Here is a 72,089-nt window from a genome sequence, read left to right on the forward strand (position 1 = left end):
CATGCGTCCATTCGCTGGATTCAATCTCACTGTCCACTTGTTGGGGAGATATTCCAGAGAGCCGAGGCCCATATCTCTCGGCAAGCTGCCGTGAGGGGAGACCAGGTTTCGGAAATGTTTGTGTAGTGCTCCTCTTGAACTCCCGGTAGAGTGTAGGATGCTTTTGGGTACAGTAGGTTTGCCGGTAGTGCCGCTTTCTCTCTGAGCTCCTTTTCTCCTTATCCTCTCTCAATTTTTCTGCTTTCTCGTTCCATACCTTTTTGTATGATTAATGCATTTTAGATTATACAGCATAATTAAACAGCATATACACATCACAATTAAACAGCATACATTTGTACCACAGAATCATTTATTCAATCTTTCCTTGTGCCTTTATGGTGACCTTAGGGAATAGCCATGATCATGTTCAATTATTTAAATATTCTTCTACGAATCCCTGATTGGCCTCGAGTTCCTCAGATAGTAGTTGCAGAGATTCCATTACTGCTTGTAAGCTGAAGATTAAAATGAATTTCACCTTTCAGCACAACAATGACCCAAAGCATACATCCAAATCAAGGAATGGCTTAACCAAAAGATTAAGTGTTATTGAATAGCCTAGCCAGAGCCCAGACCTGAATACAACTGGAAATCTTTGAGGTGACCTGAAGAGGGTTGTGCACATGAGATGCCCTCATAATTTGACAAGAGTTAGAATGCTTTTGCAAAGAAGAATGGCTCAATTTAAAAGTCAAGACGTCCCAAACTGACTCTTACCCAAAAAGATTAAATGCCATGATAAAAATCTAAAGGTGCTTCAATTAAGTATTAGTTTACAGGTGTGCACGGCTACGCAACCAGGATATTGTACATTTTTAAAAAATATATATACTATACCTAAATGATTGCTTTTCACTTTAATTAATAGGTTAAAATTTCACAATAAAGGTAGAAAATGATCTGAATGATTCATCATGGTTTCTTTTTTTTTTTTTTTACATCACACAACCTGCCATTTTAACAGGGGTGTGTAGACTTTATATCCACTTTAGCTGGCTAGCTTGTTGCTAACAATGGATGAAGGCATAAAGGCATCTATGGTTTTCCCCACTTTGTAGCGCTATCACATGGAGGTAGAACACTATGTAATTCTGAGCTCTGACTTCCCACTTAGGAGGTAAGTCAAAAACATTAGCATTAGCTCTTGTCATTTATCAAGAAGGTACTCTGGACTTCAGTTCCCATCAGCCACTGCACTCTACTACATCAATGTCACATAACCACCTGCACCTAAATCACGTTTTTGTTAACGAGCATGCTTATATATAGCCACTGTTTGCACTGCTTCCTTGTCTTATGTTTGCCTTATGTTACCGTTGTCCGTGTTACTGTGTTTTGGTTCTGTTAGCCTATGTTTAGTCCTTGCCACAGTGTTTTGGATTAGTCATAGTATCTTTTGTGTTTTGTTGGTTTATTTAATAAAACGTTTAAAATCTGCGATTTCCTCCACAACCATCTTTGAGACATGACAGCTCTGAATTAACACTGAGACAGAGGCATGGGTTGACACTAAAGCAGCAGTCACATTTCTTCAGAAACCACTGCAAATATGGGTGGCAACCGTATCTATCATATGCCAATGTTAAAATATACCATCTGTTCCTGTATGCAGTGTCACCACATTCCAGGCAACTTCTCTTTTGATGTTGATTTTCTACAGTTGTGCTCATAAATTTATATACCCCTGTCAGAATCTGCAAAATATTAAATGTTTTTAAATAAGCGAGATCATTAAATTGCATTTATTTTTTTATTTATTGCTGCCCTGAATAAGTGTTTTCACATAACAGATCTTTACATATAGTCCACTAGACACAACTGAATTTGCACAAATGAACCAGTTCAAAAGTTTATATGATTTTGAGTTCCATCTTTTCACACTGAGGACAACTGAGGGACTCGTACACAACTATTACAAAAGGTGAAAACATTCACTGATGAAGGCAGCACGATGAATTAAGAGACAGAGGGGTGTAAACTTTTGAACAGGATGAACAGTGTAAATTATTATTGTTTTCTCTTCTGGGAAACATAAATATCTTAGGCCTATGTAGCTTCTGAAGGGCAGCACTAAATATAATATAATATAAAATAAGATCTTTAAACAAAATAATAATTTAAACCAATCATCCTGTTCAAAATTTTACACCCCAAAAGTTTACAGGTCTTCAACAAATAAATTAATGTTTGTTAATTTACTTTGATATTTTGAGTCCCTTAAATATATTAGTTGTATATAATATACATTAGTTGTTAAAACACACTTTTAACAATTAAATGTCGAACATATTATATTGAGTAATCTAGACAAAGCTTTTAAGCCATGTGCATTTTTGGAATTCTAATGAGCTTATTCTTACTTAAAAAGGTCAACATTAGATTTGGTTGATGCAATTTGGGGGAAACACATTTTGGAGGCGGAGTTTGTGAATCAAGTGATCATGGCTGTATTTTGATGCTGCAATTTTGAAGAGTTTGAGGCCTTTTGGAACTTTCGAAACACTGCACGAGGCAGTTCTCATACCATACATGTCTGAGGTCTATCATGTGGGTGATTGGAGGGCGCGAAGGATACAGTCAGTACATTTACATGGACAACAATAATCCGATATTAAGACGATACTCTGATTAAGAAACTAGGATGTAAACAGCGATTATTGATGACCTTAACCCGACTAAAGTCATACTCGAAGTAAACACAAATGGAATTAAGACGTGTGGAGTATTCCTATTTTAGTCGCATTATTGAAGTGCATTATAGATATGTATACACCTTAATCACAATATTAACATTGTGTGGGAATTTTCATGACAAGACACGTACACACACAGCAGTGCTCAACCATTTGTCAACAAAGAAGAGAGCACGGCTGCGTCTGTAACCGAGTATTTACCTGCTACTTTATATAATAGGTGCAATACATGTATTTTCACTACTATAGAGTAGGTAAGTACGTGATTTCGGACGCAACCCACGGCTTCAAGCAGTCGTCTATTTGCATGTACAGCACGACAAATAATTAACCGCACTCTAAGCTTTCATAAAATTAAAAACGAAACACCCAAAACTGTATACGGTACCGATCAGGAGAGGGGTACAAAAGAAAATCAAAAACATTATACATAACATAGAACACCATAAAGGCCAATGAACAACGAAGACGAACTGTATGTCAATATGTGAAATTCTGGAGGGAACATCAGACGGCGTGGTGTGCGGATGTAATGACGTGTGTCGTTAATCTATCTATTTTCTATAACATGTAAAATGGGAACATGAAAGGAATATTCTAAAAGCGACTCATGTGAACACCTTAATCACAATATTGTCTTATTCAGAATAAGGTCAATAATTAGATTGCTATTGTCCATGTAAACGTAGGCAGTGATGCATCCTTCAAAATTCGCCAAATGAAGGCCACGACACAAAGGATCCATGGATCCTTCAAATTGAGGCATCCTTCGATGGTGCTTGACGACGTGGCAGCTGAGATATACAGCCTTACTAGGACGCAGCCTTCAGTGTGAGAAAAAACTTTCTTCACATGAACTTGCATTTCCGGTCTCAAGCATTGGCATACATATGAATGGAAGTGAATGGAACGAAAAGTGAGACACAGGCTAACACTAAGGCGGAGACACGGGCTTCTTTGTGCGTTTTTTTTAAATTCTTTTTTCATAGCAGTTCTGCACTTGCATCCTGTCACCCTGGGTTCCGTTATGACAGACCTCTGACAAAGTCAGCGCCACCTATCGTGCAGGCATGAATTAGCTGAAGGCTAATGTGTGGGCTAATAACACGCTCAGTGTGAAAGGGCGTTAACGCTGAGGAGGAGACCGACGTAAAAGTGGGGAGAAACACTTCAAAAGGCGATTTCTTCTGAAAGGAGATCAGAAAGAATCTGTGTGTTAATACTTTGCCACACTGTGACAGTGTGTGTTTTAATGTGTCAGGTCCACTACACAGAGAATAGATGTGTTTCACAGCTTTAAAAAAATGTATTATATAGATATATTCCAATTACAGTAACTTACTCCTATTAGTTACTGTGATCAATTGATAAAAATAATTTACTGTAATTAATAAGTTCGTCACAGAAATCACCCACGATGCGATGCATATTGCAGTTAAATAGTGTATAATTATATATACAGTAATTTACTGGCCATTTTTACAGTTGTTTACCATACAAACTACAGTAAGGGTTAACAGTGTGTATTGAGTGTTAGAAATGAGAGTGCTGAAGTTCAGAATTAAGTCAATATTAGAGAGTGAAGTAGCTAGAAAAATGTGAAGATCAAGAGAATTGCAGAATGAAGAGGTGCTAATGGATGATAAGATGCACTGTTTCAGTAAGGGAACATCACTGAATTTGTGATCAATGTCCAGGCCACTAGTGCAGAGTGTATGCCCATGAATATGATCAGGGAAGTTCACATATTGATGCAAATCAAAACACTACTGTACAGGCACAGGCTGGTGTGGAGAATCCATATGAACATTTAGATCCTCAAACTGGAGAATTATTACAACAGACGGTTCAAGCTATAGTGTGATTAGTTCATTAAACTCAGAGAAAAAGATTTGTAAGGACTTGGGTGGTGGATATATCAGAATAATTAAAACTGGATCAGTGCAAACAGTGGCGGCTCGTCCACAGGGGCAGTGGTGCAGAGTCCCACCATTTATACCAGGTGTTCATCAAATGTTAATATTCATAAAGTCCTCATTCACAACTCCATACAGACAAAAAGAGAGCATTTCCACTGCAAATTATTCAGTTTATCTGCTATTCTAATATACCTGAATTCACCCAGTCCCCTTTGTGTGTGAATAACACCACTGGGGCGCAGCACTAAACCATGAACAATCCCGTTTTAATCTAAAAGTTTCATATCAGTGAAAAAATAAATCTAAATTACCTGATGGTACTGAAGGTGCCGAAGTTGATCAGTGAACAACAATGCGGTCAGATAACCATCTTTATCTAGCCTATAAATAAAAAAGCGATTGACACATTACAGCTGTGCATTTTAACAGCTGTGCAGCTTTCAGCTGGTGACAGGATGTGTTGCAAACATTCTTTACGCGGAAGCCGTCACTTTTATTCACTTTCAGTGAGCAGACACAGGCTCCAGACTTCATCTGTCTAAAAGGCTGAAGGCTCCGGGATTCAGCCCCCACGTGTACGGACACCATGAGGACGCTTTTACTCGGGATATTTATTCTCTTTAAAGGAGCAATTTGCATGTCTGAGTACAACTTTAACGAGGTGATCAGACACTTTGCTGTGGGAAACGGTAAGGTGTTTGTTGTTACCGACTCTCAGCTCCACCAAATGCGGCACGATCTCGAAGTAGAGAAGATTAAAGTCATATCAAGCACCACGGACCAGAACGCAGTGAACATCTTGTTGCCTTTCGAGGCGAACGGAACTCTGATCACATGCGGCACTTTGAACTGCGGACACTGCGAGGTCCTGGATATAAATGATATAACACGAACTATCTACAGGGAGAACACCTTGCCGGTTGGACCGCTTGTGAACGAATCATCCGTTGCGTTCCTTGTCGATTATCCAGGCGACAGTAATGGCACATACATGTTGGTGGGGAGAGAGAATAATGATGAAAAGAAAATGTGTACCGATGCCGGTGTGGTATTGTACAACACTCTCTACACTCAGTATGGTGATATTTTTTCTAAATCAGGCTCTGCTACAACTGAAGCCTACATTAAGATTCCTGGTGTTGAGTGGGTAGATGGTTTCCAGGTATCTTCACAGTTTCAGTCCTACCTCTTCGCCAACATTAATTTAACCAGCAAAATAAAAAAAGTGGTTTTCTTTAAGATGGATAACAACCAGAAAAAAACAGAAATGACGAGATCTCTGAAAGTTGCAACTTTACGCTGCTGTGATGACCAACTTCGCCAGAAACTTGTGTCCTCTGCCTTTATCTCGTCGGAGTCTTCTCTTTTATGGATGGGAATATTCACTGCAGAGCGTCCAGACCACCCTGAGAACACTGTGTTGGCTATTTACAACATTACTGCCAGCAGACCAGTGAATCCTCCTGAAGAAATCAGATGCAGTCCAGACTGTCCCAGATCAAGACAGGTTTGAAACACTTAGATAGTTGCTCTAAAACTTAAAACATTTTAACGTAGACCTATTTATAATCTCCATGCAAGCAACATATATATGTTATATAGGTTATATATGTTATTACCAGGGTTGGGAGGGTTACTTTAAAAATGTATTTCATAACACTTACAAATTACTTCATAAAAAATGTCATCAGTAACTTAATCCAAGTATCACAATATGAAAGTAATGTAATCTGATTATTTTTGGATTACTTCAAGGCCACATATGTAAATAAAGTCAAGTGAAAAACAATATGATCTAAAATACTTTTATTTGAGCTTAAAACATGTTCAATGTTTGAATTGTTTTAAATAAATAAATTAATAAAAGATTATTGTCCCTGATGCGGGCCACGTCTTCGTTTTCAGAAGTCTTTGTTTTGGTCTGTTTACACTGAAACCCGGAGTTTTCAAACTAAAACGTTTCCAAAAGTCTCCGTTTGAGCGCCGGAGTGTAGACACGCAACCATAACAATTATGCGTTTTAAAAATAAAAAGCACTGGTGTAAACAGGGACTAAGTCCCGCCTTCTTGCACACTGATTGGTCGATTATAAAAGACTTGCGCACTGATTGGTTGATTATAAAAGCCCTGCACACCGCTTGGTCAATTATAAAATACTTGCACACCGATTGGTTGATTATAAAAGACTTGCACACTGATCTGGCAGATTCCTGCGTCTCAACCATTATCCTACTCTCAGAGTGAAGGTGAAGCACTGTTGTGTACAGTGTTAAACAATTGCTTGACAATAACAACAAATGAAGCTGTCTTCAGTGTCTACACACCCATGACCATATAAGGTCATCTTAATTTCATGTAATCACATTACTCGTATCACATGGCCATTCAAATGTGTACATGGTGGTAGAATGTTCACTCATGGCATCTGATATTTTATTTTCTTCCATGGACATTCAAAAGAATTTAGGAAATTATATATATTTATGTGATGCTAATAGTGTGTCTTTTTTTCAGTGTATTAAAATCAGCATTCATAGTAACTCTGTTTTGAATGCTATTAAAACACGGGGTGGGGGGGGTTGTAGGGGAGAAAAAAAAAAAGTGTCCTCTTTTTGAAAAATCAGAATTTGGTCACCCTAACTTTTGTGATGTAATGTTACTGGCATCAGGGATAGTGATCTTTTATTTATTTATTTATTTATTTTCTTAAAACTAATCCAAACACTGAACATGTTTTTAAGCTCTAAATAAAAGTATTTTAGATCAAATTGTTTTCTCTTGACTTTATTTGCATATGTGGCCTTGAAGTAATCCAAAAATAATCAGATTACATTACTTTCATATTGTGATACTTGGATTACATTACTGATGACATTATTATGAAGTAATTTGTAAGTGTAATGGAATACATTTTTAAAGTAACCCTCCCAACTCCGTATATATTGTGTTATGTCAAAAGATTAATTTCTTTGGTTTTAAATGAAAAAAAAAATCCTGATAGCATTCCTTAAAAACATTTTTTTAATAAAATGTGCCTGTAATCTGATTAATTTGTTTTCTGACATAACTGTAACGGATTACAGTTACCATTTTTTTTTTGTATCCTGATTACGTAATGCCGTTACATGTACTCCGTTACTCCCCAAGCCTGGTTTCTACTGATAACCATTTGTCTTGTTCCTGTAGAATAACGAGCCTGTTGTAGATCCCCTTGCTGTGGTATTCAAACACAATTCAATGACATCTGTGGCAGCGAAAATTAAAGGGTCTTGGACTGTGCTGTACATCGGAACTGCAAATGGCCAACTGATAAAGGTCTGATTCTCTCTCTCTCGCTCTCGCGCTCTCTCTCTCTCTCGCTCTCTCTCTCTCTATTTCATGTTAAATGGTACACCCAAACCCTGTACACACAGTCAGCCAGACAACACTTGCAGACTATTATTGTGCGAGCACATGTATTAGATATGTTTTTGAAGATTGAAGACAATGCAAAAAGAATGTTTCTTATGTTATGTACAACAACAGTATATTTATAAACACAGTGAAGACAGCACACTTTTTCTTTTTCTTCATGTATTTTTATTATTATTAATTCTAATACAAGTTTGCCTATGTCTACATCTATCTACTATGATATGTACACACTTTTCCTCTCTATATGAGAAGCTGGTAAATAAATCTTTACAGTGGCTGTGAAGGCCATGCATTGTGTTGAAACTCCACATAATGATTCCAAGCCTTGTTTTGTGTCATATGACAGCTTGTACTGGACACAGATTACAGGTCTGGCTGTGCAAAAGTACTATACAGATCTGATGATGACAGGATGGTGTTTCCCAGAATGTACTTTGACCCAGTGGATCATAATTACATCTACATAGCTTTGAGAAATCAGGTGAGTTTTAGCTGGTCTGAAGTTAAAGCTGTGCCTGCACACATGGATTTTTAGGATGAAATTGAGACAAGTGACCAACTCTATTCATTATTTATGCCAAATGATTTAAGAGGCAGTGCTCAAAGTTAAGAATCAGCCAGTTCACTTCAGCAGTTTAAACAAATGGTTAACTCCTAATAGCAATAAGACAAATAATAGCAATTAATGCCATAGCTTAATAGTGTTTGTGTGTGTGTGTGTGTGTGTGTGTGTGTGTGTGTGTGTGTGTGTGTGTGTGTGTGTGTGTGTGTGTGTGTGTATGTTGTAGATTAAACGTGTTGCAGTGACTCAGTGTGGTATGTATGGCACTTTAAGAGACTGCATTGGCAGCATGGACCCTTTCTGTGGATGGTGTGGGGTCACAAAAAGGTAACCTTCTAACCAACTCTTTTACATCTCTCACTAATGAAATGTTTATGTTCATTTTTCAGTTTAATATTCAGTTCATTAACTCTTCCAACAACCAGTGCTTTTTTTTTTTTAGCTTTCTTTCATCAGTTAGCTCTTACTGCCTTATATGCTCGTGCATCACCAACCTGATGCAGTGTAATTGTCTGTAGTAACAGCACATATCTTACAGACTGAAATACACTCACTGTCCACTTTATTAGGAACATCTGTACATTCATGCAGTTATTACACAAACTGCGCAGTTCATTTTTAAAATTATTTACAGCATATATTATGTGCTGTACAAGATTTCAAACACTCCATAAGCAATAAACAGAACGAGTCACTTCATTTTGTTGCTGTCGTATTTCTTAGCTACTTCCTGGTGCTTTTTTAATTAGCACAACAGACACCAGAAAATTGTTCTCACCAGCATGGAACTACACATTGCAGCTATGGTAACCATGCAACCAAACAGTGGAAAAGAGGCTGTTTTTCTGTCTGTTTGAGGGGTTATTTCTCTCATTAATGATCAGTGGAGTGAGATGGACAACTGGGGAGATACACTACATACACTGCCTAGGCAGGATGGCCCCTTACTTGAATATTAATAGTAATCATTCTTACTCATCTAATGTTTGCTGTGTGTCATGTAATGGGGATAGAGATGGATGCAAGTGCACTTTAAGTTTTTATTAAAGAGACAGGCAGACAATTCCAAATACATACATCAATCCAACCATCTATCTTCTATACCGCTTATCCTACTGGGTCGCAGGGAACCTGGAGAATATCCCAGGGAGCATCAGACACAAGGCAGGGTACACCATGGATAGGTTGCCAATCCATCGCAGGGCACAATCACATACACATTCACACACCCATGCATACACTACAGACACTTTGGACATGCCAATCAGCCTACCATGCATGTTTTTGGACTGGGCAGGAAACCGGAGTACCCAGAGGAAATCCCTGCAGCACGGGGAGAACATGCACACACACACACAGGGCTGTGTTTTTGGAATTGAACCCCCAGCCCAGGAGGTGTGAGGGGAATGTGCTAACCAGGTCTCTACAGTAACAATTATTTTTACGGTTGAAGTTCAGGGTTTTTTTTTAGAGATGCTAATGTTAATGTGCTACAATATAACACACAAGTAGGCATGAGAGAACTTGAGCTGGTCAATTATGACAGAATTTAAGAACATAGCGTGAGCCATGACAAATTCATTTACCTTCTATAAACTAAATTGAATATTTTCAGTTAATTTTACAGTTAATTTGCTGTATGCAAAAAAACAACAACCATTAACCTGTTTCATCTTGTAAACAAATACAAAAAACCTCAGTGTTCACTCTTTGAAGTCTGCTCCTCTTAAATATATTTAAAGCTACACTATTAGACATTTTCCACTGTCATGGTTCTGGGCTGGAGTCAGTTCTCGAACCGCTCTGTGTATATTGTGTATATATCTGAATAATCTCATATAGGATGTGATTGGATGAGTTAATTTACCCGTCAGATGCAAAGCGCTTTAGGTTAATGGTGTTCATTAGGGATGCATCAATCAGGATTTTTTACAGCCGATACCGATCAAGATGCCAATCTTTTTTCGTTTAATCAGGAGGTCATAAACAGTTAAATGTAAGCTCTCTGCTCATGGTCACTGTTATTTGAATTAAAATAATAGCAATGAGAAATACTGTTGGGTAATTGATAAATAAACAAGCATAAAATATTTATTTTTAAATATCTTAAACAATAAAGAGACCTAATTAAAAGTAACTAACACAAATATGAAGGCTAATAGCCTTCTAAGGAAATAGCTTACTAAGCTTAATGTCAAACTGATATTAAATGCAACCCATAGTAATTAAACATTTCATTTGTCATTTTATTTATATTTTATGAATTAATTATAATATCTATTTTTTATATTAACTGATTTATTTATAACTAAGCACATTTTCTGTCTTCAGATTTTATTATTTTTTGTTCATCAGTTGTTCCTTTTAGATTGGTCCCCCAGTAAATTGTTGCCATGTGTGCTGATAATATTGTGTCAATAAAAGATGGCGGTTTATGAGATCAGCAAGTTGAGAGAAGCAAATGATGTTCAGTGTTACTCTTGTCATCATAATGGCTTATTTGCAGTATTTGCACACTTGTTCGTTTGACTGAGGTGATGAAAAGCAGTCTGAAAATTGTTGCATGGTGTAGATGCATTTTGGAGTTGTAGTTTTTATTCTGATTTTATTATTCAACTTCAAACAGGTCACTTGCAATGTCTATATATTTTTCCACAGACGCACAAAATTGCAAATGCTACTGAAATGGTCGCACTGTAGAGCCCTGCTAACCACTAATCTACTGTGCACGCCAATTCCAAATCGAAAGGCAAAAACATAATCAAAAAGCAAGTGAGGAGTCAAACTGGCAAAAGGGCATAAACAGGGCTTAGACAAAAATCGAGAAATACGAGGACAAAACAGGACAAAATCCCTTTAACGAGGAACAAGGATCAAAGGCTCGGTATGGGTCTGGTGAAAAACACACAGAAACACACAATACTTTGCACTGAACAAAGAAACATGAGGGGTTTAAATGATAAATGTAACCAAAGGTGGAAACAATAACAGCTGAGACATTAGGGAGGAACCAATGCATAACAAGGGCGGAGACAGGACAGAAACAAACAAAAAAACCCACAATTGTCAAAAGTAAACAAAATCACTGTTGACCCGGAACTGCATGCTGTTGCGCTTCGGGCAGTTCATACTCGACACATGCTCTGGCACACAGCGTGAGGGGAAATCCGTCACACTGTGAGAGAAAACATACTGTGGGTTCTGATATATATATTCCTTCAGAACATGACCAGACTTCTCAAACCACTTGCTTATTCGTGTTATCCACAGGTTTTAGTGGTTATGTGTTCAACAAAGCAGCCCTCTGACATTAGGCATTTCTTTTTGTCCCCTCATTTTTGATCACTCTAGATGCTGTTTGCAGAAGGAGTGTACAGCACCATCTTGGATCTCCATTGCTAAAGATTCTTTTCAGAAAGAGCTGATTTCCTTTCAGGTTATTTCTTTGATCCCTGGAGAGGTAAATGTTATTGAATGAAATAGGAAAAAACTCTTATTTTTTTATGGAAATGTACAGTATTTGTTTCTTTTTTAATGTTATTAATTGTTGTCCACTCTCAGATCAATCTGACTGTATACCTGCACCTGGAGGCCACAGGAAGTCTTCCTTTAACATGTACATTCAAGGCAGGAAGTGTGGATCTGTGTACTAGCCCAGTTGCACACTTTCCCAGCTGCTCCTGCAATTTCCTTGAAAAGCACCTGTCTTCAGATAGTCAGTATTTTCACAGTATTCTTTAGAATTGTGTGGGTCATATCACATTTTATAGGCTAAGTAAAAAAAAAAACTTTTTTTTTTTTAAATGAATTGATTTTGCCCAACAATATGTAACTCTGCTCTACTTCTCCAGGACTCAAAGTCACAGTGACAGTCAATATTAGTGATCAGATCTTCACAGACAGCCTGACACTGAGGAGCTGCCCAAATATCACAGAGAATACACAATCAGATGCTCAGTAAGAAGATCCATTACTAAAACCAAATATCTGTAACCAACCATCTGTCACTTTAACATGTTATTGGCCTATATAATAGATATTTGATGACACCGTATATATCATATTCTGGATGACACCAAGAGTCATGGTATGGAGTCTGGTATAGTTTAATGTCTATTTAATATTTAGGTGCACAGCCTGTGTCTCAGCTAGGTGTTATTGGAACAACAGTGGCATGAAGTGTACCTGGACTCCTAAATCTGCACCTTATGTACACATACAGGTGAGTCTGAGTAATGTACTCAGCTACATACAGCATACAAGTGAGACATGACACACGTCTCACTAATTTCTATATTACTTTTGGTTACTTCAGTTGAGCTTTTGCTAACTTTATTTTTAACACATGCAATTTTTTTTATTAGAGAATTGTTTGCTCCCATTTGTGAATTTCTTACACCACTATTTCCGCAATCATTGGTTTCATCAGTCTAGTTTGTTCTGTATAGTTCCTTTCCTGTTTCATTGGGAAGTTTTCATATGTATTCAGTGATTCTGTTTCTGGGTTGGTTGTTCTGTCTTTTTTATACTGATCTTGGGTTTCAGAAGTACCTCAATAATCAGATTTATTAGCTCCATGGATTTTATGTTTTAATTTCGTATGTAGAATACAGTGCTGTGAAAAAGTATTTACCCCATCCTGATTTCTTCTGTTTTTGTGTATTTCTCACACTAAATACTTTTAGATCTTCAAACGAAATCATACATAAAACAAAGGCAACCTGAGAAAGCACACAATACAGTTCCCTCTCAAAGGGAACTTCGACATTGCGTTTAGCATAACACTATGGGGAGCGCCTGTCGCGCGACCGGCATCTGAAGCTTGTGTAAAATCATGCCTATTTATAGGCCTGCCATGATCAGGTGACGTGGTAATTAAGTGATATAAATATGGCACCTGTGAACCTCGCCATCAGCCTTTATTATCTTCAGCAAAGACTGCATGTCAGTTGTCTGTGTAAAGAAACAAAAAGACGCTTCATTTAATTGCTATCTTTTCTCAAAATCTCAGAACTTTTCTATCCCTTTAAAAAAAAAGAGAAGAAAAAAGGAATGAACGAGAGAGAAAAATATGAGTAAGAGAATTCAGGAATTGTGTTACGGCTTGCTCCCGTTTCATCACGGGGAATGGTGCACACTTTCTGGGTGAAGTGTCTAGCGATGTAGCATGCGATGGCAGCCTCGAGAGGCTGCGCATGGTAATGTCTACATTAAGCAGCTCGGCTCACGACTCGCGCTCTTATAGGTGGAACCCGAAGCGAGTTGGGTTTCAGAGCCTCGTGATCTGGGCCAGCCGCTGCCGAGGCAGCTAGCCATCTCAGGTTCGCGGGATCTCTTATGGATCTAGAAGAGGAGCCGGAGACGAGCGCTGCTCTATCTCTTGCTCTGTCTTCCGGGTTCGGTTCTCCGCTGGATTTTGGAGCTCACGTCGCGACTCCTCCTTCCGCTATGGAAAGCCAAAAGGGGGAGAAAAAATACACACCCAATAATAATAGTAATAATTCCTCTCTGACTCCGAGGAACCAGAAGGATGTGCTAAAAACTGAGAGCAGAGTATAAAGAGCTGTTTGAAGTGATTACTAAGGCTGGATGAGCCTTTTTCTCCCCAATGAAAGTAAATCCCTCACACTGCAGAAACTCCCCTTTCTTCCAGAAGTGCATGACAAAATATCAGGCTTCTGGGGGAAAACCACGTATAAGCCGTATTTATAATCCCACGATGTTGGATTATTCAGCCATTGTGGGGAATGAACAGCATGTCTATTTAGCTATGCTGAAGGTGGAGGAGGTGCTTGCGAGCTACCTTTCTCCATCAATGGCAGGTAATTATGGGGGCTGGCTTTGCCATCCAAGCCACCGTGTAAGGCCACAGTGGCATTGGTGGGCAAGGCCTATGCAGTAGTAGTCTTGCTTGAGGGTCACTGCAGACAATGACAGTGTTGCAGGCCTACCAAGCAGACCTGCTGAGTGAGCTCGACATATGGCGGCATTCAGCCAGTTCCTTCCCTGTTGTCTCGAGTTCACCTGGGCATCCAAGAGTGGAGCCCGGGCCAGCACTAGTGCGAGGGAGACCCAGAAGGCGAGTATGGCAGCCCGCCAACTCCCGCAGACAACAAGGGGAACCGGGCAGCCACAGTCGTGGCCTGCCACTAGGCCTGATCTGAGAATGGTCATAAAGGCCAAGCAGGCAAAGAAGAGCGGTCCTGAGGGGCCGTGGAGGGACGTATCAGGGGACATGAGGTTGTTAGGGCAGTTAGCCCTCAGTGCTACTGTAGGGCCTCCTCTAGCCAAGACGGTCCCAAGTTTTCAGTGTTCTGTGGTCAGCAAGCTGTCACAGCGCAACTAAAATCTGATGCTTTCTCTCCAATAGAATGTGGACTAGTTAACGTCACTAAAAGACCATCTGGCAGCATGGAAACTACTGCAAAATGTGTCTCCATGGGTTCTGTCTACTGTAGAAAAGGTTTCCTGGGTCCATTTTATAGCTCGCCCCCCCCCCCCCCCCCCCCCCCCCGGTTCAGAGGTGTGCTCACCACAGTAGTCAGCACAGACCAGAGCCCGACGCAAGCACAGGAAGTAAGATCCCTCTTGGACAATGGGGCCATAGAACATGTACCCCATTCCCTGAGGGAGGGAGGTTTTTACAGCCGTTATTTCCTGGTCCTCAAAAAATAGGAGTATGCGGCCAGTTTTAGATCTGCGTCATCTGAACTGTACTCTTCAGACATACAGGTTCAAGATGCTGACGCCCAAACTTAACATTCCACAGATTCAGTTTGAGGACTGGTTTGTGACGATAGAGCTAAAAGGTGCATATTTCCACATAGAAATATTGCTATCTTTATCCCCTCGCACCTTCACAAAGTGCATGGATGTCACTCTGGCTCCACTGTGACTCCAGGGCATCTGTGTACTAAACTACCTGGACGACTGGTTAATTCTAGCACAATCCAGGGAACTGGCGGTTAAACATCGAGATGTTGTTCTCGCCCACATGAAGAGCTTGGGGCTTGGGTGGAACCTCAGAAAAATATGCTTTCCCCAGTGCAGTGGACAACTTTTCTGGGGTTTATAAGGATTCTACTATGATGAGGGCATTTCTATCCCCAACATGCGTAGGGTCAATCCTATCAACATTGAGCAAGATAAAGCTGGATCTTGGGAGACTATTGGTGCTTATGGGCCTATTGCACAGGAGACCGTTCAGTGGTGGCTGAGAAGTTGGGGGTTTTGTCCAAGGTTGAGTGTCCCCGGATTCTAGCCTTCGGTCACACTCTAGGGATGTCTCCTTAGTGCAAGAAGGTAATGACAGACACCTCCCTCACGGGCTGGAGCGCAGTCTTAGAGCTGTCCAGCTCACGGTCTCTGGTGCTGCCCTCATCTGGAGCGGCATATAAATTGCCTAGAAATGTGGGCCATATTTCTATAACTGAAATTCCTTCTTCCTCAATTGAGAGGTCACCATGTGTTTACAGACAACACACCGGTCTCATATATTGACCACCGGGGAGGATTATGTCCGTGCCCCCTGTTCAGGCAGGCGCAACTAATTGTTCTCTGGGCAGAAGGAAAGTTTGTCAGTGAGTGCAATGTACATTCTAGGAATATGGGGGCACACATCCTGTTGAGGCAGGGGAATTGGTGGCGAAGTTTGGCCAAGCGGGACTGCATGTGTTCGCCTCTGAGGAGACAACACACGGCCCGCTGTGGTTCACCCTCACTCCTCCTGCACAGTTAGGGCTGGACGCCATGGTGCACATTTGGCCAAGGTCACATCTGTACGCCCCCCCCCCCCCCCCCCATCGCTCTGATCCCACAAGTTCTAGCCCTGCTAGATGGCACTCCTTGGGAGATTCCCATCCACAGGGATCCACTGTAGACCCAGTGAACTGTGCAATAGCTACAGTCCTGGAGTTCTAACAAGAACATTTCTCAGTTGGGTGGGCTCCTTCTACAATCAGGGTTTACATGGCCGCATTTCGGCCAGCCATGCCCCTGTTGATGGAACCTCTGTGGGGCAACATCCTCTAACTTCGAGGTTCATGCATGGTGTCAGGCGGCTGAGGCCCATCTGCAGGCCAGGCATACCTTCCTGGGACCTTTCTGTGGTCCTGGAAGGTCCGTCAGGGGCCCCATTTGAGCCCTTAGAGTCAGCGTCTTAGAAGCTTCTGACTCTAAAGGTAGCTCTTTTGCTGGCCCTGACATCTCTCAAGCGAGTAGGTGATCTACAAGCTCTCTCTGTTGCCCCTTCCTGCCTTGACTTTGCCCCTGGATTAGCCAAGGCCTTACTGTATCCTATGCCGGATTATATTCCTAAAGTGCCTAGATTGGCTGCCCACCCTGTGGTGTTGCAGGCTTTCTGCCCTCCTCCATTCCCCACACTGGAACAAGAGAGAATGCACCTGCTGTGTCCAGTAAGGGTTTTCTGTACTTACGTCCACCGCTCGGCCAGTGGTGTAAGTTGGAGCAGCTGTTGGTCTGCTTTGGTGTAATAACTTGAAATCTGCAAAAATAAATCAGACATGCGAACTCATGGCAAATAACTCAGAAACTCACAAGTTAATAATATGTTTATGGCCCAATCAGGACCACTGGGCTATAGAAATATGGCCATTTAAAAAACAAAGCGAAACAAAAAAACCTTGCCAATCACTCCTGGACCCTTAGGCAAAGGCAAATAATTCACCTTCTCTTCATGCAGCATAACATCAATCAGCCATAACATTAAAACCACTGACAGATGAAGTGAGTAACATTGATTTTCTCATTGCAATGGCATCTGTCAAAGGGTGATGTATATTAGGCAGCAAGTTAACAGTCGGTTCTCGAAGTTAATATGTTGGAAGCAGGAAAAATGGCCAATCGTAAGGATCTGAGTGACTTTGATCAAGGCCAAATTGTGATGGCCAAATGACTGGGTCAGTGCATCTCCAAAGCGACAGGTCTTTGAGGTGTTCCTGGTGTGCAGTGGTTAGTACCTACCAAAAATGGTCCAAGGAAGGACAACTGGAGAAACAGTGACAGGATCATGGGCGGCCAAGGCTCATTGATCTGCATGGGGAGCGAAGGCTAACTCGTTTGTTTCAGTCCCACAGAAGAGCTCCTGTAGCCCAACTTGCTGAAAAAGGTCATGCTGGCTGTGATAGAAAGTTGTGAGAACACACAGTGCACCACAGCTTGCTGTGTATGGGGCTGCATAGCTGCAGACCGGTCAGAGTGTCCATACTGACCCCTGTCCACTGCCAAAAGCACCTACAATGGGCACGTGAGCATCAGAACTGGACCATGGAGCAATGGAATAAGGTGGTCTGGTCTGATGAATCACATTTTATTTTATATCATATGGATGACCAGGTTCATGTGCGTTCTGCTGGGAAACCTTGGGTCCTGGCATTCATGTAGATGTTACTTTGACACAGACCAAGCAACGGTATTCCATAATTGCAGTGGCTTCTTTCAGCAGGATAATGTGTGCTGAAAAACTGCAAAATTTGTTCAGGAATGGTTTGAGGACCATGAAAGAGTCCAAGGTGTAGACTTGGCCTCCAAAGTCCACGGTTCTCAGTCTGATCAAGCATCTGTGGGATTTACTGTACAAACAAGTCTAATCCATGTAAGCCCCATCTTGCAACTTACAGGACTTAAAGTATCTGTTGCTAACGTCTTGTGACAGATACCACAGCACACCTTTAGAGGTCTTGTAGAGTCCATGCCTTGATGGGTCAGAGCTATTTTGGTGGCACAAGGGGGACCTACACAATATTAGGCAACTGGTTTTAATGTTATGGCTGATCTCTGTATATTGGCAGCACACTAGGCTCCTATTTCAATGATGTATATAAATTTCACTTTCTCATTTAAATGAAGTCAACCTATTAGTCTGTTTTTATTTTTCCAGTCTTAATATATTTATTTAACATTTGGGCTTAAGTTGCCAACTCTGAATATGGTTGATAATTAGTTTAAAAATTATACACCTGTATTTGAAGACGTTCCAAATGAAGTAATGTTTCTTCTTCTTCTACCTTTTTTCAGTTAATCATGACGTATTTTAACACAATGTTCTGTTTTAAAAATGTAATTTGGCATTTGGAGTTTGAATTGGATAAGTATAATAATGAAACGATTAAACATTAAAATGCGTTTCCATCCCCTATGCAGGACATATGCAAGCAGTATTCCTCTGAGAAAAACAACATGGTGAGTGATATATGGATCTGATCGCACAGCATTAACAGAAAGAAGATTTCTGTTAGGGAAGTTAAGAGGTGTGAAAGAGGAATTGGATTTCTGTTCATCAGACCTTTTAAATATTTATTTTATTTCTAAATGAATAGCCAGCCTACTTTCAAAAACATTTTTACTTTTGGAAAGGAACACAATATCTTGATTTATGCCTTTAGTATTTAATAGTTTTTGAATATTTTAATTCAAATTTGATATTGATCAGCATGGCTTTTTGCAGTGTCATGTGTTTTCCATTCATACACTGGATATAAACAATTTACACACCCCTGTTAAAATGGCAAGATAAATGATGTCAGAACTTTCTCCACCCTCAATGTGAAATTACAACATATAATAATAAAGTGAAAAACAATCAGAAACATTTTAGGGGAAAATAGGAAAAATTACAAACCAATAACTTGGTTGCATAAGTGTGCACACCCCTAAATGAATATTATTTTATTACACTCAGTCTTTTGGGTCTATCAGTGTGGTACATCTTGACTTCTAGATCCATCAGATTGTGAGGGCTTTTCTCTGTGCACAGCCCACTTCAGGTCACCCCACAGATTTCTAGTTGGATTCAGGTCTGGGGTCTGGCTAGGTCATTCAAAAACTTTATTTTCTGTTGGTTAAGCCATTCTTTTGTTGATTTGGATGTATCCTTTGGGTCATTGTCGTAGTGAAAGGTAAAATTCCTTTTCATCTTCAGATTACAAGCAGACACCTGAAGGTTTTGCACTATAATTGACTGGTATTTGTAGCTATTCTTGATTCCCTCCATCTTGATAAAAGCCCCAGGTCTGGTGGGAAAAACAGCCCTAATGTCAAATAATGTGGCTGTAAATGGCATACCAATTAATGTCTTTTTGCTCTTAATACCACGGGAGAATCCAAGAAACTCAGCCAAGACCTCAAAAAAACAACTGAAGGTACCACAAACATCTGTAAAAACAATGGTATGCAAATATACAATCTTAGGACCGCACTGACATTGCATTAAGTAAAAAGGCACAAATTAACTCCCATGAATTAATGAAGTTTGGTCCCAAAGTTTCAACTGAACCCCAAAACAACAACAAAGGATCTGGTGAAGGAGTTGGGGCATCAGGTGTCACGATTCCCCCATGAAGCAGCGTGCTCGAAGCGCGAATGCGCGAGCACCTGCTTTTCCGCTGTTGACCGTAGGGACATTGGGACACGTGGGTTTTGTTTATGTCTGTCATGTCTCCTCCCTGTTCCGTCATTGGCTGGGAAGTCACGTGTGTCCGGATTACCCTCAGCTGTTAGCAGTTGCGAGGGTAATCATGTCCGCATATATACCGCGCGCTTCCCAGCACACAACGCGGAAGATTAAGTAGTACGTAATACGAAATACGAAGTGAATGTTTAACGTTAGTGTAGTTCGTGTCATAGTCATAGTCATAGTCAGAGTCAGAGTCATAGTCATAGTCATAGTCAGAGTCATAGTCAGAGTCATAGTCAGAGTCATAGTCATAGTCAGAGTCAGTTCGTGCTGGATATCCGCTTCCAGTTAATCATCATAGTTTGTTTCTTGTTTTGGTTATCGACCTAGATTCCTGCCTAACCCCGTGTATACCTGTTTGCCAATCGCCTGACCTCTTGCCTGTTTATGAATTACGTTTTGGATCACATTTTGGATTTGTCTGCCTGTCTGTCTTCAAAATAAACACTGTTCACCCTGCGCTTGCATCCGCCTTATCTCTGCTCCATCACGATTTGTGACAGAATCTTCCGCCGAAACATGGATGCAGCAGGAGGACTAGAGAGAAGGCACGACACAACAACTAGGAAAATCGTAGGACAATACCGCATACTGGCTGCATTTTTCATCCGTGCAATTTCCCCAAAGGTACGCCATTGAGTTGCCGCCAGAGACAGCGGGATTGGGGAGCTACCCGCTGGAGTTTCGCTTCAGCTGCCAGGAGTATTTCTGCAGTTTGGCAGTTCCCAAGCCTACTAAGAGAGAGTGGATCAGGTTCCTGGTGTCCAGGTTTTGCGGCCCGGCCCGCTGAAATAAATATGTATCTTATCTATTATTTAGAGATTTCCTCCTATGGAAATAAAGTGATGCCCCAACTCACTGAACACAGGAAATATACAGTAACAGGAAATGTGGAGATGTGAAAAATTGAATTTGAGTGTGTAATCTTTTGGCCTCAACTGTATGTACACAGTAACTACACATCATGGTCTTCTCAATCAACTCACAATCACTTAAATCTACATCAAATGCACAATGTTTTGTCAAATTAAGTAATTAATTTTAGTGTTGATATGACAGTATCAAATGGTTTATGTCTTTATCCCCATTAGCCAGAGATCCTAGCTCTGTGGCCTAATGAAGTCTCCTTTCATGGCAAAAACAATGCAGTGATTAAGGGGAAAAATCTGGAGCTGGTTGAGAGAATTCGCTTCCAAGGTTTTATGGACTGCAGTTTAAAGGAGTGAGTGTTACTGAATGTCTATGTGCTTGGGTTCATGTGTTTGTAGACAGATTTGATTTGTTCTGTATCGCTGCTTTTCCCAGGACACCAGTGTTGGAACGCTCTAATGACACACTGAGGTTCCACATTCCCAGTGGAAACAAAGAAACCGTGAGGATGTGTGTGGTGACAGCAGGTGGACGTTGTTATAGTAATGCCACCGTTACATATATTTCCCAGCCCACCTGTACTGAACTGCAGCCTGGAGTCACCTGGTCCAGGTAGAACACAGATAAAGGCAATAATTAACACAAATTAAAAATGAACAATAATAAAATAATTTTATTCAAATGCATTATTCATTTGAACAAGCATTTTGCTTGTGTATTCTGGTATATATTCAAAACCAGATTGTATTTTTGGTTTGAGTCTCATAATGCACATAAAATTCCCTATTCAGTCTTGTGTACATATGAAAACCAGTAAAGCAGAACGTTCAAGAGAAATGGACTTCCTGAGTCAGCTAGCTTTACTTGCTTATAATACACCGAAACTGATCTGAGGGGAAGCTATGGTTTAATTTGTACCGCAGAGGCAATAAAAAACAGGTCACAGGGCTGGGCAGGATCTTCTGGTGCTCTGAGTGTGAGGCCTGCTTAGTGATAAAGAAATAGTCACTTCCTGAAAGCACTACTGCACTGTAATGACTGGTTTCCCTTTGCTTTCACACATATAATATATATATATATATATATATATATATATATATATATATATATATATATATTATATATATATAATATTATATATATTATATAATATATATTATATATATTATATTATATATATAATATATATATATGTTATTTATATATATATATATATATATATATATATATATATATATATATATATATATATATATATTATAATATAATATATATATATATATATATTATATGTGTGAAAGCAAAGGGAAACCAGTCATTACAATGCAGTAGTGCTTTCAGGAAGCGACTATTTCTTTATCACTAAGCAGGCCTCACACTCAGCGCACCAGTAGATATATTATATTATATATATATATATATATATATATATATATATATATATATATATATATATATATATATATATATCACAAGTAATGGAGGCTGAGACGGAAGCAAAGCAAAAAAGACGAGTGTCATGATTCCCCCTTGAAGCAGCGTGCTCTAAGCGCGAATGTCCTCCTTGTTCTGTCATTGGCTGGGATTTCACGTGTGTCTGTATTGCTCTCAGCTGTTTAGACGCTGATCATGTCCACATATATACCGCGCGCCTCCAGCACACAACGCGAAAGATTATCATAGAGTTAGTTTAGTTCGTATAGAAGTCATAGTCACGGTCCATGTTTAGAATTAGTTCACGCTGGATTATCCGCTTCCAGTTCCTCGTCATAGTTCGTTTCTCGTTTTGTTTATCGACCCTGGTTTTCCGTGACCACGACCTAGATTCCTGCCTTGCCCCGTGTGTGCCTGTTTGCCGATCGCCTGACCTCTTGCATGTTTGTGGATTACGTTTTGGATCACGTTTTGGATTTGTCTGCCTGTCTCTCTTTCAAATAAACAACTGTTCATCCTGCACTTGCATCCGTCCTATCTCTGCTCCGTCACGATTCGTGACAACGAGGTCAAAAACAAGAACCAAGTCAAAACCAGAATCAACAACCAAGGTATAAAGGCCTTGGTCATGGCAGAAACAAAATGTAACTTAGCGTGTACTTCGCATAGACTTAATGTTCAAACGGGCTCTTTTATGTGTGGTGTGATTGTGTGTGAGATTGGATGCAGGTGTGCGTGATTAGAATGAAAGTGAATATTCTGGGAATTGAGGTCCATGTTTGTAGGCCGCAGTGCAGGATGGGAAATGTAGTCACTGGTTTGCTGTGATATGACACCATCCCTGCTGTTCTTAAGTCCTGTGATTTAATCAGTTATTGTTTATCTGTCATTCAGTGGTGAGAGGAAGATTCAAGTGTTGGGGAGCAAATTAGAGATTGTGGATACAGTCACTATTGATACATTTCCCAACGAGATCATCCTAAAGTCATACGACAAGGTATGAAACACACAGTGAAAAGACAACCTGCATGGAAGTATACACAATTATCTTTAATTTAGGAAAAGCATGAGACACACACAAGGAGGCAGGAAGTAGGAGTGCTGAGGGGGGGCCTGACTTTCAGGATTCCTTTAACTGTGACTGCTAAATTAATAGTGATACCTGTATAAGAATAAACATATAAATACATAGGCTACACAATTTTAAATTGAGTTATCACAGATTTATAGCAACAATTCTTTTTTTTTTTTTTTTAATTTAAGAATATTTATTGTAACAGAAGGTCTGGAAGACTTGTCTTTTTTGCACTTTCTGTTTCCTCAGTAACATGTAGCATTTTCTGCTTCTTTAAATTCAGGAGAAAAAAAAAACAGTGTGAGAATGTATATAGCTGTTTCATGTAAGTGTAACAGGACCTAACTCCTGTTGGAAAACTTGTTGACGTTTAAGAAGCACTGACATCGACAATCCTTGTATAAATTTAAAATAAACTTCTCTGAAAGAAAACTTCACCACATCAAACGATTATATAAATACACAACGATTCTTTGTTAATTAATACATTTGAATCCATTCATCATTAGGCTTAGATTATTTGGAGTGTCTGCGTCCCAGTGAATGAGCTGTTTAGAAAATTAATCAGCACTGTCTGATTTAAGAATTAAACCGCACTGTGATAGAATTATTGAAATCAACAAGCAAAATTAGACTATTATTCAGGTGTGATGTCATTACAGCACCCCCAATGTAAAACACCTTTTCATGTCCCTGTACACATGTCAAAAATTACAGTCCAAATAAAAGCATCAGTTAAGTATGCAAAAGAACATAAGCAAGAAAATCTAGGACTCAGCAAATGCTGAAATGGCTAAGATGGGAATTTGGCAAGATCTTATAGTTATAGTAAATTATGAACAGGGGACTGCACTCTATAATAATTGTACTATAATTATTATATAATTACAATGCTGTAATTACTATAAAAGATCTGAGAGGTGTTCCTGGATTTGGGCATGACAGTTGTCACAATTTGGATGGTTGAGCCAGAAGCAGATGCAGACGCAGATGCAGATAAGGACATTTATTTAACGAAACGTACTAAGAAACAAATACACTATGACAACCTTGAAACAAACTGTGGCAAGAAACAAACATCGAGACATGAACAACGGGAGTCTAAGACAAACTAATGGTGCAGACAAGGACTATTTATACCCATGAGTGCTCATTAACCAAAACATGAATCAGGTGCAGGTGGTCATGTGACAACTAGTGCAGTGCAGTGGCTGATGGGAAGTGGAGTCCAGAGTTTCCCGATACGTGACAGAACCCTCCCCCAAGGGCGCTACTCCCGGAGCGCCCAAAATTATACGTCCTCCATCTGGTGGTCCTGGCCCCCTGGAGAAAATGTCCCCCGCAAAACCAGGAGGCCGGGCGGCTTCTACAATGGCACAGGGGGGCCGAGATATTTCCTCGGTAGAGCATGACAGCGGCGCGACGTCCCCAGCTGAACTGGAAGGCCGAGAGAAGTCCCCCGTGCGGCCAGGGAGAGGAGCGTGGGTCTCCTCGAGGCAGAATTGGGGGAACGCTATTTGCCATCGAGCAAGCGGGCTGAGCGACGACCTCAGCCGAACGGGGAGGCTGAGCGACGTCCACAGCCGAACGGGGAGGCTGAGCGACGACCTCAGCTGAACGGGGAGCCTGAGCGACGTCCACAGCTGAACGGGGAGCCTGAGCGACGACCTCAGCCGAACGGGGAGGCTGAGCGACGTCCACAGCCGAACGGGGAGGCTGAGCGACGACCTCAGCTGAACGGGGAGCCTGAGCGACGACCCCAGCTGAGCGGGGGAGCCTGAGCGACGTCCACAGCTGAGCGGGGAGGCTGAGCGATGTCCACAGCTGAGCGGGGAGCCTGAGCGACGACCTCAGCTGAGCGGGGAGCCTGAGCGACGACCTCAGCTGAGCGGGGAGCCTGAGCGACGACCTCAGCTGAGCGGGGAGCCTGAGCGACGACCTCAGCTGAGCGGGGAGCCTGAGCGACGACCTCAGCTGAGTGGGGAGGCTGAGCGACGTCCACAGCTGAGCGGGGAGGCTGAGCGACGTCCACAGCTGAGCGGGGCAGCGGGACAGCCTCCTCGGCTGTGCAGGGCAGTGGGACAGCCTCCTCGGCCTGTCCCTCTGAGGTCGCCATGTTGACCTCAGGTGAGAGCTCCACAGCTGAACAGGGCAGCGGGACAGCCTCCTCGGCTGTGCAGGGCAGCGGGACAGCCTCTTCGGCTGTGCAGGGCAGCGGGACAGCCTCCTCGGCCTGTCCCTCTGAGGTCGCCATGTTGACCTCAGGTGAGAGCTCCACAGCTGAGACCTCCCCGTAGGCCTCAGGCTGGAGCTCTGCTGTACTCATTGCCCCCCCCCAAAAAAAATTTCTGGGCCAGCCTTCACCTCTGGACTGTGCAGCAAGGTGTGCCTCCCCTGCAGTGGAAAGCCCCAGATGCTCAGGTTACTTTGCTGGCTGTGTCGCAAGGCGGACTGTGGCGTGAGCGGAGCTTGGCGATGCGTGTCGGCGGACTGTGGCGTGAGCGGAGCTTGGCGGTGCGTGTCGGCGGACTGTGGCGTGAGTGGAGCTTGGCGGTGCGTATCGGCAGCCTGTTGGCGCAATGTGGCAAAGTACTCCGCTAACATTGGTGGCATCCTGACGCCCCAGATATCCATCTTGGCGCTCTGCAGCTCCTGATTGTAGGTCTTTCGTTCTGTCACAATTTGGATGTTTGAGCCAGAAGCAGACGCAGACGCAGATGCAGATAAGGACATTTATTTAACGAAACGTACTAAGAAACAAATACACTATGACAACCTTGAAACACACTGTGGCAAAAAACAAACATCGAGACATGAACAACGGGAGTCTAAGACAACGAAAGACAAACTAATGGTGCAGACAAGGACTATTTATACCCATGAGTGCTCATTAACCAAAACATGAATCAGGTGCAGGTGGTCATGTGACAACTAGTGCAGTGCAGTGGCTGATGGGAAGTGGGGTCCAGAGTTTCCCGATACGTGACAACAGTAAAGAATTTTTCCAACGTAACTATCATGTAATCCCAATCATTTAACTAATAATTCAAATCAGTTTTCTTTTAAAAGGCAGGGAATTTAACATGATGTCAAATAGTACTAGCAGACTTACAACCCCAATTCCAAAAAGGTTGGGACACTGTGTAAAATATAAATAAAAACAGAATGCAATGATTTGCAAATCTCATAAACCCACATGTTATTCACACTAGAAGATAGAAAACATATCAAGTGTTTAATCTGAGCAAATGTACCATTGTAAGGAAAAAATAAGGTAGTTTTGAATTTGATGTCCACACTTCTTAAAACATTTGGGACAGGGCAACGAAAGGCTGGAAAAGTAAGTAGTATTAAAAAGAAACAGATGGAACATTTTGCAACTAATTAGGTTAATTTGCAACAGGTCAGTAAGATGATTGGGTATAAAAAGGTTATCTTAGAGAGGCAGAGTCTCTCAGAAGTAAAGATGGGCAGAGGTACACCAATCTGTGAAAAACTGCGTCTAAAATTTGTGGAACAATTTCAGAATAATGTTCCTCAACGTAAATCTCATCATCTACAGGACATAATAACATCAAAATATTCTGAGAATCTGGAGTAATCTCTGTGCACAAGGGACAAGGGTGAAAATCAATATCGCATGCCGGTGATCTTCGGGCCCTCAGGCGGCACTGCGATAAAAACAGGCATGATTCTGTAATGGAAATCACTGCATGGACTCAAACACCTCCAGAACACATTGTCTGTGAACACAGTTCACCATGCTATCCACAAATGCTGGTTAAAGCTCTATCGTGTAAAGAAGAAGCCATACGTGAACATGATCCAGAATTGCCGCCGTCTTCTCTGGGCCAAAGCTCATTTAAAATGGACTGAGGCAAACTGGAAAACTGTTCTGTGGTCAGACAAATCGAAATTTTTTAAACCATGGATGCCACATTCTGTAAACTAGGAGAGGAGAGGGACCATCTGGCTTTTTATCAGCGCTCAGTGCAAAATCCTGCATCTCTGATGGTATGGTGGTGCATTAGTGCCTATGGAAAGGCAATCAATGCTGAAAGGTATATACAGGTTTTAGAGAAACATATGCGTCCAACCAGATTTCATCCCATCTTTACTTCTGAAAGACATGTTTTATACCCAATCATGTTACTGACCTGGTGCCAGTTAACATGATTAGTTGTAAAATGTTCCTCCAACTGTTTCTTTTTAGTAACACTTACTTTTCCAGCCTTTTGTTGCCCCCATCCCAACTTTTTTGAGACGTATTGCAGCCATCAAATTCAAAATTACCTTATTTTTTCCTTAAAATGGTACATTTCCTCAGTTTAAACATGGGATATGTTTTCAATGTTCTACTGGGAATAACATATGGGTTTATGAGATTTGCAGATCTTTGCATTGTTTTTATTTACATTTTACACAGTGTCCCAACTTTTTTGGAATTGGGGTTGTAGTAGAAGAAGTAAAAAACCAAAGGAGATTCTGTAGTGAAGAAAGGGTTCTTTAGGGAATTAAGGAAGATGGTGCCTGGATTGTGTAGCTATGTGGTTGAACACCCTTACCAGCAATCAGACCAATGCACATGCTGACCAGGCCAGTTTAATTTTTAACCAGCTGCACATACAAACATGCATAGCAGTTTCTATTCATTTATTATCTTTTCCATTCTCCTAGAGCTTTTGGTTTCACACTCATAAGCAGAGAGACTTCAGAGCTGCTGGGCCATTTACTGTCTCTCTAAGGGTGGTGAACTCAACAGTGGCCTGTTTAGGTACACTCTCTTACCATCCAGACCCAGAATTCACCAGCTTCACTACCTCTAAGGTGGTCAATGATGTGCTGGTCATCATACAGGTAGGACAGAATTTCAGAATGTGATTTCAAGCACACACATGTTGTTCTAACTGTAAAACAAACATTGGGCCTGTTAGATTTCCATGTATCCCAGGAATCTCAGATCATGCCTTCCAGCCTGTTCTACAATTATTTCTATTAACATTTAGTTCTGTGCTGCTATGAGCTAGAAAGTGTTATTTGCCTCAGAGCGTTTCAGATCGATCTGGGGAGCCTAAGTGAACACACACTGACACATGCATGCTCAAATAGACATCCGAGTTTATTCATGCAAACCAAGAGTATTTATACACATTGATAACAAGCAGTGCGTGGACAGTTTCTACTGGTCCAGGTGTCAGACAGATTTAAACAAAACACACAGCACATAGTCATAATACAAAATAAGTCCTGTGTCATGTTGACACGGAAATGCATAATAATATAATCAAGGATCGCAGTTGATCAGCTTATTTAAAGAGGTAATTAAATGAATACATTCATTATAGGTATTTGATAGCAGTTCATAATATAAGAGAGTACATGATATAAGAGAATTTCCTTTCAATCCTCTCTCTTATTCTAGCGTAGCATAGAATAAACCAAAAGGAATTCTCTAAAGTCATAGGTTAATATTACCCTTTAACAGGAAAGACATGATGTCTGTGAGACCACATCGGAGGCCGCTGAAACCGTGGCATCATGGTTATGAATGTAAATGTCAATTGGGGCCGAATGGGTCACCTCAGGGTAAGAACCATTATTGGAATGGCCAATTGGAGTAGAGCTAAAAAGATCTGTAGTTACAGAATCTTGAACTGAGGCTATACTACGATGAATACAGGCACAAATACAGGGGCCAAATAGGCAGATAAAATGAGAACCACAATAATAGGGAGGATGGCAGATGCGTAAGGGGCGGTGATCTTTGATACTTCAAGATAAAAACATACGGCGAATTTATTACCCTTAGGTAAACGGTCAGATTGATGAAAGGTTAGCGGTATCTGAGGGGCTTTAAAAGACCCTTCCACTTGACAGGAGTACTGGGGGTCCAGACAGTCATTAGGCCAATTAGTTTCACGGTCAGTGAGAACATAGTAGAGATCTTTACAATATGGAGTAGCACCTGGTTTATCAACGCCTACTAAGGGTTTATTTTTACTTGTGGTGACGTTAAAAGGAGTAATAACATAGCGACGCCGTGGATCAGTATTGTCGTAGCAGTGTCGTCTAAGACCGACGGTTACAGAGCACCACAGATGTTGATATGTTTCTCGCATAAAAGGTGAAAGGATGGAGGGTGCTATGCGGCATGAGAGCGCAGATAAAAAAGGGTGTGGTGAGGCGCATTTGCTTCACAGTAAGAACTGAATATTTATAGTATGCATTTTGATTGAAATGTTCAATATGTAAATCATCAGACACATCAGACTCAGCTGTAGGACTGTCAGAATTTGAAAAATGAGAATCATCAGGTTCATCCCATCCACCTTGGCTAGGAGGATCAACCCCACAAGGATATGTTGGGGGTATAAATATATATAGTAACAGGAACAGAAAAAGATAATAACGTAAAAACATGTAATTGATTTTGTGATGAGAGCTAATACAGGAAAAACTATATGTGTATGTGTAAAGTGTGAATCAGGTCAGCCAACAGGACAGGACTTCCTCCCTTTGTAGACACATTCACCGACGCTCAAACCTCTTCAGGGGTACAGGTACGGTCCCGAATGGGCAACCTGTCATAGAGAATAGGTGGAGGAAAAATAGAATGGACAGAGCTCATTTGTTAACAGCTTTTAACCAACTTGCATGTCTCCAGATTGGTCCTTCTGAGGTCATAACACCTGGTCTCCTGAGAAAAAAGGAGGTGTGATTTACTGTGAGGGGTAAAGGTAATTTAATTTAGCACGTACACAACACGTCAAGCAATTTAGACACGTAGTCGTCTAGATGAATATCAACACAAATTCCTGTGGTTTGAGAAAGGTTAGTAGACATTTTCCAAGCCATGGGGTAAGGTCGACCGAATAAATAACACCTCAAAGGGTGAAATGCCTGTGGTTTTAGATGGCATCATTCGAATTTCCGTAAGAACGGCAGGTAAAATTTCAGATCAGGCAGACATTAAAAAAGGACAATGTGATTGTGACTTAGCCGCCAATTTTGCATGACTGTCAGCTAGCGCATTCCCACATATCTCTACAGTGTTGCCAGTTAGATGCGCCTTTGTTTTGGCGATCGGGAGAGCTGTTGGTTTAGCACAGGAAGAGATTAGATTGTCGACTAGAGTGGAAGGTGAGATTGGCTTACCATCCGCGGATTTAGAACACGATCCGTCTACAAAAACATACTTACTGTTAAACAAAGGAGTATCAGACCGTTCAGATCGAATGCTACATGAAGAAACAATTTCTTTTAAACAATCATGATTTTCAGGTAAAGGAATGGTGTCATCCTGTGAATTTAGCAGACAAATTTAATGGTCAAATTTGCGGTAGCACAGAGAATAGTTTCATAACCACTTCTGCGCTGAGCCGTCATGTGTTGTGTTTCAATGTTGGATAATACCTGAAGGGCCATGTGAAACACCAAAGCGTGACAGAACCAATCATTCTGCATCTATTACCTACAGAGCAGCAGATCAGCCACTGCCCAGCCACTGCCCACAGACAGCCGGGTAGCCCAGCATGTTCCTGTGCCACCCCCAGAGTGTTCATGAGTGGGCAGATGGTAAAGTTTCGTGTAGTCGGGCAGACCCAGGACTGGAGGGGAAAAGCAGTTTTTAAATGTTTAAATGCAGAAACAGTCTCAGGTGTGTGTGTCACTGGAGTATGGGTCCCAGGAGTCAAAAGTGGATCGAATGTTCTACGATGACCCTGAGCTGTTTTGTAGCAGGCAGCTGAGAAGTCATCACAACTGCCATCCGGCCGTCTGACAGCCTTCTCTGTCCTTTTGATAAGAGAAAACCCAAACATTTCACTTCTGTTTTACATAGGTGCAATGTTGTACGTGAAACCTTGAATCCATTGTGAGCCAGATGTTCTAGCAGTCTCAAGGTTGCACTTCAGCAGTTTCTGACTCAGCAGTGATCAGAAGATCGTCCCGTATCGCAGCACATGAGCGTCGTCATGGAGATCTTGCAAGGAGTCTCACCACACCACAAAAAAAACACGGGGGCAACGTAGCCCTTTGTCAGGTGTGTCCAGGTCAGCTGGTGTCCCCATGCGTAAATGCAAACAGTGGTTGAACACTGAAACAACAGAGCACAATCTACCACGCTAAACCACGCATGGTGTGAAGGTATTCATGTAATAATAGAAGGCACATTAGAACAAAAGGAGAAATACAACATTGAAACACAACTTCCGCCTGAGGTCTTGTGTTGAACAGGCTTGGGAACAGGATTTAACAGGCATGTTATACGGGCCTATACAGGGCTTCAGAACACCTTGCTGTAAAAGAGAATTAACAATAATAATCAATGCAAGGGTTTTCGATTCAGACAAGGGATATTGTTTTACATACACAGGATGAGAATGTTTTGACTTAGATGATAGGACGTTGCATGTCCTTGTGATCTGCCCAGAGAGTTAGGCAGAGTCTGTAACCTTGGATCTGATTCTGAATGAGACACATTGAACAGCTGATTTAGGAGATTTACTGAGTTTCCACAATCAGAGGTTTAGAAATTTAGAGCCTGAGAATGCAAAATTAAAAGGACACTCCGGCATGTTTACGTTCACACATTCATATGTGAAAATTAATTCATGATCCAAACGTTATAATAATTTGTACTCCTATTCATAACAGTCCCTGAATATTATATACAATGGCAATAATAAGAGAGTCTTTCGTTTGCATTAAAATTACGTATTAGCGTGCCGTTCTGTCCGCGAGAGCAGCAGCAGCAGGGCCCTCTCTCTCGTGCGCTCTCCCCCTCTCTCGCACGCTCTGTGTTTAGATTAACGTCACCATGGAATTCAAAACACTTTCATTCAGTTTCCAAACAGGGAAACACATGGAATTCAAATTAAAATTAAAAGAATTAAAAGCTACGTTTAAGTATGATCGGCACACTGGGTCACAAGAGCTCTGTGGGCATCCCTACTGATTGTGGTAATAATAATCCTGCTGTACAGGATTATGTACAGGTGGTGGTGGAAACGTATCTGATTGATGGTTTGATTGGGACATCGTCCTCCCTGCAGCAGCGGGAGGTGGGCCATACATCTGAGGAGCGGGCTGATACTGACCAGGATGATAATATGGGACAGATTTTGCCGGAAAATACTGTAGGCCACCTCTTACCATAGAACCACGACCACCTTGACCTCTCTTTTGCAGCTGATCTCGTTTTTTAGCCCTACAGTCACGAGCCCAGTGGCCAGGTTTCTTACAATAATGACATGATGTGCCTAAACGATAATCAGGACTGGTCAATGGGAGATGAGCATGACAGGACAGCGCTCGCGCTGGGTGCGTGGGCAGTTTAGCATGAGTAGGTTTTTGCTTTGAAATTGGAGCAGCAGCGGTGCTGGAATTATACGACAGCGGAACTTTAGTTCTACATGGTGGTGCGCGAGGTGTCTTATCATTCACATGAAACACTTTAGGGAGTTTGTCCTTAAAATTATAATGTTTAGTCCATAAGGGGAGTAGGCGAAGCCATCCCATATAACATTTTGCCATATACTCATAATCCCAAGACAGATCACCTTCGCCGTCATAAATCATTCATTTGATCTGAGCAAATACACGCGGCTCAAAGGAGCCACGGAGTGAAATAATTTGAAGCTGCGGCGCCCATGCAACTGACCAGCCGTATAAACAATCTAAATATGGAACTGTATATAATCCACCTAACACGGTCTCGATCCAATCTCTTGGTGTCATGCCAGGAGACAGAAAAAGAACCGGGCTGGATGGTGACCCTCCCATAACTAACTTGGAAAACAACACGCACAGTAACACAATAATACTTAACACAGAATACTACAATACAAATATAACACTCTCTTAGGCAAACCACACAGACAGTTTTGCAAATTATTCTACAAATATAAAATACAATTATTAGATTAGTTGGGCATAACGTTACAGAGGATCATAGACCAGAGTAGAGATTATTGGTGACAGATAATCACTCACTTCTCTAATTATAATTATGGGTACGAAATTACACCGCACCAGAGAGGAAAAAACACTCACCTGGCCTGGAGTAATCCCACTTCTGACACTAGGGCCTCATTTTTCAAGTTGGATATAAATGCATTTATTCGTAAATTGTTTGCACGAGCATTTACACAAGAAATGTGGCGTTCATGAATATCCCATAAATTCACAACAAAAAATCCTACTCGTGCTCCTGCGTGTGTGAAAATTTATGCATAAGAAGATTAATGTGATCTACATGAATTACTGCACTTTTATTTATGGAATATACTGTTGAGTTTAAATTGCTTTTTAAAAATTACATTTACTGCATTTATCAGACGGGCTTTTCCAGAACAACTTATAGAAGTGCTTTGAGTCTATCAAAAAAAAACATCCTCATACAGATTCACTAGGTCAGGACTAAGAGTACTATCGAGAATATTTTGTGAAAACATTTACACACAACTTCACAAAAAGAGTGATAAATGAGGTCCATTGATCAGAACAATATAATTCACAAACCATCAGGTAAAACCAGGGGAAATTAATCCTTCAGACTTTCACTGCTAGACCATGAGTGTTAAATTGCCTTCACTGAAAGCACGGTTTGACTTTCCCTGCTCTAATATGACTCATTTTAATTACAAAGGTCTTGATACATAGGTAAAGAGATTAACTGAATATCCTGAAGACATCCTGAAGTAAATATCCCGAAGAAAGACTTTAGTGTGAACAGGCATGTGCCAATAATCAGTTACATAGCACAATATTGGCTTTGTGGACATTTCAATTGAACATTACTCATTTATTTAAGCTGAGAAGCTAAGGAGACTAACAAAGTATTGTGATAATATTGCAAAACATACTCGACTCTCACAAATGATATCTACAGTCATGTGAAAAAAACAAGTACACCCCATGGAAATTGTTGGCTTTTTGACATTGAAGTTGAAATACTTGAACAAAACCACAAGGAAAATGAACTTTTTTGATCATTTATTCAACAGAATTATCAATAGATGTGATATTGTTTGTGGAAAAAGTAAGTATGCCATTGGCCTCAGAAGCTAGTATTGCCCCCTTTAGCAGAAAAAAAATTCTTGTAGGCGTTTTGCATAATTGTCCACGAGGCTTGCTGGAATTTTTGACCACTTTTCCATGCAATATTCTTTCAGTCTTTCATGTTTGGGGGTTTCCTTGCATGATCTGCCATTTCAAATTCCCCCACAAAATTTCAGTGGAATTCAAATCCAGGCTTTGGCTAGACCATTCCATAACCCTCCATTTCTTCATTTTGAGCCATTCCTTGGTGGATTTGATAGCATGCTTAGGATCATTATCCTGTTGAAAGGTCCACTTTTGGGTCAACTTCAACTTTTGGACAGATGGCCTCAGATTATCACTTTTGATATGATACTGAATTCATATTTGAATCAATGGGTGCAAGCTGTCCAGTCCCTGAGGCGGTGAAGCAACCCTGGGTCAAATTTCTCTTTCTGATTGTAGAAGTATGCACTTTGACACCAACAGTTGCAAGACTTGTGATGAAATTTGGGGTTCTTGGAGACTTCTTTTTGCTTCAGACGGTCTGATCTTGGGCCTGAATTTGCTGGGACGGCCAGTCCTGGACAAATTGGCAGTCATTTGAAATTTGTAGATTATTTTCCTTACAGTGGAATGATGTATTCCTAATAATTTGGAGATCTTCTTAAATCCCTTGCCAGACTTTACAGGCATCCACAACCTTTTTTTCTGAAGGTCTTACAGAACTCTTTAGATCTTGGCATGATGACACCACACACCTCAGTAACAAAGGGAACATCAGACACTAGATATGAGAGGGATATAAATAAGACCGGTTCCACCTGCACTCTCTAAGCAGGTTCTAATCACTGGCACCCGATCTTCAACACGTGATTCTAATTTTATGGATTTGAAGGTGTGATTAAAGTAGGGGTGTACTTACTTTTTCTTATGTGTTTTTTGTTCATTTAAATTGTGAAGATTACTACAAAATTTAAATTTTATGTGTCATTTGATAGTGTATCAATTTTATTAATAAGCACTGTTTCAAATGTTTGCTTTTCCAAATATGCAAAAAAAAAAAAAAATCATGATATAAAAGCTTAATATTGGCACATGCCTACTTGGTAAACTGCAGTGGTTTGGAATGGGTATGCAAATGCTTTTGTGTTTTGATCTTTAAGGTAAAATACTACAAGTGTCATGTCCAATATAATAAAGAGTCTATTTGGCATATTTGCTTTATTGCTTCTACTTACCACCTTTAGAAAAAGGAAGACAGATTGAATTTGACTGAAGAGGAGCTAACGGTGTGGGGCATACAGGAAGAAAAGCAGTTTGAGTGTAAAATAGTGGAATTTAAGTCCAGTGCTGTGACCTGTAGGATTTCAGGAGATAAGGATGGTGAAATCAAGCTGGACTCACTCAGGGTATGACTTTATTTCTGTTATTATGCAAAAAATTAGTTTGAACCCTAAAAAGACCACTGCTGAATAGTAATGTACGTGTTTTGTTTTGTTTCAGATTAGACTTGTCAATGTTACTGAAACTGTACTGAAGACACCGGGGGCTGCATATCCGTTTATACTTGTCGCATTAGTCATTTTGATTGTTCTTGGTGCTGTTGGTGAGTATTGACCAGGTTGGGATTTCTGTGTTTTCTTCTTAGTATATTTGTCCATGGTTACTCGCTCACCTTGATGCTTAGTATTTCTGAATCGGTCTGTTTGTCTAGCTGGGGTATTTATCCACCGTAAGAGCCAACGGCAGATGAATGCACATCTGGAACCGATGCAGAATGAGATCAGAAATTAGATCAGACAAGGTAAATCCCACTTAGAAGAGTTTGTCTGCTGCAGCTTTATATAGAGAGTATATATATATATATATATATATATATATATATATATATATATATATATAGTGTGTGTGTGTGTGTGTGTGTGTGTGTGTATATATATATATACACATATATATAATTTTTTTTTTTTACATATTTGAACAAGCAAACATCTGATCCTCTTTAATATAGAAAAAATATTAATTTATAAATAAAGGTGATACACTATCAAATAACACATACAATTTAGATTTTTCAGTAATCTTCTCAATTTCAATTAACAAAAAACAGACCAGTCACATGTAAAAAGTAAGTGCACCCCTACATTTATCACACCTTTAAATCCATAAAATTAGAATCAGATGTTAAAGATCATGTGAAAGTGATTAGAACCTGCTTAGAGAGTGCAGGTGGAACCGGTCTTATTTATACCCCACTCATATCTAGTGTCTGGTGTTCCCTTTGCTATTGAGGTGTGAGTTGTCATCATGTCAAGATCTAAAGAGTTCTGTAAGACCTTCAGAAAAAAAGGTTGTGGATTCCTATAAAGTCTGGCAAGGGATTTAAAAAGATCTCCAAATTTTGTGAAATACATCATTCCACTGTAAGGAAAATAATCTACACATTTTTTTGTGATACAGTTTTATTTGTATAGCGCTTTTTACAATTGACATTGTCACAAAGCAGCTTTACAGATATATATAAATTCCAATCTAATTTTTAAATTGATGAATTTGTCCCTAATTAGCAAGCCAGAGGTGACTGGGACAAGGAAAAACTCCCTGAGATGATATGAGGAAGAAACCTTGAGAGGAACCAGATTCAACCCATCCTCATCTGGATAACAACAGATAGTGTGATTATGAATAAATCCCTTCTATAACTGTGTGCTACATGATAAAACAACATGATGAAACATCAGTTACAGTCCAATTCCATCTCCATGGCTTCCCAGTGTCCCTAGGTTGTCAATAATGGGGTCATCCTCAGCAACAGTGAATACCTGCCGACAACTGACTACATATATATATATATATATATATATATATATATATATACTGACTATATATATATATATATATATATATATATATATATATATATATATATATATATATATATATAATATATATAATATATATATTATATAATATATATAATATATATATTATATATATATATATATATAATATATATAATATATATATATAATATATATATATATATATATATATATATATATATATATATATATATACATATACATATACATACACACACACGTATATAAATTTCCTTTCATTAATACATATTGAAGTAAATAAAATATAAATAAATACATCTAAACTGAACCAAAAATAACACTCCTAATAAACACCACGAGGCTTCAGTGCTTTCTTTCATTTCTTTTCTTTTATGTACTGTATAATGACAGTGGACGCTTCTCAACCGCTTCGGGAAAAACTATCAGTGTTGATAGTTCCAGTAATCGGTTATCTGTGCCGATTAATCGGCAAAACCGTTAAGCGAGTCAGAAATGCGAGATGTACCACATTACAAATGTTTGAGAAAAATACACAGACACTTCAACAAAAAGAATCTTTTTCACCTGTTTTTAGGGGTTTATCAAGGATCCACAGTTTCCTGTAACAATTTCATGTATGCACAATAACATTTATGTGCTATTAAAGTGTTTACAATAATGTAACTGGATAGTCCACATCATGCATTGTGATAACCTATGCAGCCTATTTATATCCTTATACAACAATTTATTTAAAAAAATAATAAAAATCATCATACACTACATGTACACTGTTCAGAAACAGGCTATATCATCAAAACCAGATATTGCAATCTCTCATCCTATATGTTCACAGTTTACTGTTTTGAGTCTTGAATCTTCTTTAAGGAACTTATCTGTACCATGGATGCCCAAGCCATTTTAGAAATAAGATTTGCCCATTGTTAAGAATGTTAAAATGTTCCAGGTTGGAACATGTGGTCTTGCTATGATGTAAAAGAAAAAAGAAAAAAGAAATTAAGAATAATTTTTCAATATCAAAGCAATTCTCTGAAATAAACCAGTGTAAATGTTGCACTCACGTAATCTATTATTTATTTACACTATTGTTTCCCATCTGGACAAACTGGACCTGCTTTAAACTATACCTTATTTTAATTCAGTTAGTGTAATATAAATATAAGGAATATAAACATGAGGAGTTTGGGCTCTCTGCAGATCCTGCAGTTTGCCAACTTCTTACCTGTAGCTGCTTGGGCTCTTCAGCAACCGGACGCACTGTAGGCCTCTCACGCAGCATTCTCTTCACACTGTGGCCCTAAAGAAAATTCAAGACAACCGGGTGATTCCCAACTTTGAAATAGAGTAGAATGTCTCCTTGACTCCTTCCTTCAGTCCTTCAGCCTGTCAGGACGTCTCTCAACATTATCGATGCATCAACTGTTTAAATGCCCTCAGAAGAACTGAGCGCATACGCAGGTGCTTCCTACTCCTAACTGCTAATTATTCCAGTGGTCTAAACTCTCCACCTTCACATAAATATCCACAAAGAAATGAGGTAATAACAGCAAAGAAATTAACAATTATAATTTAAAATAATAGCTATAAAAGTAATAAAAATCATAATTAACAATAAAAAAATAAATAAACAATAGTTAAGAATTAAAAATCCTTGGATCAGTTGAATTTTCATAAAGCATGCCCATATTAAAAGTCGGGTGATGAAATAAAATCTAGAGGCAAAAACCTACAACTTTCTAAAATGTTTAACTTTCTAAGGCCATCACCTTTTAACTTTCAAGTGATGTCCAATGATGTTCAGACTGATGATGAAAAGCAAGTAAGGCCATCTCATTTGGCATCAAGGAGAAAAAAATGTCAAGGAAATAAAGTGAGGAAAAGCAATTGATTGCCTTCAGAACAGTACAGGTTTGGCCAGTGATTACTTTGTGGAGGAATGAGATACGCTACAAAAACTAGGTAATGCAGAAAACTCAACAAATACAGTATTTTGCTTTGTTAAACCTGCAGTATCAAGTTCAAAACTGTCTCCTTACCTTACCCTGATTTGCAATGGTAAGCTTACAATAAAGATTTATAATTTGAGCTGTCCGGTCGGATTTAGCAGGACATTTGCGTGGCCTTTAATGTCACCCTGCCTTTGCGTGGTTAAGTCACGTCCATAAACAGAAAGAAGAGCAGGCTACTATATCATGCACATGGGTGCTGAGGATGGTGGGGTGTTTGTAGCTTGTCCTGAAAGAGTTGCTTAAACTTAAACGTATTTAGATGGCTGCTTTAATGTGGATTATCTAAACGCATCATCATCACCACAGACATCTGGGGAATCACCTGTTATTAAAACCAAGAAAGCTCGAACTTCAGAGAGCCTGCAGTCAAAAATGGAACACACAGAGCCCGTGCTACAACGAGAGTAAATAAATATCGGCATGGCTTTTGAGAGGTGACGAAAACTCCAAGATCTGAAGGGATTGAAGACTGACGCAGAGATTACTTTTTTTTCTGCAGGACACGTAAGACATTTCAGTGGCTCAATAGGGAGCTAGCTAACATTAGTGCACTTGTGAGCTTGATTCAGCTAGGTATCGAGTTTCCCGACCTCTACTACAAGAAAACTGTATCTGCCCCACCTCTGTTTTCAAGTGTTGGATACAACACTTATATACACAATATACAAGCCATGGCGGTAGGGTAGGGACACACACACACACACACACACACACACACACACACACACACACACACACACACACACACACACACACACACACACACACACACACACACACAGACACTTGTGCAAGTCTATATCATGGGACTACATGCAGGATCCTCCGATGCAGGGACCTGCATTTCTAAAAGGTTTAGGAGCAAACCAAAGACAGATTCAGGTTTCAGTTGAAGCTGTAAAAACATCTGTCTTCAAATTAAAGAAAAAATGTTAATAAAACAATGTGACATTTTTACACATTCTGGGGACAATTTCTGGTAGACCAAACTTGTGAGGACGAGCGAACACACACTATTATTCTGGTATTAATAAAAATTGTAGGTACTTGTGAACAATCTGGGGACGGAGTTTACAAACAATTGGGAAGGCGCTATAATGCATATTTCCAAGATAATTGATTAAGTCACATGAATAACAACAGGCCTTTTATTTTTAATCTTAAACATTTTGCCATTTGCAATGCAGTATTTTTGCATGATAGTGTTTTCAGGCAGTTACTAATTAACACTCAAAAGTTTGCCACAAATAAAATTTTTAAAAAGTAAAAAAAAATACAATTGTACAATACAAATTTCCAGCCATAAACATAATAATAATAATAATAATAATAATAATAATAATAATAATAATAAACTAAAACTACCATTGATCTGTGCAAATAAAACGAAATGAAACCATTCACACTGTTTCTGGGTTACATTTTCCTTTTAAGAGCAGTGATTCTATTCTTTACAAATAACTTAACAGATAACCAATCCCTGCCTTTCAGTGCAACAGGCTCAGCTTTTACACAGGCCTCACAACTGTGCAAGTTTTGATGAACCTGCTCAGATGTTTTTCAACCGCTTTCACTTCACTGGACTCCCATTTCTTTTCTTTACCACCTTTACACCTGAAGAAATGCAAGATAAAGTTAGTCAAAACATACAATGTCTTTCAATTTCATGAAAACAATCATGTTTGTTTATCAGACAACACCTTTGGGAACAGATGTGGTACTGGGTGGTTCTGTTGCTTGCTCAGATGAGGTTTCCTGGGCTTGCTCTGTAGATGGTTTCAGTTCTGCCTCAATATCTACTTAAACACAGAACAAGTGCACTCTTCTTGAATAAATCCTAAACGATTAAGGACACCTCATAATAATAATAAAAATAATAATAATAATAATTATTATTATTATTATTATTATTATTAATAATAATAATAATAATAATAATAACTACAGGTTGTGCATTTTCTGAAGAATACAGTGATTGTGGAGCTTAAAATGTGGTCACTATGGTGTTGCTAGGTGGTTGTGGATACAATTATACAAGTTAAGATGCTATTTACCAAGTCATTAGGGATTACATAAAGGCCTAGCTAACCTTCCATCTCCCATATACCATACTTGCTAGAAGTAATTTAGGTAGTGTAGAGGCTGGTCCCAAGAGAGAGAAACACAATTGGAGGGTCTAATACTGGCATAACACTATGTGAAATGGAGCTGTGGAAGAGCAACAGAGAGAGAAATAGCTTCGGTGCAGCAGTGTTAAGGAGTTAGAGGCAATGAGATTAGTATTCGTAGACTTACAGTGAAGGTGCATCGTTACAGCCGCAAAAAAATTGGCATTAGTAAAGAAGTGCATAGCTGAGGTACAAGACTGTGGTCAGAGACATCCCTCAGCATCATTAATGGGGCACTAGAAAAGAAATAGTTGGAGTAATTTAGGATTAGCAGAAAAACAACGTGACTAAGGTGCAGTAATGCACTGGTGTCGCTGCTGAGTAGTTAGATGAGAGAGCATATTGCAGCAGTGCTGACATGGATCTGAAAATGAAAAACTTACAGTGCATAAAACCAGGAATATGACACGCATAACACAGACCAGTCACCACGTTGCAGTGAAGCAGTGTCTGAGAAGGTAGGAGAGAGGGCATCTTGCAACAGTATTGAGGCAGTCCTGGTAAAAGTACATGAAATTAAGTTTGGAAAATACATAGCACCGCTGGGGTGCAGCTTTGAGATGGATGGGTCAAACGAGCATAGTCTGCAAGAGAGAAGCTCAAGAGGTTAGCAAATGCATAGCCTGGTTGAGGTGTGGCATCTCATAGCGTTGTCATGGCTGAAGTATATGAGGTAGGTGAGCAAAGTCCACATGAGAAAAGCAGAAGGTATTAGTACATGCAATGCAAGTTTAAGGAGCAGCACTGCATAAAGCTCATAACTGAGGTATATGAGAACAGAAAGCATTCCTTTGCCTACATTGGCAGAATACGTTGTGCAGACATAGCATTTACTGTTTGGAACTCGCATGAATTAAAGCAGTTTAATTACCTGGATGTGGGAAGCAGATTTATGCTGTGAATGTTGGGTGCACTGGGTAACATCTCCAGAGGTACCACCTGACTCCAGAAGATTAGTGTTTGCGTCCATTCCACACTTTGTCACCTGAAACAATAAATTGTCACTGTTAAATATAAAAGTAGAGGGTAAATCCTGTTACACAAACAGCATGTAGCATGTGAGCAGTGCCATATAGTGACTGACTGGCACTGTTCTAAGCATCCCTAGACACTCTACATCCATCCCTACACACTCTACAAGCTCAGAATATCAGTTTGTATGTATTGGCGGTGTACTGGCAGTGTGACGTACTGCGAACGTGCTAAAGTCGAAGAGGGGGTGTGAGGTGAAGTGTTTCGTCGCCGCGGGATTGCCGAGGGTGTTCTTGGGGTTTCCCAAGTAACGGGATCCCGTCTTGCCGTCAGGAAAAGCCACGGGTGCAGCCAGGGTGCGGGGTCTTCGCTCGCGTTGGGATTGTCTGTAAAACACACAGCAAAGGTTATCGCATGCACACTGAGAGCCTCCTCTCCCTTGTGAGTGTAGTATCGCCCTTTTTATACTCTCCCGTCGCCTGCTGGATGGTGGAATTTTTCTGTGCCGCCCGCCATTCAGCAGCCGTGTGTGTGTCGGCGGCCCCGTCCCGCCGCCACGCGTTTTCCGGCTGTCCAGAGCACTGGTGGTGCTGAAGCGGAACTGTCTCCTCAGCACCCCAGCGGCAGTCGCAGGAGGAGCGATCTTTGTTTCTTGTGCGTCGGCCGCAGTATATACAACAAAGAACAATGTACAGTCCCACTATACAAATAGCTCATGTACATATCGCATATGTAAAGTGTACACAATACTATATACATATTGCATTCACCAACTTGTTGAGTTTGAATTCCACCTCTACAGCATGTTGCAGCAAAGAACAGAACTCTTGCTACCACAGACTGATAGAACATCTGCAGTAGCTTGCTGCTCATGTCAAAGGACCTGAGCCTCCTTAGAAAAAGCTCTCTACTCTGTCCCTTCCTGTAGAGAGCTTCAGTGTTTTCCGACCAGTCCAGCTTGTTGTTGTCCAAGATTTTATTCTCCCTTGTTTTGCATTTTACATATTGTGTGAAGTTTGTAAGGGTTATAGAGAGGGGGACATGGTTGATGTCCCCGTTTATTATTATGAGTACGCTTGGATGTTGTATTTGAAGTTTTGCAACAGTGGAGTGGATGATGTCACAGGCGCGTGCTGCCACTGCCGATGGTGGACTGTACACAGTCACAATAATGCCGTGAGAGAACTTCCTGGGCAAGTACTATGGTCTCAGCTCCACAGCCATAAGCTCTAGATCTGGAGTACACATGCTCTCTTTCACCATTGTGTCTCCAGCGTCGCACTATTTTGAGTTAAGAAAGACAGCTATACCTCCTCCCTTCTTCTTCCTGCTCTGTTTTCTCTGTCTGCTGGCGCGACCAAAGAATCAGGAACGTTCCCTGTTAGCCATGTCTCCGTGAAGCACAACAAACTGGCCTCCCTGTACTTGCGCTGGCAACTCGTCAGTGTTGCAATCTCGTCTGACTTGTTGGCCAGCAAACTTACATTCCCCATAACAAATGATTGAAGGCAAGGTTTGAGCCTCCTTTTTCTCTCCCGCTTCTTCCGAACTTTTGCGTCCGCTCTAGTCCCTCGCCAGTGCCTCTGTAGCTCCGCTGGTATGTCCGCCGGCGAAGCCGCCACTCAAGTCTGATACATCAGGGTCTGCTCCCTTGAATAGACAAGCATTTTCCAAGTAAACTTGGTGCGTCCGAAAAAATACGGCAAGAAACGCAATTAAAACTACAAAATTCAGGCACACATATAGACAATAAGGTGAAAATAAAAGTCTGGTGTAAAATCCAGAACGATAGAAAATCAGAAAGAGGTGCAAAAGAAGTTAAAGTTAAAAAACTGCAGGAGCTGCTGTAACTGGCTGCCGCTCATGTCGGCACCTAACTAGATGTCATCAAAGAAATTATTCTGCTTAACCCCAAATAAAGATCAGCTGTTACTGTAGGATTTTCTTGACATCATCTTGGATTCATCTGACTGCTGAAGCCATGGTCCATAAAGAGCCTACAAAGCCTGTAGACGGTCTCGCTGTCAAAAGGTATCGATCAAAAGGTATTGATTTACAAAAGGACAAGAAAAAAACTTACCAGGGAGGCTATATGGCAGAGACGTATGGCAACATTATAGGAGCTGCAGGAATATCTGACAAGTACTGATTACTGTCTGCATGTGACAATAATCTCTCGTATGTCTGGGCAATACCTTTCTCATAAAAACAAACATCCAAGCTCAACTAAATCGCCTAAATTCATGGTACAAAATATGTTATGGTCTGATTATTCCGATTCTGCAAGATATATTCATACTATTATTTCAAAAGGTATGTTTAATGCAAAAAAAAGCACATCAATAAAAGAACACCATACCCGTGGTGAAGCTTGGTGGTGGCACCATCATGCTTTATGGATTTTCTTCAGCCAGAACTGGGGCTTTTATCAGGGTGGAAGGAATCATGAATAGCTACAAATACAGGGCGATTTTAGTGTAAAAAAATTCAGTCATCTGCATTGTATTTCAGATTCCCCCAAAAAGAGATTCTTACTTGCAATATAATCCCACTTATATGCTTGCCTTACGAACTTTAGCTAATGCTCAGTAATGAGTACCCCTTCTTACCTTATCAGGCAGAGTCCGGGACCTCTTGGCTCAGAACCTTCTGTGTAGGAAGCCGGTCTTGTGGAGCAGGAAGAAAATAATAAAAGAAAGAAAGAGAAAATTGCCTATGACTCAATCAGGAGTCGTTACTAGTTATTTGAAGTGTATTCGAATCACCCACGATGAGGCTTCGGTTTATTGGTTCAAAATAACAATATTTAACATAGGCGTCTCATCACTCGAATGATGGTGCGTACATAAGAGTCTCATCACTCTGTTGATAATTGAGAGTAAATACATTTACATAAGTATGTAGTATATAGGATATAGGAACATACAGACACTTTTACAGAAGCATCTCATCACTGCGATGATAAATGCCTAAGTTAGGCATACATGAAGACATAAAAACATGAGCGTCTCATCACAATAATGATAGATGCGTAAGTTAGGCAAACATCACACACAAAGACGGAAGCGGCCTCATCATAAGGAAGATAAATGCATTATGTTAGGCACACTTAAAGACAGACAGACAGACAGACAGACATGACAGGTTTACAGCCCCGTAGGGCTTGAGTGGCACAAGAGCGAAACCACGGCGTAAATTTTCACCTCGAAGGTTCCATTCAGCTATATATACTCTTCAGATAGACAGGAAGTAGTCTCCTAATATGGGTATGAGAGCTAAGTCACTTATTCAACAGTCATGTTATTCAGAGCCTGAATGGTATCTTATACACAGACTGTATGTTTATTTCTCTTCTTATATTATATAACATATATCTGGCTTGATCAACATGGTGTAGGCAGAAACTCATTTGATTAAGAGCTTTATGCAGCTGTTGTTTTAATATTCTTATCTGTTCGTGCGTCCATTCGCTGGATTCAATCTCACTGTCCACTTGTTGGAGAGATATTTCAGAGAGCCGAGGCCCATATCTCTCGGCAAGCTGCCGTGAGGGGAGACCAGGTTTCGGAAATGTTTGTGTAGCGCTCCTCTTGAACTCCCGGTAGAGTGTAGGATGCTTTTGGGTACAGTAGGTTTGCCGGTAGTGCCGCTTTCTCTCTGAGCTCCTTTTCTTCTTATCCTCTCTCAATTTTTCTGCTTTCTCGTTGCATACCTTTTTGTATGATTAATGCATTTTAGATTATACAGCATAATTAAACAGCATATACACATCACAATTAAGCAGCATACATTTATACCACAGAATCATTTATTCAATCTTTCCTTGTGCCTTTATGGTGACCTTAGGTAATAGCCATGATCATGTTCAATTATTTAAATATTCTTCTACGAATCCCTGATTGGCCTCGAGTTCCTCAGCTAGTAGTTGCAGAGATTCCATTACTGCTTGTAAGCTGAAGATGAAAAGGAATTTCACCTTTCAGCACAACAATGACCCAAAGCATACATCCAAATCAAGGAATGGCTTAACCAAAAGATTAAGTGTTATTGAATAGCCTAGCAGAGAGAGAAGATAGTTTGTATATATTGTAACCGTAGTTTTGACAGGTATAGGTCAAAGGTCAAAAAGATACACATTCTAACTCTCTATATCTAGATCAAAGGTCATGATCATAAAAATATGAATAGTTATGTTAAATCTGGATCACATCCATTCGTGACCATATATGGTGCTGCCATGTGTGTTTTTCCGCCCCACACGTTGCGCACACCTGGTACATCTTTTCACATAGAATATGAAACTCTCTGTGGTAGGACATAAAAATATATATAGTTTTGTTAAATCTGGTTCACATCCAAATCGTGACCATACCTGGTACGACCATTTGCCCCCCCCCCACCCCAACCCCTCCCCAACCCCTCCCCACACAGACAAAAGTTGCATAGTCATGTTTTTCCTCTTCACATAGAATATGAAGCTCTCTGTGGTAGGTCATAAGAATATATATAGTTTTGTTAAATCTGGTTCACATCCAAATCGTGACCATACATGGTACGGCCATGTGTATCACACATCCAAACAAAAATATGACGCACACAAACGCACTTTATTTTCACATTATTTAAAAGGAATTTAAGTGTTATGTACTAAATTACCATAATTATGAGCACAAGTTGTTAAGTTGACAATCATTTTTAAAATTACGTTTCTCCATTTAGATTGTCTGCAGTAGAATGCAGTCTTTTAATCCAGGAAAAATGACTGCGTTTAAGTTTTATAACAATAGTAAGTAAAATCCAGCGTGATTTACATTACAAATCTCATACGTAACATCTCTGCAGGATTTATAGACGTTAAAGCACTGAATGAAATGAACAATATAGACAAAAAATAAACACTCTGTGTCTACTACTTTTATCTCTCATAGAACTATCCACAGTCCAAAGGCTGTGGAGCTCGAAGGCTACGTGTGCGAATGACAAAAGATTTTAAAAAATAAAATAAAAAATGTATCAATACATGAAATTAGATTACACAATGTAGTTGAGGTTTACATGAATAAGCAGAAATGTAATCATGCTTATCTTTCCTATAGCACAATTGAAAAGCCCTCTCTAGATGAACAGATTTGTCAAATGAAACTTTTTCCTTCTTTTCCACTGCTACGGTAAACTAAAGAGTGGATATTCAAATGACACTGCTAAATATGACTAGCATTAGCTACGTGTACTAGTGCAAAATAGTCCATCAAATGTATTAGCAGGTTTAGCCTATACACGAGTCCACTATCGGTCATATCGGAACTGAGAACATGCCCCAAATTCATTGCTTTAGTAGAATTTAATGGTAAGTGAAATGATACTCACATTGTAATGTCCTTTGTATTTGTTCAGTCTACAGGTCCTCTAACACTCTGTTAAATGAATAAATGTAAATGTACTACAACGTAAATTTTGTTTTAAATCAATTAATTCAGAAATTACACACAATATTAAGTTGATGTAATTATCAACATTATTATGTCAACATAACTCATCAAAATAATGTGTACAACTTTAAATATTTAATTAATTCAATAAATTAGAATTTTTATCTTGCAACCCCACATTAAATTTAGATTGTGGGGGTTTGTTTTGTATAGCTCCGCTGTTAGAAAATACACGATGGTTGAATGTGAACATAAATGAGCAGAATGTAAGCTTGTGAAATAAATTCAACTTTATTGATTGCACTTTTTGAGAAAATGGCATGACTTTGAATAAAACTTTACTGAAATAAATACTCTAAAACATTGATATACCCGAAGAAATGTAAAAAAGAAAAAATAAATAAATAAAAAATACTTTTTACATACCTTCTAAATAGGTCCCTTTAGGAGGTAAACGTTTTAAAGACGGTGTTTTATAAGAAACGCGCGTATTACATGCCTTCTAAACCTAACCCTTTAGGATGTAAAATGCTGCTTAAAAGAATCGAGAGTTTTGTTTAAACTAGAAGACACATTTTCCGGGGAATGTCTTGTAGGCCTATACACAGTGTCCTACACATCTGAGGTGTGTGTGTGTGTATGTGGGTGTGGGGGGTGTGCGTGCGTGTGTGTGGGTGTGTTAGAGAGAGAGAGAGAGAGAGAGAGAGAGAGAGAGTCGAGTGTTTCCTGGGGGTTTGCTGACCAGACTGCTTACAGTGTGTTTATGTTAATGAATTAAGGTACGAGTCGTGTGTTTTAGGGTTTAAGTGAATCTTTGTTTCTGAAATTACTTCTGTGGTAAATATCAGTTTGTGTAACTAATCTATCAGAAAATACTAGACCTGGTGACTGAATGTGGTAGATGTATTAGAATTTTGGACATGTTATGCATGTGTAGCTCCCTATGTGTATGATCTATGTGTAATCCTTCTGTCAAGAAATGAGCAGACTGAGGTTTGTGAAATAATTGAACTGTTTATTGGCTACGTTGTTGAGAAAAACACTGTGATGTGTAAAACATTTCTACAGTCCTTCAAGGGTTAGGAGGCAGAAAAACATTTAAAGACGGTGTTTTAAAAGAGTCGTGCATTTTGTTTAAACTATAAACAAGATTTCAGAAAATGGTCCGCCAACGAGGATACTTACACAGAACTGTCGCTAAATACATAAGCTTTGTCTATGCTTTGACATCCCGTGTCCCAGCAGTACATTTATGACCTCTGATGACCATGTGGGTGTGCGGGGGGTGGGTGTGAGAGAGAGACACACAGGTGTTCTTTCGGGGGTTTTGCTGACCAGAATTCTTACAAATGTGTTTGTTAACGAATTAAAGGGAGTCGTGTGTCTCAGTGTTAAAATAATGGTTAAGACGTTGTGGTTAAAACACAGAAGAAACTCTGCAACTATCTGTTACTATGTCTGCTCCGAGAAATCCTAATACCCTTAGAAGATTGCTGTGTATTCACCAATGAATAACACCGATGGTTTTGACCTTTCTTTCAGTAAAAGAGAACAACGACATCATACAGCCTTGAAGGACTGTAGAAATGTTTTACACATCACAGTGTTTTTCTCAACAACGTAGCCAATAAACAGTTCAATTATTTCACAAACCTCAGTCTGCTCATTTCTTGACAGAAGGATTACACATAGATCATACACATAGGGAGCTACACATGCATAACATGTCCAAAATTCTAATACATCTACCACATTCAGTCACCAGGTCTAGTATTTTCTGATAGATTAGTTACACAAACTGATATTTACCACAGAAGTAATTTCAGAAACAAAGATTCACTTAAACCCTAAAACACACGACTCGTACCTTAATTCATTAACATAAACACACTGTAAGCAGTCTGGTCAGCAAACCCCCAGGAAACACTCGACTCTCTCTCTCTCTCTCTCTCTCTCTCTCTCTAACACACCCACACACACGCACGCACACCCCCCACACCCACATACACACACACACACCTCAGATGTGTAGGACACTGTGTATAGGCCTACAAGACATTCCCCGGAAAATGTGTCTTCTAGTTTAAACAAAACTCTCGATTCTTTTAAGCAGCATTTTACATCCTAAAGGGTTAGGTTTAGAAGGCATGTAATACGCGCGTTTCTTATAAAACACTGTCTTTAAAACGTTTACCTCCTAAAGGGACCTATTTAGAAGGTATGTAAAAAGTATTTTTTATTTATTTATTTTTTCTTTTTTACATTTCTTCGGGTATATCAATGTTTTAGAGTATTTATTTCAGTAAAGTTTTATTCAAAGTCATGTCATTTTCTCAAAAAGTGCAATCAATAAAGTTGAATTTATTTCACAAGCTTACATTCTGCTCATTTATGTTCACATTCAACCATCGTGTATTTTCTAACAGCGGAGCTATACAAAACAAACCCCCACAATCTAAATTTAATGTGGGGTTGCAAGATAAAAATTCTAATTTATTGAATTAATTAAATATTTAAAGTTGTACACATTATTTTGATGAGTTGTGTTGACATAATAATGTTGATAATTACATCAACTTAACATTGTGTGTAATTTCTGCGTTAATTGATTTAAAACAAAATTTACGTTGTAGTACATTTACATTTATTCATTTAACAGAGTGTTAGAGGACCTGTAGACTGAACAAATACTAAGGACATTACAATGTGATTATCATTTCACTTACAATTAAATTCTACTAAAGCAATGAATTTGGGGCATGTTCTCAGTTGCGATATGACCGATAGTGGACTCGTGTATAGGCTACACCGGCTAATACGTTTGATGGACTATTTTGCACTAGTACACGTAGCTAATGCTAGTCATATTTAGCAGTGTCATTTGAATATCCACTCTTTAGTTTACCGTAGCAGTGGAAAAGAAGGAAAAAGTTTCATTTGACAAATCTGCTCATCTAGAGAGGGCTTTTCATTTGTGCTATAGGAAAGATAAGCATGATTACATTTCTGCTTATTCATGTAAACCTCAACTACATTGTGTAATCTAATTTCATGTATTGATACATTTTTTATTTTATTTTTTAAAATCTTTTGTCATTCGCACACGTAGCCTTCTAGCTCCACAGCCTTTGGACTGTGGATAGTTCTATGAGAGATAAAAGTAGTAGACACAGAGTGTTTATTTTTTGTCTATATTGCTCATTTCATTCAGTGCTTTAACGTCTATAAATCCTGCAGAGATGTTACGTATGAGATTTGTAATGTAAATCACGCTGGATTTTACTTACTATTGTTATAAAACTTAAAGGCAGTCATTTTTCCTGGATTAAAAGACTGCATTCTACTGCAGACAATCTAAATGGAGAAACATAATTTTAAAAATGATTGTCAACTTAACAACTTGTGCTCATAATTATGGTAATTTAGTACATAACACTTAAATTCCTTTTAAATAATGTGAAAATAAAGTGCGTTTGTGTGCGTCATATTTTTGTTTGGATGTGGGATACACATGGCCGTACCAGGTATGGTCACGATTTGGATGTGAACCAGATTTAACAAAACTATATATATTCTTATGACCTACCACAGAGAGCTTCATATTCTATGTGAAGAGGAAAAACATGACTATGCAACTTTTGTCTGTGTGTGTGTGTGTGTGGGGGGGGGGGGGGGGGGGGGGGGGACGACACATGGTCGATGACCTACCACAGAGTGTGAGAAAACATGACTATGCAATTTGTGTCTGTCTGTGTGTGTGTGGAGTGGGGTGGGGTGGGGTGGGGTGAGGTGGGGGGAACAAATGGTCGTACCAGGTATGGTCACGATTTGGATGTGAACCAGATTTAACAAAACTATATATATTTTTATGTCCTACCACAGAGAGTTTCATATTCTATGTGAAAAGATGTACCAGGTGTGCGCAACGTGTGGGGCGGAAAAACACACATGGCAGCACCATATATGGTCACGAATGGATGTGATCCAGATTTAACATAACTATTCATATTTTTATGATCATGACCTTTGATCTAGATATAGAGAGTTAGAATGTGTATCTTTTTGACCTTTGACCTATACCTGTCAAAACTACGGTTACAATATATACAAACTATCTTCTCTCTCTCACACATACACACAGACACACACTCTCACATACACACACACTCACACACAGACACACACTCACACTCAGAGATTCACACACACAGACACACACAGACACACACACACACACTCACACACTCACACACACAGACACACACTCATACACACACACACACACACACACATACACTCACACAAGTGTGTGTGTGTGAAGTGAAATTCAGTGGAATAACAATAAAAAATTGGGTTATGCTAATTTATTAATAAAAGAGCACAAACCAATAGGTCTGTCTGTCTGTCTTTTTATTTTTACTGTTATCACTTACTTACTCAATTCAAGTTTTACCAAATGCACACTGTGCTGTGTCACACCAATAAATCACTCCGAATTACATTCAATTTAATGAAATTGAAACAGAGAGCGAGAGAGGCCACACCTCCTTCACTGAGATGGACAGACACAGAGGCCACACCTCCTTCACTGAGATGGACAGACACAGAGGCCACACCTCCTTCACTGAGATGGACAGACACAGAGGCCACACCTCCTTCACTGAGATGGACAGAGACAGAGGCCACACCTCCTTCACTGAGATGGACAGAGACAGAGGCCACACCTCCTTCACTGAGATGGACAGAGACAGAGGCCACGCCTCCTTCACTACCGACAACATCCTAAATTTAACACACTGGCTTTCGATATTTTCAATAGCTCAAAAACACCCACCCACACACACATACACACACACACACACACACACACACACACACACACACACCTACACACACACACACACGCACACACACACGCACACACACACACACAAAGCACTGCAGTAGTATGGTGCCAGATTCACATGAACATGCTACATCTCTCATACAGTGTATATATAGTAAGAGACACTGGTGTGGCTGCAATTTTTCATTCATTATACATTTGACCACACGACTTCCACTATTTTATCCAGTTTATTTAAAGAGAGCATCGCCTGATGTAACTATACAATCAATGCCATCAATCAGAGACAGAGAGAAGGAGAGCGAGAGAGAGAGAGAGAGAGAGAGAGAGAGAGAGAGAGAGAGAGAGAGAGAGAGTGTGGCAGTACAGTTTTATTTTCCTGCAACTGACCACACCAACTTCACTGAGACAGACAGAGATGCCACACCAACTTCACTGAGACAGACAGAGATGCCACACCAACTTCACTGAGACAGACAGAGATGCCACACCAACTTCACTGAGACAGACAGAGATGCCACACCAACTTCACTGAGACAGACAGAGATGCCACACCTACATCACTGAGACAGACAGAGATGCCATACCAACTTCACTGAGACAGACAGAGAGGCCACACCCACTTCACTGAGACAGACAGAGATGCCACACCCACTTCACTGAGACAGACAGAGAGGATACACCTACTTCACTGAAACCTCTCTGTATGTATAGGTCCATGACATTTTTAACAGTACAAATGACAAAAATAACCATAAAAACTCATTTGTCATAATAGACGAGAGGTTTGGATTCATTCTTGTATCCAAGAACAAATCCAGGTTTATCAAAGCGTGCAATCAAAGTTGTAAATTTATGCAAAAGACCCTCCAAGCAAATGGATTTTATCACACATGTGTAGGAGGAGCTGAACACCACGCCCACTGATAAATCCCACGCATTAAACTGATGCGCTTGTACACAGAGACACTCATTTGCATAAAAAACGCCTTCCAAATCACCGTATACGCTAAACAACCTCCCATTAAAACACCAAGCAACGGGCTCTTCGTACTGCTCGTTACACACCACACGGGGTGTGTCCAAAGGTCTACGAACTATCTATGAACGTCACTGACAATGATGCAGCAATCCTGCTGCACGTTCTCTACATGGATACGGTTCAGAAACGAGACCCCAGGAATGAAAATGTCACTTTCTATCATTCCTACAAAACGAGTAGGAAAATGGTGAAGAGACAGAGCAAGCCCAAAGTAACCGAAACCAACGAGAGAAGACCCTGACAGATTTGACATGAATGTTAATGACTTTAACGTTAATGAACTGAACATTAGCTTAGTGCTAGCTAAAAGAGGAAACCGTGCGTGAGCGTGTCCTCACAGCAGCAGCTTCTGAAAAAACAGCACCGGATGGGAATCAGGTATCAGGTATGAAGCGAGGCCCAGCCCTGGAAAAATAAACAGTTGCACTATATAAGAAGCAGGAAGTGAATAAAAACAATAAAAGCTCCTCATTTTCCCCAGAGAGACAGACATGTTTAAACAAAATGGTTTTACAAGATGCCATTTTCATTAACTACTTATGAATAGTGTCCATACACACACACACACACACACACACACACACACACACACACACACACACACACACACTCACACACACACACACACACACACACACACACACTCACACACACACACACACACACACACACACACACACACACACTCACACACACACACACACACACTCTCACAAATCGCTTTTTCACATATTTATCCATCATATTTTTAACTCAAATATGTGTTCATGTACATGCTGAACAGTTTAGAACAAAATAACACTATTTTGTTATCTGGATAAATATCAGTGACATCAGGCGAGTTATTTTTTAATGAATGTACTTTATATCCATTTATAATTACATTAATGCTGTGAAACATCACTTATGGAAAAACCAGTTGTTCCTTCAGCAGCGTTTATATTCTCTCTCTCTTAACACTAATACGACAAAAACACACTCAATACTGTTTGATGCAGAATGCATATACAATTCTCTCTCTCTCTCACTCTCTCTCTCTCTCTCTCTCTCTCCATAAACCTATCTATGTCTTTCTTACCTTCTCCCACAGACATATGGAGCAGTACTGGAGAGTCAGCTCTCTCATAGTCCTCTCTCACCTCCCGACAATAAACAATAAGCTTCGCCTTCCTCTTACAAACACACACACACACACACACACACACACACACACACACACACACACACACATATACACACACACACACGCACACACACACACACACACACACTCTGTTTCAATATAACCGAGATGACTGAGTATCTCTCTCTCTCTCTCTCTCAAAAACACACAAGATTCTGCAAGTTTCTGGACCTGGCCATGGGGTGCAGTAACTGGATCTGAGAGACGGCAGTGGAGCTGCTGATCGAGTTACAGTGGAAATCTGGCACACAGAGTGAACACACACACACACACACACACACACACACACACACACACGCACACAGAGAGAGAGAGACAGAAAATGAAAGAGAGGGTGATGCAGAAAAAGAGGAGAGACAGACAGAGACAGAGATGGGCAGAGATATGGATAGAGATAAATAGAGATACACAGTGCGAGAGACAGAGATAGAGACAGACTGACAGAGTAAAGGTGAGCGTGACAGAGAGAAAGAGAGAGAGACAGACAGACAGACACAGAAAGTGAGAGACAAAGACAGAGACAAAGACAGTGAGACACATACACAGAGAGAGAGAGAGAGAGAGAGAGAGAGAGAGAGAGAGAGAGAGAGAGAGAGAGAGAGAGGTGTATGAAGAGAGACAGAAAGACAGACAGACAGACAGCAAGCGAGAGAGAGACAGAAAGACAGATGGCGAAGGCAAGATGGCGGCGCACACAGTTGCAGCGGCTCACGGCTCTCCTTTTCAGTGCTCTTTTTTGTTGTTTTTGTATTATTTCTTTATTACTTGTTTGTGCATTATCGGTTCTACGAACATTCGCTATACAAGTCAGAACCTTATGGATATTGGGGACGAGGATGCTATCGCCGTAGCTGTCCACTACGTGTAGAGCCATCTAGAGCAGCAACAGAGCTACGTCCGGCTGCTTTTTGTGGATTACAGTTCGGCTTTTAATACAATAATTCCGGACATTCTCATCACCAAATTGGTCACTCTTGGCCTCCCCCGCCTCACGTGTGCCTGGATAAAGGACTTTCTCACCAACCGGTCTCAGACAGTGAGACTCGGGCCCCACCTCTCCTCCACTCGCACGTTGAGCACAGGTTCTCCACAGGGCTGTGTGCTGAGCCCCCTCCTGTACTGTCTCTACACATACGACTGTAGTCCAGTCCACAACAACAATCTTATCATCAAGTTTGCTGACGACACCACAGTGGTCGGACTCATCTCAAAAGGAGAGGAGGTAGCCTACAGAGAGGACGTCCTAAACTTGGCAGCCTGGTGTTCAAAGAACAATCTAACTCCAAACACCAAGAAAACCAAGGAACTCATTGTAGACTTCAGGAAGCACAACACTGAGCTGGCCCCCCTCTTCATTAATGGTGAGTGTGTGGAGAGGGTCCACACCGTCCGGTTTCTTGGTGTCCTAATCTCTGCAGACATCTCCTGGACGGACAACATCACAGCGGTTATCAAGAAGGCTCAAACGCGGCTACACTTCCTGAGGGTTCTCAGGAAGTACAATCTGGACACCAATCTGCTGCTGATCTTCTACCGCTCGTCCGTCGAGAGCCTGCTGACATACTGTATCACGGTGTGGTACGGTAGCTGCACAGCGGCAGACATGGAGAGGCATCAGAGAGTAGTAAGAGCAGCACAGAAGATCATTGGCTGCCCTCTCCCCTCCCTGATGGATATTTACACTTCCCGTTGCCTCAGCAGAGGAAAAACTATCATTAAGGACAGTTCTCACCCTGGCTTTGATCTGTTCAATCTGTTGCCCTCAGGGAGACGTTACAGGATGTCTCAAAACTGTGCATTTCATAGTACCTCCCCCATCCACCCCAATATCTTGTTTATTTATCTTGTTTATTTATCTGTTTATTTATCTTGTTTATTTATCTTATTTATCTTGTTTATTCTTCTTGTTTATTTTATGTACATGTTGGCACGGAACAAAAAAGGAGAGGCTCTTAATTTCATTATACATGTGTATAGTGACAATAAAAGGCATTCATTCATTCATGACAGACAGAAAGAAAGTGAGAGAAAGAGACAGAGACAAATACAGTCAGACATACTTGCACAGAGAAAGTGAGCAAGAGAGAGAAAGAAAGAAAGACAGAAACAGATCAATAGAGACAGAAAGGCAGTCAGACAGAAAGAGAGAGGGAGAAAAACAGACAGACAGAAAGTGAGAGAGAATGACAGACAGACAGACAGACAGACAGAAAGTGAGAGACAGAGATAGAGATGACAGTGAGACACACATACACTGAGAGAGTGAGACAGAGACCGATCAAGAGAGATGGAAAGACAGTCAGAAAGACAGACAGAAAGAGATAAAGAAATAGAGAGAGAGAGACTTGTTTCTCTCAGGCTCTCATAGTGACTCAGGCCTCAGTTGGTGCTGTCCTTGGTGCTGAAATCAGTCACCAGCCTGCAGTTCACTGAATCTTCATTACAGCATAAACATAATACACTATGTAACCAAAAGTATATGGACGCCTGACCATAACACCCACATGTGCATCTTCCCTGAACTGTTGCCACACAGCTGAAATCACAGTAAGGTTTGAAGGGGACCCAATCAATCAGTCAGTCAGTCAGTCAGTCAGTCAGATGTTTGCTTACACTATTTAAATAGGCCCCATTTCGTGGCAGCTATTGCTTACGGCCATACCACTCTGACAAAGCCCGATCTCATCTGACCTCGGAAGCAAAGCAAAGTTGGGCCTGGTTAGTACTTGCTTGGGAGACTGAATGGGGATACTAGGTGCTGTAAGCTTTTTATTTGGATAAGTGTTTTCATGATCTCTGCACAACATCCTCTTTTGGGATAAAGATTGGATACAGGTTTGAAGGGGACCCAATCAATCAAAAAAAAAAAAAAAGCTGCCTTCCAAGCAGTAGATCTGGGTTTGATTCCCGGCCAATGCACGGATTGAAACCGGTAGCTACTTGAGGTACTTTATGGTAGTTGGCACAGAAGGAAGGGATCACCTACCTGAAAATAAATTAGTCAACAGAATGTGCCATAGGATTCTCTGCAGGCCTCCTAGAACTGTTTCTGCTTCCCACTTGTGTTGTTAGTGGTTCTTTGCTGTTTGTAAACACATCATTATCCACCAGGGCACGTTTGACCCGTGAACAGGGGCGAAAATGTAAGAAAATGCCGTCTCTCCGTGTCTGTCTTCTGTTAGCGACAAGCTAGCATGCAAACTGTGATGAGAGGTGTACATTTTCCACAATCAGCCATCTATATAGTTAGTGTTTTATATTTAATAAGCAAAGATGTCTATATGCTGATTGGTCTTAAGCAGCGTTGTCCAATCTTCAGGTTTTCGTTCCAATCTAGCAGGAGCCACACCTGATTCCAATTGTTTGATCTGCTGATCTTGGCTTTCAATAGACTAAAGTGTGGCTTCTTCTTGGTTAGAATGAAAACCTGCAACCACACTGGCCCATTCTGGATAAGACTGGACAACCCTGATCTAAAGCAAATAACCACTAAGGTAAGTGCCACTTTGTTAGTTCAGAATCTGTCATGCTGACTCGACGTCACTCGATGAACAGGGAAGGAACTGGTAGATGAGGAGACTTCCCACTGTTGACGAATGGCAATTTCAAGTTGAGGGTGCGTTTTCTTTGCGTTTTCCTGCTTGGAGGTGGGAAATTACAAGCTGCAACCTCGAGTCAAGTGCATCATTACTCTTGTCTTCTTGATGAATGAAAGAGCCAGGCTCCCACATTCAGTGGAAAAGAAGAGACTGCCTGTGATTTTACAAGCAGCTGTTATCTGCCTTGCTACAAAAGCTCAATGGAAGGGAAACCGCTCCCAGCCTTTTTCAGGCCTAGACCTCTTGTTGATAGGTGAACTTGGCGACCAGTACTTTATGGAAAATTTTCCAGTCACGTTCAGAGTCTTATTGAGCAACGAAAGAGCCAGGCCTCCACTTTCTGTGGAAAACCAGAGACTCCCTTTCATTTTGTCAGCAAATGTTATCTGCTTTGCTACAAAAGCCCAGAAGAAGGAAATCTGCTCTGTTCAAGGTCTCGCTTTCTGGCTGTTCCTAGAGGACCTGATCCTACCGTGATGATGACCGGTCAATTATTAAAGCAAAGTTCAAAACTTCCAGCTTGTTTCTGCCCAGTCTCAAACCAGGGACCTTTTGCATGTGAAGCAAATGTGATAGCCACTACACTACAGAAACCATGAGTGCAGATCTTTGGCTGTTGCCTATGGTCTGCTGATGAGAAACGCACATACTTAAACTTTTGTTTTCCAGAGTTGAATTGCCCAGCATGGCATTGGTGGTATAGTGGTGAGCATAGCTGCCTTCCAAGCAGTTGACCCAGGTTTGATTCCTGGCCAATGCCTGGATTGAACCGGAAAGGGAGCTGAGGGAAGTGTGAAGGTCGGTGTGGAGAGCACGAAAGGTGTCGTCGACCTGAGGGTGTTGGATCAGACCGTGCCACCATGAGAGAGTTCTTGGAGCTGGGAGAGAAGGGCATAGAGGTGGGGCAGACTTCATGGACTCACTTATATGTAATCTTTTGGCTGATATCCAAAACAGCTTTCAGTCTTTAAGGTTTAGATCAGGTTCAGCTGACTAAATTTAGTCTATAACTAACAACTAAATGACTCAAACATGATAAAACATTGTCCTGTTGTCTAAAGATCGATATTAGCTGTTAAAATGTGCATGAGAAAGACTTCCTATTTGTTCCATCTGTTAGCTACATTATTGTCACAGCTCCAGTGCAAAAACTAATGAAGCAAACCGCAGACATGAAACTTATCTTGGCTACGTTTGGTGTGAGGAGCAAAATCATGCCAAATTAGAAATTCATTCCTATAAAAAAGAGGCGTCTTACGCTCATGCCTGTTATTCTCAGGAGGAGGACGCTCGCGGTCACGTTGCCGGCTTCACCGTAGCCAGTGAGATCAGCGCTCGTGTTTGGCAGATGAAGAACGGCAAGCAGTGGCTGCTGGGAAAAACATTCGACACATTCTGTCCACTAGAGCCTGCTCTTGTTACCACAGAAGCACTGAAGGGTAGGTGGGGGGCCGGTGAGATGGAAACCTGAACTAAAAATTGTTGTGAACGTAAAAAAACCCTGAGGCTGTGAGTCAGAGCTGTAATGTGCTGTTTTTAAATCAGACGTCCACAATCTGGGGATCCGGTGCCTGGTAAACGGTGATGTAGTTCAGGACAGCAACACCAGTCAGCTGATCTTTAAGACGGAGAAGCTGGTGGTGTGGGTCTCGCAGTAAGTATCCAGCGCATGGTGGTGAACATATTTCACTGACCTGATCTTACAGCAGTGTTCAGATTCAATGTTCAGACTCTTCTAGGGATGCATTGATACCAGTACTGGTATAGGTCTGATACTGTGCTCAGTGAATCGTGCAGCACATTAAGCAGTAATGTGACCGTGCAGAGAAACTGTTGCACGTGGGAGCAGTTCAGATCAGTGAGCACTGAGACATTGGTGTATTGTTACTGCATCCCTAGTGTCTTCTGTACAGCTTTGTTCATTTGTCTTGAAGGCAGGTTTGTGACTCTGTACCCAGGCAAAGTGTTTCTAACAGGCACGCCTCCAGGAGTGGGCGTGTTCAGAAAGCCACCCATCTTTCTAAAGGTGAGCTCAGTTTCCAGTTTCTTACACTGCGTAGGCTTGTTCTCCGTTTTCCAATTTTGTGAATCTCTATAAGACTAATATGACCTGGTCATGGTGATGGAGAAACACCGTGGCTCATTTAATCCCCTTGAGTAAATAAACATAAAAGACAGGGGCGCAATAAGTTTTGGTGAGCCGAAATCCTCAGAAACGTTAAGAGGTGCCCTTGGTGATGACTGGTTTAGAAAGTCATTCATCACGTCTGGTGTTTGATGACCGTGCAGAACTAAGCGATTAGAGAAATGAGTCTGAAAACAGCTCTGGAGTTATCTCCTACTGAGGCAGGAACATCTGTACAGACGTATCCTTTGAGATTACTTTTGGAGAGAGGAAACACAAAGTACAGCGTTCTTCAAAATTAATATGAAGTCAGAAAGCTTTCTGATTAGGCGTTATCGTTAACGCACCACATCGAAAATATTTTTATTTTAAGGTCTGTGGCCTTGCAGTGTTGCACGAGTGTTTACAGTGTGTTGGTGTATACACTGATGTGTTAATCATAATCATGTGCTTATGTTTCGAATTAATTTGGGTCCAAGTTTAGATCGCAAACGCATCTTGCCGGCTGAAGTGTTTCTTTTATAACCAACAACTGAACACACCTTAGTGCTAATTTCTTTTAAACTCGCAACCCCCCCCCCCCCCCCCCTGCCAACAAAAAAAGGAATGTTTTGCATAAAATTCTAATTAGTTAGCTTTTGAACGAAATGTTCCATCAAAACAAACCTCATGACTACACCTGAGTACTAAATTTGATTAGTTCTTTGTACTGCTTCTAAAACATGACCCATCAGACAGCTACTTACGGGGGGGGATTCTTTATAATTCAGAAGGAATACAGAAAGGACACATCGTGGAGTGTCAGATCGAGGAGATCGGGTTCATCCGAAACACAGTGGTGTGACTCCTGCATGGTTGGCTGACTTTTATCTGAGCTACGGAGATGGAAAAAATAAAAATAAATCCCTTTCACCGTTGAAATGCTTTAATGTCTAGACGTTTCTGAAATCCCAATCAGATTTGTGTGCACTAGAAATGATTGGTCCAGAGTGCAGGTGCTGTGATCTTCCAGGAGATAGAGCTCTGTTGATTATTATTACTGTATTAGTGGGTTGTCCAACCTGCGAATCTCTCTCGACATTATCGATCGCCTTCTCCGTGAGTGTGCAGGAGGTCCTTGTGCAGTTCACCTGTATGTGTGTCTCGAGATCTTACTCAGCACCTGGTGCACTATAGTAATCAGCCCTGTCCGTCAGCATCCCTCTCGCCGTGCTGCATGTGGAAGGAGTCTGTCTATATATGTACTTGTGTGGGGTGAAAGAGGGGGTTATGGGATTGCTACGGTGTCCCAAGAGGGCTGGCGGCATTACCAGTGGATAATCAGGGGCTGATTGGAGGGTCAGTGGTTCATAAGCTCCGTCACTCATCGTTAACAGCATCATGTATGAGAACGTGGTAAAAGAAAGATCCGGATTGAGTGACGGTGCAGAACAAAATCTGTATTCGTCTCTCCAAATCAAACAAAGCAACGTTATAAAGCAACAATTTTCATCAAACAGAAACCAGAGAAGAACTCGTTAACTTCCTAACAATACAACATTGTCAAACACTCACTAATTAAACTGAATACAATGACCAATATCCTGCTCTCTTATTGGTTAACAGCTCTGATCAACTCAAAATCCTACCAATATTCTCACTCAAAGCCTACCATCAGCATTATATCGAATGACATTAACACACTTAACACACAACATGTAGCTCAGAGCTCAGTCTTCAGTTTGCACTAGAGCTACAAGGCTCTAAACTGTCAACAGTGTGGAAAGTGAACGCTTAAATCATCACACACTGGTTTAGAAATCTATCTATACAAATAAAGAATTTTTAGCTGCTAGTAGTAAAGGCATAATGCTTTAGGTTTCATGATGCTAAACCGCTAGATATAAGCTTCACTTGTTAGCTACAGCACATTAAGCTCATAGCTTCAGTGCAAAACTGAAAACCACAACAAACATTTCCTAACTACATTCATAAGAAAGAGAGAAACCAAATGCAGTTTTTAAAGGTCCATGTTCAAGAACACATCTTGCTCCAAGCGAATTACCAGAAACACTGATATTTTGTAACTAAACCTAGAGCGGTGTAGACGTGTGTTTCTCCTGCGTCAGCCTTAGAGGAACTGCGAGACGAACTGGAAGAGTTTGTGTTTGTTCTCGGCCTGGAGGAAAAGAGGACTGATCTCTAGGTACACCGCCTCGCTCTGCCGGTCCTCCATCAGCACCTGGTACAAGAGAAACACACTGTAATCCAGTCTGTACAGGATTTCGGAGGGTTTTTATAATTATTTATATACATTATATACATTTATTTATTTATATTGTGATTATTGCGGCCCAAAATGCTCGATTTTTCTGTGGCTTTTTTCAAATTTACGTTGTTTTTCACACAAAATTGTTTTGCGCGTTCTTCCGCGGTGATGTTTGTTGGTAAACGAGACCTTTTAGCTGTTACTCATGTTGACGGACATGAATCGAAGAGGAAATCTTGGCCCAGATCTGCAGAAAATCGGCGGTAAGTTTAAAACGTTGCAAGCTGTTCCGAATATTGCGGCGTTTGCTCGATTCTGCTTTCGTTTCTGCGATCGCAAATGGAACCGTGGAAGAAGCTGTTCACAGGATAAACATATTTATGGCACACTTGTACGATATCCTGTGTGAAGTTTACTTGAAGACATGTCGGAGACTCTGAAAACGTGTGAGGAAAGCTTATCTGAGACTGAGTCTGCCATTTGGCAGAAACCCAATACCCTGAGGACAACATCCCCATTGTGAAGCATGGTGGTGGTAACACTACAAAATGTGTATGTGTGTGTGTGTGTGGGGTGGGGTTAGGGGATGGGGTGTGTTGGCTCAAATTTAGCCTATTACCCAAAAACACTTAAAATTCAACTTAGAAGCCAATACTCACATCTACCTCTGAACCCAGTTGGAGATAGAAAAAAAAACACCAGCCGTGAGTGAGAAGAAGCAAGGGTCCAGCTTTATTGTTCCATTCCACCACACGAGATCCACACCGATGAGAATTCTCAGAAGTGATCTGATACCCTGAGCTTGAGCTCCAGTATTTATACTGAACTTACACAGTCAATAACCCATATGTTTCAAGAAGAGTATGATCTCACTACCAATAGGGTTAAAAAAGAGCTCATCTACCTTACTCTTATGTTCCAGAAAAGGCCTATTCCACTTACACATAGAATCCAAACCAGGGGTTTTCAAATTACACATAGAATCAAAACCCATGGATTTCTAATAACCCAGAAAGTCAAATCCACGGGATTTCAATAACCCAGAGACTCAAAACTAAGGGATTTCAGTAACCCAGAGAATCGAAACCAAGGGATTTGAATAACCCGTAGAATCAAAAAGTGGAGAGAGAAAACAATCTAGAGGGACCTTGGTCTTACTATTATCTCACGGGGGGGGGGGGGGGGGGGCAGCTTGACTCAGCCACCCTTATAAATGGCTCCTCATGGTTCTCTCTTAACATTAAGGCCTTCCTTGCGAGCCTGCATTTCTAGTTTATAATTTATTTTCATATTTGCTCTATATCTCTATTTTATATATAGTTATACTGCTTGAAATCCGGTTTACTGTACTTCCTACTTCATAATATCATTATATTATCCTTCTACTGTCCTACATATCCTATTATTCTGTTTTTTATAGAGTATATATATATATATATAATAAGATATTACCCTTATAATATCTTAATATTCCTTTTTATTATTCTTATAAAGTTATTGTAGTATGTGTGAGAGAGAGTGTGTGTGTGTGTGTGTGTGTTATGTCTACTTGCCCGCCCTTGACTGTACGAGTGTGTGTGTGTGTGTGTGTGTGTGTGTGTGTGTGTGTGTTATCACTCCTCAGCTCGTACACTTCTTTTTGACTTTTTGACTAATAAACCATAGTGTATTACTCTTAAAGATCTAAGTAAAGTGTGAATCCAATTCAATATTCAATATCAGTCAATATCCGCCTCACACCGCTTCTGTGTGTCTTGGTGCCCGTCTTTTCTTCTTCTCCCCTTTACTGGATACTAGGTCTCCCTTATGTTTATTTCATGTCATTTTTATCCACAATAGGTGTCAGAAGTTGAAAGGGGGGTGAATACTTAGGAAATGCACTTAAATAATGAGGAAAACAGTCTGAAGAACACTCAGTCGTCAGTATACACTAAGAATTTAGTCAACATTTTTTCTAGGGCACTCTGCACTGCGTTGTGTAGATATTTATATAAATCTTCCACACACACACAAACATCATCCATCCATCACAGCACCACTTCTGAAGCAGGGAAAACTTCAGCCACAACAACTACAGGAACTGTTACCATTGCTCGAACGAGAAAGATTCTTATTAACGAACAACTTTTATATGGACAGAAAGATACAGTCCCCTCTGAAACTACTGGAACGACAAGACCAATTCTTTTTCTTTTGCTGTAGACTGAAGACATTTGAGTTTGAGATCAAAAGATGAATATGAGACGAGAGTTTCAGCTTTTATTTCCTGGTATTTACATGTAGAGGTGATAACCGACATAGAACATAGCACGTTTTGTATCACACCAGCCAATTTGTAGGCGAGTAAAAATATTGGAACATGTGACTGAAAAGTGTTTCTTGTTACCCAGGTGTGTCCTGTTAGATTGACTGTTTAAACAATAAATAGCGCTGAACATCTACTCTTAGTTTTGGTTTTAGCCTTCAGTTTCACCTGTGAAGACTGCATCTGTTGTTAAAAAGGATAAGCCAACATGAAGATCAGAGAGCTGTCTATGGGAGAAAAGCAAGTCATTTTGAAGCTGGGAAAAGCGGGAAAAAGAATCAGAGGCATTGTTCAAACATTGGAGCATAGCCACTAGAACAATATGGAATATCCTGAAAAAGAAAGAAAGCACTGGTGTACTGAGCAGCAGACACCGAATGGATCGGCCAAGGACGACAACAGCAGCTGATGACAGAAACATTGTGAGAGCTATGAAGGAACCCGACAAAACAACAGTTAGTGACATCAACAACAACCTCCACAGGGTAGGGGTGAAGGTCTCAGACACTTTGAGAGCAGAAACACAGGCCATACCACTTGATGCAGTTACTGCAAGCAAGGGATGCGCATCAAATATTAAGTGTTATTTATTTTAACTTACTTCAAGACTTGTCTGTTCCTATACATTTCCTTTTTCCAGGAAATAAAAGTTGAACTTTCATCTCATATCTCATTGTTTGATCTCAAACCCAAATGTTTTTGGTGTATAGCACAAACAAATGAATCGTCTGTTCTAATAGTTTCAGAAGGAACTCTATATTAGCAGTTTAAAACAGCATTGAGTACAACGTGGGCCGTTTAAACTTTTCAGCCTTGAAAATCATCAAGAAAGGGGACTGTATATAAGGAAAAGCACCTGATAGCCATTGTGAAATCTGTAAAGTGATGCTTTGGGCCTGATTTGTTGGTGGTGGGGGAGGCGGTGATTAATGTTATCTGTAGTAGAGCCAATACGTTTGCAGGAAATAAAGCACTCCTTAAGAAAAATATTGTTTTATACAGAATCCCCGTATGTTTAAGATCATGACATGATTTAATAAGTGGTGCGCATTTGCACGATGGGTGCCAGTACTTTTGGAGCTACCGGTCTGACTCACCGGTATATACCCAGCTGGCAGTAGGTGTGTAAGCTGTAGGCTTGTTTCAGTCAGCTTCTCTTGACCAAGTGCAACATCAAACTCCATCTCTCCTCCTCCACATTCTGCCACCTCACACAGCAAGGCAGAGACAGCACAGGCTGCGCACACACACACACACACACACACACACACACACACACACACACACACACACACACACAGAGTTCTGATTATTACTACTTACATTATCAAATATGTCTCCTTTACCACTGTTCATCCCTCATTCCTATTGAAGGGGGTGTGGCTTATGAGACAGTCCCAGTGAAGGAGGTGTGGCCTTTGTGTCTCAGTCATAGTGAAGGAGGCATGTCCTGTGTCTCAGTCAAAGTGAAGGAGGCGTGGCCTCTGAACTTTGCATGTTACTGGATTATGTTTGTGGATTACTGTTTGGATTTACCTGCCTGTGTGTCTCTCAATAAAACTGTTCATACTGCACTTGCATCCTACCTTATCTTCATTGCATCACGAAATGTGACAGAATATTCTGCCGTAACATGGATGCAGCAGGAAGACAAGGGAGACATCACGCTACAATGGGAGTAGCAGGACAATACCTTATCGGGAAACGTTCTGATTACTGACCTCAGATTTCTTGTCCGTGCAGTTCCCTCAACGGTACGCCGTTGAACTGCCGCCAGAGACAGCGGGATTGAGCAGCTACCCGCTGGAGTTCCTCTTCAGCTGCCAGGAATATTTCTGCAGCCTGGCGTATCCCAAGCCTACTAAGAGACAGTGGATCGGGTTCTTGGTGTCCAGGTTTTGCGGACCGGCCCGTGACTGGGCAAAGCAGCTGGTGAGCAGAGTCCTCTGCCCTCCAGGATGTCACTCAATTTGCAGAACTTTTTATGGAGGAGTTCACGCAGCCAGGGCAGCTTCATGGTCTGGATTTACTGGGGTGGAGAGTCAATGGACAGCCCCAGCCTGACCTGCCCTTTAAGCTCTATTATGAGTGGATTGACAGGTCAGCCTCCACCGATCCGCTTCAGGTTCCAGCCAATGTGGAGGAGGTGGCACTGACATGCATGTCTGAGGGCTGCAGGAGGGAGACCAAGCTACAATGCCCTACCTGCAAAAAACTGGGTCTCCAGGAAGCATTCTACTGCTCTTCCACTGCAAAGCCCAGTTACTGTCCCAAGTGTCTGTTAACCAGGACAACCAAGCCCTGCTCAAGCCCAAGTCTACTGACACGGCCGACCAAGTTCTGCTCACAGGCAAGTCTACTGATATGGCCGACCAAGTTCTGCTCACACCCAAGTCTACTGATATGGCCGACCAAGTTCTGCTCACAGGCAAGTCTACTGATATGGCCGATCAAGTTCTGCTCAAGCCCGAGTCTACCGACACGGCCGACCAAGTTCTGTCATGAATTCCCCTTTAAGCAGCACGCTGTGGAGCATGTGAGCGCGCGTGCACGAGCAGGTGCACCTGCTTTTCCCTTGTTGACAATCGTGACATTTCGACACGTGCATTTGTTATGTTTCTGTTATGTCTCCTCCCCGTTCTGTCATTGGTTGTTGTTTCACGTGTGTCTGAATCGCCCTCAGCCATCAGCCATTACGAGGCTGATTATGTTCGTATATATACCGCGCGCCTCCCAGCACACAGCGCGGAATATTGAGTTGTAGTAGATTAGTTGAGTGTCCTTACGATAGAGAACCAAAGTCACAGTTTATAGTTTCATGGTTCAATTCATAGTCATAGTTCATGTCATGTTTCATGTTTAGGTTCATTAGTTTAGTTCACGCTGGTTTCTCCGCCCCCAGTCCCGCGCTATAGTTCATGTTCATGAGAAAGAAAGAAAAAAGAAACATCCACCTAGTGTTTAAAAAACAAAAAATTAAAAATAGAATGTAAATATATAACTGGAGCTTCTGTCAGCATTAGTATAAGACTTAATGTAGTGCACCTACTTATTTTAACTTGGTATGTGTTTGGAAAAAATCAAAAAGCTTTAAAAAAAAAAAAAAAAAAGGGCTGGATTGTAAAATTTAAAAAGAAAAAAGAAATTGTGCAGTCCATGGATTATTGCTCTGAAGATAAACAAGAAAAAGAAAAAAGAAGACACCTATCATGGTGGTCTTTCCCTGATTCAGGATCTGAGGAGATGAAGGAGAGAACAGAACAGACCCAGCACAGAGAAAGGAGAGTCACATTCAAGGGAGAAAAAGCACAGGGATAAGGCTGGATGAGGTGCATTGTGGGAAGACACGATGGGGACTGTGTCATCTTGGAGGAAAACAAAGCGGTCACACTGATGTAGTCACTTGGTCCACAGTGTTATTGACCTCGTTTTTGTTGGAGTCCAGGCCTTTGGCAGCGTTCAGACCGTGGTGGAGATTCTCCACCACCTTCTTCATGCTCCTCAGCTCTCCGGGGTGCGGCGTGGCCCGTCGCAACAGCGTTCCCTATGACAGAGGAAAAGAAATAAAGAAAACAAGACCATCATTGGAGATACACGAGCTATAGTTATAGACACTTAGTTATTGCTATTCATCACATTCGATCCATCACCGTTATAAAACGGCTCCTTTCCCACGCTGGTCCTGTTACTCGGTTATTGATGAATCATTCATTCCTGGCAATAGTTGAGCGTACATATTTGCTGGTCTATGGTCTGTTTTGTACTGTGTTATCTTTAATTTTTTTTGTGGAGTCACCGAGTTGTCAAGTTATTATTCTGACAGGGTCATGTGATTAGCACGGCAACAGCTGGACTACATTCCGCTAACAATAATAATAATAATAATAATAATAATAATAATAATAACAATAATAATAATAATAAAGCTAAATGATGAGTGTAGGCACAAGGTCCGTGTATTTAATAACAGAAAGGCTAACTTAGTGCATATTCTGCATTTATAACCTATAGTATCACTATACATACACTCACTGGCCACTTTAAGACAAACACCTGTACAGCTGCACAGCTGTGCAATTATCCAATCAGACAACCATGTGGCAGCAGCACAGTACATAAAATCATGCAGATATACATCAACGGCTTCAGGAAATGTTCACATCAAACATCTGAATAGGGGGAAAATGTGCTCTCGGTGACTCGGTGGCATGGTTGTTGGTGCCAGACGGGTATTTGCGTATTTCAGAAGCTACTGATCTGCTTGGAATTTCACAGCCTCCTGAGTTTATTCAAGATGGTGCAAAAAACCATCGAGTGGCGGAACTAAGAGTGGAAACGGCTTGTTGATGAGCGAGATCAAAAGAGAGCTCGATAGCTAGACTGGGTCGAGCCGAGAAGAAGGCTACCATAAAATGGAAAAAAAACAAACAAAAAAAAAACATGCCGAACCTGAGAAGACGGCCACATTTTATCTACATGATTTCATGTATTGGATAACTGCATGAATGAGCAGGGATATACCAATGAGTGTATAAATCTGTACTGTACTATTAGAAAACCATTTAAACGATTCTCACAGGTCCCGGTCACATAGCAATACAGGTTTCTGCTCTACTCTTTTCTTACAACAGTGATTCATTCATCACGGAACAGGACAGGGCTATGTTTACAGAACAAGGCCATTTGAATGACTTTACTCCCAACTCTCAGTGTACCATGCCAAGTACAGGATAAAACACCATAGGTGTGCTGTTCCAGATAAATAATCAACGACAGTGACTGAAGGCGAAGTAAGCCCCTAAAGCAAGGTCATAGCTTTAACTACGGATCCAAAATCAGACTCTTAGAGGGCTTTTACACTGGCAGCTCAATCTGAGCGTGGTTTGTGTGTAATGTGAAAGCTGTCACATGGACCGGGAAGCACAGCGCGGTACCGGACCTGAGACTACCTGAAGGAGGTGGTCCTAGTTCGGTTGCTCTGGAACCGAGCCACGATTCCAGTGAATATGAACGCAAATCGTACTCCGTTCCGCGCTTATTCAGGAAGTAAAGTAACCTGCGCATGCATTTTAGCTGAGGACAGCATCATTACGACGTAGTCTCCACAACGCACGTGTACCATGAGCGGCAGGGGAATTTGTGGGACACAGAAGAGGTCCACTGCTGCGCATAATATCTGTTGCACCTGCGTTCGAGTGAGTCTGAACCCAGACCAACGGGGGGATCAATCGCACTCTGATTTGGACCGCAGCAAACATGACCCGTGTGACAACTATCGTACTCAAAGGTACGCTAGTTCCCAAGTGTGGTTCATACCACCAGGGTCACTCCCTGTATTAACAAAAGTGAACTGTCAGGAATTTCTTGCCATTGGATTTTGTGTTTATATACTTCGTTATTTTGCTATTTACTGAATGCACTTCATTCATTTAGTCGGGTTTCCAAAAATTCTGAGAATCCTGACTCGGCAACCTACAGCGTAATGTCCGAAATCCACAGGCGTGAAAGTTTCCTCACTCAAACTCGGGATTCTGACACTCTGACATAAGCGTTTGCACATTTGCATTTTAATTAATGATACAGTAAACACGTGCATCAAAACCAATCTTATAAATTGGATGGTAGCAGTAGTAAGATAATAGTAATAGTAATAATAGTCCGAGCTGTTATTTCAGTTTAACACGCACGTGCGCGCACACACACACGGAAGCTCAATCAGGTGATAAGAGTCCAGCATTTCACAATTCTCTCACCTGTTCATCGTCATCATCGAGGAATCGGATGGTGCTCATTCTATTCGTGGCTCTGTTGTCCCACGTGTCGTCAGCCACATCGTTCACGAGACTCTCCAGAGCGCCATAGCGTGGCAGGTTATCAGAACCTACATATACACACACAGACACATTCCACTATCACGTCTCACCTCACCATTCCCAAAATATTTTCCCAAAGCTGAAGGTTAAGCCAAAGTAAGTAAACTCAACTGAAGAGTTCACCTGCGATACCCAGCAAGTAAAAATGTCAGATTAGGGCTCAGATTATACTCGATTTGTATAAACCCGGACTTATTTAGAGGCTTTGTGCATGAGTGTCTGTGCTCCTGCTCGGTCTCCGTCTCTCCCTCCCTCCTCCCCTCAGTGACCTAACTTCCATGGGTTTTCCACCCTCATCGGTCCGTGTCACCACAAATGATCATAATCCCTCGGCCTAAACAAGAAAACACAGCTGCTACTCACAAGAGGTTAAGAATGACAAACTTGCTATTCGTCTTTATCGACACTACGTTTACATTCGTAGGCAAAAATATATATAGATATACGAAATTAATTCTGGTGCACTCTCAGTGCACAGCAGTGGATGTGATGCCACTTGCCACTGTGGTTAGTGCTTAATAGCCACGAGTGTGGTTAGGCAGAGATAAGCTTCTTTAAGCCATGCAATCCAGCGGGTGTACATAAAACAGCTCAGGTGCAGAGAGAGAACGTGCCAGACAAGATCAGAGATTTTAGGCTCTGTCTACTTATCAAACATTCCAAAAAAATGTATTCTTCTTCTATAAGAATATGTGCTAGACAGGCACAGAGCAAATTAAAATCCTACAAGCCATGCCATTTAGGGCTCACGTTGAGCAGAGACCTTCTCAAACACAGGAATTCATACATACGGAGTGCTAATGTTTGCATACGCATAGGACAAAATAGCGAAAACAAAGAAATATAAATGATATGGGGGGAAACATTTTGTTAGTTGTTTTTCTTTATTATCAAAAAAAAG

The 72,089-nt window shown here is 40.8% G+C and overlaps 2 protein-coding genes, 2 long non-coding RNA genes, 1 other non-coding gene and 1 pseudogene across 5 annotated transcripts; 4 read left to right on the forward strand and 2 right to left on the reverse strand.

The window, feature by feature from the left end:
* The first annotated feature begins 4,984 nt into the window (after positions 1-4,984).
* LOC128630125 (plexin-C1-like) lies at positions 4,985-37,359 on the forward strand. Its single transcript, XM_053678704.1, has 17 exons — positions 4,985-6,161; positions 7,841-7,969; positions 8,415-8,549; positions 8,857-8,957; positions 11,982-12,090; positions 12,192-12,345; positions 12,482-12,587; positions 12,759-12,852; positions 18,792-18,830; positions 21,195-21,325; positions 21,409-21,585; positions 23,302-23,404; positions 28,160-28,339; positions 35,773-35,934; positions 36,029-36,131; positions 36,240-36,329; positions 37,093-37,359. Exons 1-16 carry the CDS (start codon positions 5,241-5,243, stop codon positions 36,317-36,319), a joined length of 2,724 nt encoding a protein of 907 aa, XP_053534679.1. The 5' UTR covers positions 4,985-5,240; the 3' UTR covers positions 36,320-36,329; positions 37,093-37,359.
* Positions 37,360-40,805: 3,446 nt separating this feature from the next.
* Positions 40,806-42,714, reverse strand: LOC128630218 (uncharacterized). Its single transcript, XR_008394602.1, has 3 exons — positions 42,438-42,714; positions 41,099-41,194; positions 40,806-41,012 (listed from the first exon to the last, which is right to left on the reverse strand). It is a non-coding gene; the product is annotated as an uncharacterized LOC128630218 (long non-coding RNA).
* A 14,972-nt stretch (positions 42,715-57,686) lies between these two features.
* Positions 57,687-57,805, forward strand: LOC128630230 (uncharacterized; annotated as a pseudogene).
* Positions 57,806-59,325: 1,520 nt separating this feature from the next.
* Positions 59,326-59,397, forward strand: trnag-ucc (transfer RNA glycine (anticodon UCC)). The gene has a single exon. It is a non-coding gene; the product is annotated as a tRNA-Gly (tRNA).
* A 100-nt stretch (positions 59,398-59,497) lies between these two features.
* On the forward strand, positions 59,498-61,606 carry LOC128629973 (fumarylacetoacetate hydrolase domain-containing protein 2-like). Its single transcript, XM_053678526.1, has 5 exons — positions 59,498-59,536; positions 59,758-60,076; positions 60,183-60,291; positions 60,576-60,663; positions 61,544-61,606. The coding sequence occupies exons 1-5, from the start codon at positions 59,498-59,500 to the stop codon at positions 61,604-61,606; spliced, it is 618 nt and encodes a 205-aa protein (XP_053534501.1).
* A 1,179-nt stretch (positions 61,607-62,785) lies between these two features.
* LOC128630217 (uncharacterized) lies at positions 62,786-69,161 on the reverse strand. The gene is made up of 3 exons (XR_008394601.1): positions 68,740-69,161; positions 66,413-66,552; positions 62,786-62,983 (listed from the first exon to the last, which is right to left on the reverse strand). It is a non-coding gene; the product is annotated as an uncharacterized LOC128630217 (long non-coding RNA).
* Positions 69,162-72,089: the final 2,928 nt, after the last annotated feature.

Source organism: Ictalurus punctatus, unplaced genomic scaffold (genome assembly GCF_001660625.3).
Source record: "Ictalurus punctatus breed USDA103 unplaced genomic scaffold, Coco_2.0 Super-Scaffold_100046, whole genome shotgun sequence".
Lineage (NCBI taxonomy): Eukaryota > Metazoa > Chordata > Actinopteri > Siluriformes > Ictaluridae > Ictalurus > Ictalurus punctatus.

Coding starts and splice junctions, on each gene's coding strand:
- LOC128630125 (XM_053678704.1), top strand. CDS start 5,241: ATGAGGACGCTTTTACTCGGGATATTTATTCTCTTTAAAGGAGCAATT. Junction 7,970..8,414: donor CAAATGGCCAACTGATAAAG/GTCTGATTCTCT, acceptor GTCATATGACAG/CTTGTACTGGACACAGATTA. Junction 18,831..21,194: donor CCTCTGAGAAAAACAACATG/GTGAGTGATATA, acceptor TATCCCCATTAG/CCAGAGATCCTAGCTCTGTG.
- LOC128629973 (XM_053678526.1), top strand. CDS start 59,498: ATGAGAGAGTTCTTGGAGCTGGGAGAGAAGGGCATAGAG. Junction 60,292..60,575: donor CTGGTGGTGTGGGTCTCGCA/GTAAGTATCCAG, acceptor TCTTGAAGGCAG/GTTTGTGACTCTGTACCCAG. Junction 60,664..61,543: donor AGCCACCCATCTTTCTAAAG/GTGAGCTCAGTT, acceptor GAAGGAATACAG/AAAGGACACATCGTGGAGTG.